At 34.4% G+C, this 72,089-nt stretch overlaps 2 protein-coding genes and 4 pseudogenes across 2 annotated transcripts; all 6 read left to right on the forward strand.

Moving 5' to 3' along the window:
- Window positions 1-3,596: 3,596 nt before the first annotated feature.
- On the forward strand, window positions 3,597-4,548 carry LOC135231822 (olfactory receptor 4A47-like). Its single transcript, XM_064289013.1, has one exon. The coding sequence runs from the start codon at window positions 3,631-3,633 to the stop codon at window positions 4,546-4,548; it is 918 nt and encodes a 305-aa protein (XP_064145083.1). The 5' UTR covers window positions 3,597-3,630.
- Window positions 4,549-21,240: 16,692 nt separating this feature from the next.
- LOC135232039 (olfactory receptor 4A47-like) lies at window positions 21,241-22,151 on the forward strand (annotated as a pseudogene).
- An 8,817-nt stretch (window positions 22,152-30,968) lies between these two features.
- Window positions 30,969-32,154, forward strand: LOC135232040 (olfactory receptor 4A5-like; annotated as a pseudogene).
- Window positions 32,155-42,963: 10,809 nt separating this feature from the next.
- On the forward strand, window positions 42,964-44,396 carry LOC111748966 (olfactory receptor 4A47-like; annotated as a pseudogene).
- An 8,710-nt stretch (window positions 44,397-53,106) lies between these two features.
- Window positions 53,107-54,128, forward strand: LOC135232041 (olfactory receptor 4A5-like). Its single transcript, XM_064289322.1, has one exon. The coding sequence runs from the start codon at window positions 53,136-53,138 to the stop codon at window positions 54,126-54,128; it is 993 nt and encodes a 330-aa protein (XP_064145392.1). The 5' UTR covers window positions 53,107-53,135.
- Window positions 54,129-66,435: 12,307 nt separating this feature from the next.
- LOC100675997 (olfactory receptor 4A15-like) lies at window positions 66,436-68,469 on the forward strand (annotated as a pseudogene).
- Window positions 68,470-72,089: the final 3,620 nt, after the last annotated feature.

Raw genomic sequence — 72,089 nt, forward strand, 5'->3', positions numbered from 1 at the left:
TACCTTCTCCTCATTTATTAGTACACCTGTGGGACCCACCCTTCTGTAGTATGACCTCAGGTTAACCTAACTGATAACATCTTCATAGACAATATTTACAATCATAGTTACTTCCACAGGTTCAGGGGTTAGGACTTCAGCATAACCTTTTGGTGGACACAAGTAAAATCATAACAGATGAGAACCTGCTTTATATGCACTTGAATCAAGTTTTCAATAACTTGTTCTGAAATCAACTTTTGTGGTCTTCTAGGAGTGAGTTCAAATGCAAATGCATAGCTTAAACTTACACACCCAAAGGGACTATCTATTTTGAAGGTCGTGGTTTTTACATACTCAAATTCTTCCAACCATGGACTCTTCCATTTGGGTGATTTGTCCTCATATTGTTCTTTTTGATTTTCTCCTCTGAGAACCTGGTAAGGTAAGTCATGTTCTATGCGAATGATTATCTTTGTGCCATCTCTGGAGATGCAGAATCTACTCTTAGAATTATGATTAAGGTCCCAATGAGTTTAATTATGGTAGTCTCACCCTTGGTGTTGCACCCATTCAATTGCTTAACAATATATGTTATAGTTCAAAAGTAAAGTATCCACAGATTTTTGCCCTTACCACAGACAGTGTTTGTCTACATGAGTATTTATATTACTGGCTTTTTCAGGAATTGAAATCATGAACTCTAAGCATAACAAAATATAGATACGAGATTATTCTTCATCTTTCAGGCAAACCAAAGTTTAACTATGCTGTTTTTCTGTATGAAGTCAGGCCAGTATAACAAATTGTGAATCAAAATGTTGTGAAGGTTTTTTCACTACTTCACTTCCAAAACATAAACTGTAGAATATTTAGATAAATAATTCATGATTTTTTTCTTTCACAGAACTTTTTTTTTTTAACCTCGTATTAGTTGTTTCATATTTGTTTTTACAATCAAGTTTCAGACTTCTTTTGGTTGCAGGCCATTTTTGATATCCATCTTGAAAATATCAACAATTTAAAAGGTATCATTTTTCTGAAAGTCTGAGATGAGACAGACTTCTTGCAGCAAGGAAATATTTGGTCACATGGAAACGTGTCTTGATCCAGAGATGGTATGTGTACTATCTTACTCTCTGTGTTCACAGAGATGACATCAGTGCATGAAGATATTGTCTTTTAAGACAAGGGAGAAGGCACCACAACCCAAAATTTGGATTGAATGACTGCCTCATTATGCAGGTAAACCAGGAAGTGTTATTATACATTAAGTGTTTTTACTAGGCTTTAGATTTTTTTTTTTTTAGATTATGCAAGAGTACATTGGTAGTGTGATTTGGAATGTCATAGAGTTTTAAAAGTTCTCCTATATGATTCTTATAATCAGTCATGTTAGAGATCCTTTGTGATCAATAGAATATATGAATATTAAGTCAGTTCTGTAATGCTGTTTTGGATATTTTCATACTATAAGATCCATATATATAGGGCCGCTATGAGTCAGAATCGACTCGAAGGCATTGGGTTTTTTTTTTTTTTTAAGATCCATATTACATTTATTTTCTCTAACATTGGTATTCTTAGAAGCTAATTAAAGTATAACTATTTGGGGGATATTTTAATGGGCAGATATTTGTAAATATCATTGTAGGATCAATTGTAGTGTTCTGAAGCACTGTTTGTTGATCCTTTAATTCTTAGAGAATGATGTACCATCCATAAAACTTGAATGATTGACTTTTTAGAACATAAGATGATGTTATGCAAGAAAGCTATTACTTCAATCGATAAAAATAATAGGCTGGGTGAGAAAATGAGTGTAATGAACCATTAGATTTAGCAAGGTGAAGGTGTTTTTTTATGAAGAAAAGAGAGAATTGGGTTGCTTGTTTGAAGGAGATGTGGAGTTGGTGGATAGATTATTTAAGCAATGGAGATATTATACTGTATAATATGTGGAGAGATTAATGCAAATTGTAGAGGAAAACTAATGATGTACAAAAGGAGGAGACAATTACAGGAGCACTGTTTTGAGTGTCATGATGACTATGGAACCCAAAGCACATGCAGAGGACTTGGTCTTAGTTAGAAACACGGACAGTCCATGTATTACAAAGAGGGGGTCAGCAGAATTATGAGGTCAGATATTGAAGTTAATGTCAACAGAGACTTAGAGAGCATCTGGATATCATCATTAGGATTATTTTAAGAGATAAAAGGGCTGGTAAATATCAATAATATTTTGACTTTTTTTTTTTTTTTGTATGTGTGCCTTTTTCTTTTTCTTTTTTTTTGGAATCTGCCCTCTCATCATTTTCATTCTTTCACATACATCACCAGCACGAATGTAACCTGTCTATAACAGCAACAAATATGCTTCCTCCATATTTTTCCTGTGCTCGTATAATCATATACAAACATTTATTAGCTAATATATTATATTATGGATAGTTTTATGTTCATTTATTTCTTGCTCAACAGTACTTTGTGGGAATTTCTCTAACAATACCAGCATAGTTCTAATTCATTCTTTCAAATGCATGTATTCCATTTAATTGAATTTTTCAAGATATATTCAACTATTTCTCTATTGATCGGAATCCACTTAAATTTTCTTTCTGTCATATTTATTATTTAATGCCATTATAAATAATTCAACAAAAACATACCAAGAGTATATTCTTATGTACTGTCGCCTTACTTCCTGTGGATAGATTCTAAAGAGTGTAATTTTTGTAATGGAAAGTATATGTATTATTATTTTCAATAGAGATGGCTAGATTTTTTTCCAAAAATATTATAAAATTAACATTTTTACTAGCAATGGAAGACAAAGCCCTTTTCTCTATTTTGCTTTTTTTCAATCTAATGGGTGCAAAATGACATCTGTTATTTTATTTTGCATTTCACTATTTACAGATGAGTTTTAGCATCCTACCATATGTTTGTTGGCCATTTGGATGTACTCTTAATTGCTTGTTTATATCATTTGCCCACTTTACTATTAGGTTGTTTGTCTTTTTCTGGTTAAGTACTTAGAATTATTTATCTATTTGATATTAATATTATGTATGTTCTCTAAAATATGCATATTTTCCCCAAGATATTTTTTTTGTCTATAGACTGAGTTTATTTTATCAATAAAAACCCTTTAAAATTTAGAAATTTTGTCATTTTGTCTAATTGGGATTTCAGTTATTAGTTAAGAAGATTCATCCATTCCTAGAAAGCAGAAGTTATTTTACTGACTTGAAAGTAAATATAAATTTTACTTTATTTTAACATTAAATCTTTACTGAATTTCTATTTTATTTTTATTTATGGTACTACCTATATACACAATTTTACTTTCTTCCATATGGAAGTTAGTGTGACAGTCACATTGTTTAATAATCTCTCTCTTTCCCATGTGTGTTTCTAATTTGTCTCTCCATTAGTCTATACAATCACTGAGGTCAGGGACCATGTTTTAGTAAATCAACCTTATAGTCCTATCATCTTGGACAGTGCTGAAACATAATAAATCATAATGCCTATTGATTGAATGAATAAACAAATTAGCTTGAGATTTCAACAAACCACTGATAATAATTATATTTACAGGTAAATTTGTTCTGAACTCTGAAATAAGGATACACAGAAGAACATATGGGACAAAGGAACAATGTGACTGAGTTTGTCCTCTTGGGGCTCACTCAGAGTTTCCAGGGTCAGAAAATATTATTTGTTCTGTTCTTGCTCATCTACATTGTGACAATGGTGGGCAACCTCCTCATTGTTGTGACTGTGGTGGTCAGCCCAACACTGGATGCCCCTATGTACTTCTTTCTTGGCTACTTATCATTTATGGATGCTGTTTATTCTACTACAGTTACCCCAAATATGATTATAGACTTAGTCTACGAGAAGAAAACCATTTCTTTCCAAGCTTGCATGACTCAGCTTTTTATAGGACACTTATTTGGTGGTGCTGAGATTTTACTTCTGGTGGTCATGGCTTATGATCGTTTTGTGGCTATCTGCAAACCCCTGCATTATACGACCATCATGAATCAATGGATACGTGTTCTGCTGCTGTTGGTGGCCTGGGTTGGAGGTTTTGTGCATGCTGTAGTTCAGCTTCTCTTTGTTTACAATCTTCCCTTCTGTGGTCCCAATGTCATTGACCACTTCATCTGTGACATGTACCCCTTATTAAAACTTGCCTGCACTGACACCTATATCATTGGTCTCACTGTGGTTGCCAATGATGGGGCAATATGTGTGGTCATTTTTATGCTGTTACTCGTGTCCTATGGAGTCATTCTACACTCCCTCAAGAATCTTAGTCAGGAAGGGAAGTGCAAAGCCTTATCCACCTGTGGCTCCCACATCGCTGTGGTGGTCCTCTTCTTTGTCCCTTGTATTTTTATGTATGTGAGACCTCCTTCCACCTTACCCATTGATAAATCTTTGACTGTATTTTATACTGTTATCACTCCTATGTTGAACCCCTTAATCTATACTCTGAGAAATGCAGAGATGAAAACTGCCATGAAGAAGCTCTGGACCAGAAAACACAAATGATTTGGTAGGCAAATACATCACCTACTTTCATTGAAAAACTGTTCCCTCAGAAATGCCCTGTGTAGTTATAATTGTGGTGAAATTTTCTTCCCATTTAATAACTTATAAATGATTAAAAATGTTTATTATGAGTATTCCTCCAATGATTAGTTTTGTTCAAAATATGTTTTTAAGATTTTCATCTCTTGGGAAATATATGTTAGTTTTGGGGGGTATAAAATTGTTGTGTTGAGACTATAGATTTATAGTCTATGTGATGAGTTATACTACAGTTAATACCATAAATTTATTTTAGTTGTTGGAACATTTTCTCATGTCTCTTTCTTAAATGAATTTAATCCTTTTTTTAAATTAATAGGCCTTATTACTGATTTCACAATAATAAAATAAGACATAAAAACGTGATTCAACCCTCCTGTCATGGAATTAATTGTGTTCCTGTAACATGTGTGTCAACTTGGATATGCCATGTTCCCAAGTATTGCGTGATTGTCACCATTTGGTCATGTGATGTGATTTTCCTATGTGTTATAAATCCCACCTCTGTGATATTAATGAGACAGGTTTACTAGCAGTTACATTAATGAGGCAGCACTCAATTTAAAGATTAGGCTGTTTCTTGACTCACTTGAGATGTAAAAGAGAGAAGCCAGTAGAGAGACAGGGGGACCTCACAACACCAAGAAAGTAGTGTCAGGAGCTGAACATGTCTTTGGACCCAGGGTCCCTGCACTGAGAGGAGCCTAGACCAGGGGAAGATTGATAACAAGGACCTTCCTCCAAAGCCAACAGAGAGAGAAAGCCTTCCCGTTGCTCTGGCATCCTGAATTTGGACTTCTAGCCTACTAGACTATGAGAGAATAATCTGTTTGTTAAGGCCAACCACTTGTGGTATTTCTGTTATACCAGCACTGGATGACTAAGACACCTCCCCACACAGAGACAGACCATATTAACATTTGAACTATATATTCTTATTTTTGTATCAGTAAGGTATTTTAAGTATTATTTTTGCTTAGTATGTTGAATTTGAATAGGAAAGAGGTTTCAGAGCTCTAATATTAATCATCCGGTTATAGTTGGGACAATTTCAACTTATGGAAACCCCATGTGTTACATAGTAGTATTACGCTCCTCTGACTTTTTATGGCGCTCAGCTTTCAGAAATAGATCTCTAGGAGATTTTTCTGAGGTACCACTGATTATGATTGAACTGCCAACCTTTTTATAATTATTTGATCATGTAGCCATTTGTGCCACTCTGGAAACCTATTATTCGTATTAATCATAAGAAGGCTAAATATACAAAAAGAATCAAAATGAACAAGGCATATAGGCAGGCAAATGACTAAATCATACTTATTTTCCCAATTGGGAAATGGTCTTATTTCCTTAAGTGGAGCAGCTTTGTTTGGTGTTATATTTTTATAAGATGATCTATTCATCTTCCCTGAAAGTTTAAAGTATCTGATGATAGTTTTGTTATTTTTAATATCCCCATCTCCTTCTTGGAAACCCTGGTGCTGTGGTGGTTAAGTATTACAGCTGCTAGCCCAAAGGTCGGCTGTTCAAATCCACCAGGCACTCCTTGGAAACTCTACGGGACAGTTCTACTCTGTCCCAGAGGGTCACTATGAGTCAGAATTGACTTGAAGGCAATTTTTTTTTAATCTCCTTTTTTTGCTTATAGCGTCTCATGGCTTTCTAACAAAGACACAGACCCTACCTTTCATATGTAAAATTAGAAAAAATCCATAATCAATAAGCTTCAAATATAAAACACAGAAATTGACACTGGATTATTTTACATGATTTCTTTGTCAGGAAAAATGCTGACAATTCATATTATTTCCATTCTCATATCCCTTAATAAGGTAATGCAGATTATCAAGTAATAAAGAAATCAGAATATATTGTTCTATTTGACAGAGTTCTCAATCATAAAATCTTTGTAAACTTTTCTCTCTTGGAATCAAGCTTAAAATAAAATATTACCTACCCCTAATATAGGAACATGTGATCAAAGATCCTTATGTTTCATGAGGGGCAGAGGGCATGGGAGAACGGACCCTTTTCACTGGTAAAACAAATTTTTCACTGGTAAAACACACTGTACGGGTGACTTTGTAACCTTATATTCCTAATGTTATACATGGATATTTCTTATATAATCTCAAACTATTCGTAAGCATGATATTATTCACCAAATAAAATCGAACATTTGATTGAACCAGAGTTAACATAACTAGCTCTCCACTTTTTGAAATTTAGTTAATTTTCAAATGTGCATAGTTGTATGGAATGCTGAGATAAAAATCTTGGTCCATTGTCTCCTTATGTTCATTGACTGTAAGTTCCCTGAAGGCAGGGAAATTCCTTAATTATCTTTGCATTCTCTGTTTCTTTCATAATGTCTGGGACATAGAATTCACTCCATAAACTTTGTAAATTATTAGTACTCATTCAGTCTTTTCACCATTTCTTTCCTTTCTTCTACTTTGTTTTTGTTTACTCCTCTACCACTAACATACTATTTCAGTGATCAAAGACTTTTGATGTGTATTTATAAATATCTGGTAAGATTATTCTCACCTATTACCTATTACTAGCCCATTTAAAACATTTTCTTGCAATTTCCAAATATTAATTCTTCCTGATAAATCTTAAAGTCATTTTTTAAGGCCCAGAAATTCCTAAAAAATTACATTTAGAATTTCATGTCTTGAAATACTTCTATTGAAAAAAAGAGTGTTATAATAATCTAGGTTTCTCATCCAGAATAAGAGTCTTATTGTGAAGGCTTATTTTAAAAATTTCAATAAAATTGTAGTTAGCTCCACAGAGTGTACATACAACTTGCCTTTCTGTTTTCTGATTTACAAAGGGAATTCTCTTATTCACATTCAATTCACATTTTCAATGAGTTGGTCTGAAAGGATTCAGTATCTTTTGCTGGCATGAGTTACTGCACAAACCTCAAAACCAAAGACACAGGTCTGTACCAAACACACATAGACTTGTATATGTCTACACATGGGTCTAAGGTCACACATGGGCCTACATATAAACACACAAGTGTCTGTATCTAATCACACATGAGTTAATATGTGAGCACATCAGGGTCCGAGTCCGAAAAGCCATAAGTCTGTGTCTAACCACAGACAGGTCTGTATCCAACCATTCAGATATCTGTATCTACCATGTACAGATCTGTGTCCACCACAAGCAATGTTGTGTCTGTTTACACATGATTTTTTTAAAAAAATTTACTGTGCTTTAGGTGAAAGTTTACAGCACAAATTAGTTTCTCACTCAAATTTTATACATAAATTTTTTTCTGTCTTTCATTGCAATTCCCATAATGTGTCAACATTTTCCCTCTTTCCCATTACACCCCAGCTACCCCTTGTCCGTTCCTACAGTTTTCTTGTCCCTCCCTGCCTTCTCATCTTTGCTTTTTGGTGGATGTTACCCATTTAATCTTCAGTTGATTGAACGAAGAAACATGTTCCTCACATTTGTCACTGTTTTTTTTCATAGGGCTGTCTAAACTTTGGCTGAAACATGGCCTTCAGGAGTGGCTTCAGTTCTGAGTTAGCAGGGTATCTGGGGGCCATAGTCTTGGGGGTTCCTCAAGTCTCTGTCAGACCAGTAAGTCTGGTCTTTTTTGTGAATATGAATTTTGCTCTACATTTTTCTCCTGCACTGTCTGGGACCCTCTATTGTGACCCTTGTCAGAGCAGCCTGTGGTGGTAGCCAGGCATCAGCTAATTATTCTGGGCTCAGGCTGATAGAAGCTGTGGTTCATTAGTTCTTTGGAATAATATTGTCCTTATGTCTTTGGTTTTCTTCATTCTCTTTTGTTCCACACAGGATGGGATCAACAGAAGTATCTTAGAGGGTGCTCACAAGCTTTTATGACTCCAGACGCCACTACTCAGCACAGTAGGATTTAAATCCTTTTGTTTATGCTAATTGTGCTAGATGTCCCCAGATAACATGGTCTCCAGCCCTCAAACCCAGTAACTCTGTCCCTCAGGGTGTTTGGACTTGTCTAGGAAGCTTCTAAGCCTTTGCCTTGGTCAAGATTTACTGACTTCCCCTATATGATGTATTGTCTTCCCCTTCACCAAAGTCAACACTTGTCTTCTGTCTAGTTAGTGATTCTCCCAACTCATCTGTCCTCTCTGTTGTAATCATCAGATTGTTTTTGTTTTGTTTTGTTTCTGTGTAGAAACCTTTTCTTTGGTGGTCTCATACGATATTCGCCCTTTTGTGATTGTCTAATTTTACTCTGTATAATTTCCTCTAGGTGTATCCATGTTGTGAGGGCTTTTGAGATTTTATCATAGTTCTTTACTGTTATGATTTATTGTAATTTTATTATGTAGTATTCCATTATGGGTACGTACCATAATTCGTTTATCCATTCATCTGTTGATGGGCACGTAGGTTGCTTCCATTTTTTTCTATTATGAATAATCTGCAATGAACATGAGTGTGCATAGTCTATTCTTTTGACAGTTCTTATCTCTGTAGGATATATTCCTAGAAGTGGAATTGCTGGATCACATGGCATTTTTATTTCTAGCATTTCAAGAAGGCACCCTATTCTCCATAGTGAATTTACAGTTTACATTCCCACCAGCAGTGCATAAGAGATCCAATGTCCCCACAACCTCTCCAACATTTGTTATTTTCTGTTTCTATTTTTATTAGTTCCAGTAATGTCAGGGTGACATGATATCTCATTGTAGTTTTGATTTGCGTATCTCTAACAGCTAATGAAAGATGAAGTAAAAGAGTTGAACAGACAATTTCAAAGGATGGCTTGAGAAGACAAAGTAAAGTATTATAATGAAATATATAAAGACCTAGAGTTAGAAAAACAAAAGCTGAAAGAACTGAAGAAAAATTGAAGCCTTGAGTTGCAATATTGAAGGATTCTATGGAGAAAATATTAAATGATTTAGGAAACTTCAAAAGAAGATAGAAGCAATGCACAGAGTCACTGTATCAAAAAGAATCTGTCAACATTTAACCATTTCAGAAGGTAGCATATGATTGGGAATAAATGGTACTGAAAGAAGAGATCCAAACTGCACTGAAGGCATTACCTAAAAACAAGGCTCCAGGAGTTGACAGAATACCAATTGACATGTTTCAACAAATTGATGCAGTGCTGGAAGTGCTCACTTGTCTATGCCAAGAAATTTGGAAGACAGCTACCGGCCAATCAGCTGGAAAAGATCCATATTTGCACTCATTTAAAAGAAAGGTGATCCAACACAATGCAGAAATTACCAAACTATCATTAATATCACCCAGAAGTAAAATTTTGCTGAAGATTATTTAAAAGTGGTTGCAGCAGTCCTTTGACAGGGAACTTCCAGAAATTCAAGCAGGATTTGGAAGATGGAGAACAAGGTATATCATTATTGATGAAAGAAGAATCTTGGATGAGAGTAGAGAATACCAGAAAGATGTTTATTCTGTTTATTGACTATGCCAAATTGTTCGTAACAAATTATGGGTAACATTAAGAAGAATGGGAATTCTAGAACACTTAATTCTGCTCATGTGCAATGTGTATACAGACCAAGAGCCAGTCTTCAAACAAAACAAGAGGATACTGCCTGGTTTAAAATCAGGAAAGGTGTGGGTCAGGTTTGTATCCTTTCAGCATACTTATTCAATCTGTGTGCTGAACAAATAATCCAAGCAGCTGGACTATATGAAGAAGAACGGCTGGACATCATGGTTGGAGGAAGGCTCATTAACAACCTGAGTTATGCAGATGACACAACCTTGCTTGCTGAAAGAAAATAAAATTTCTCACAACTGGACCAATAAACAAGATCGTGATAAGTGGAGAAAATATTGAAGTTGTCAAGGAATTCATTTTACTTGAATCCACAGTCAACACCCACAGAAGCAGCAGTCAAGAAATCTAAGGACACATTGCATTGGGCAAATCTGGTGCAAAATATCTCTTTAAAAGTGTTAAAAAGTCAAATGTCACTTTAAGGACTAAGGTCTGCCTGACTGAAGCCATGGTGTTTTCAGTTGCCTCATATGCATGTGAAAGCTGGACAATGAATAAGAAAGTCTGAAGAAGAACAGGATTTGGTTGTACTTTTTCCAAGACAGGTCTGTTCCTTTCTCTGGCACTCCGTGGTATATTCAATACTCTTTGCCATCACCAAATTCAAAAGTGTCAATTCTTCTTTGTCTTCCTTATTCATCCCCCAGCTTTCCCGTGCATATAAAGTGATTGAAAACACCATGATTTGGGTCAGGCACACCTTAGTCATCAAAGTGACACCTTTGCTTTTCAACATTTTGGAGAGGTCTTTTGCACCAGATTTGCCCAATGCAATAGTTTTTTTTTTTTATTTCTTGCTTGTTGCTTCCATGGGTGTTGACTGCGCATCTAAGTAAAAAAGAATTCCTTGACAACTTCAATCCTCTCTCCATTTATCATGATGCTGCTTATTGGTCCAGTTGTGAGGATTTTTGTTTTCTTTAAGTTGAGGTGTAATCAGCAGTTAAGTCTGTGGTCTTTGATCTTCATTAGTAAGTTCTTCAAGTCTTCTTCACTTTCAGCAAGCAAGTTTGTGTCATCTGCATAATGCAGGTTGTTAATAAGTCTTCCTCCAATCCTAATGCTTCATTCTTCCTCATATAGTCCAGTTTCTTGGATTATTTGCCCTGCATGCAGATTGAATAGGTATGGTGAAAGGATATAAACCTGACACACGCTTTTCCTGAATTTAAATCATGCAGTATCTCCTTGTTCTGTTCAAAGGACTGCCTCTTGATCCATGTACAGATGCCTCATGAGCACATTTAAGTGTTCTGGAAGTCCCGTTCTTTATCTATAATTTGTTATGGTCCACACTGTTGAATGCCTTTGCATAGTCTGTTCAGCAATTTTACTGGTTTTGTATAGGTGCCCTTTATTATATTTAGGAATTTCCCATCAATTCCTATTTTACTAAGAGTTTTTTTTTTTTTTTTTTTAAATGAGGAAAGTGTGTTGGAGTTTACCAAATGCCTTTTCTACTTTGATTTAGATGATTATGTGATTCTTCCCTCTGGTTTTATTTATGCGGTGGATTATATTGTTTGATTTTCTGATGTTGAACCATCTTTGCATATGTAGTATGAATCCTGCTTGGTAGTGATGTATTATTATTTTTTTATATGATACTGTATTCCATTAGCTAGAATTTTGTTGAGAATTTTTGCATGTATATTCATGAGAGTTGTTGTAGGTGCTGTTGAGTCGCCTCTGACCCATAAACCAAAAAACCAAACTCATTGCTGTGGAGTCGAATCTGACTCATTGTGACTCTATAGGACAGAGTAGAATTGCCCCATAGAGTTTCCAAGGAGCACCTGGGGGTTTAAACTGCCGACCATTTAGTTAGCCATGGCACTTAACCACTACACCACCAGCGTTTCCGTTCCGACTCACAGGGACTGTATTTACAACAGAACAAAATACAGCCCTGTCCTGTGCTATCCTCACAATTGTTATGTTTGAGACCATTGTTGCAGCCACTGCATCAATTCACGTCTTTGAGGGTCTTCCTCTTTTTTGCTGACCCTCTGCTTTACGAAGCATGATGTCCTTCTCCAGAGACTGATTCTTCCTGATAACATATCCAAAGTATATGAGATGTAGTTTTGCCATCCTTGCTTCTAAGGAGCATTCAGGTTGTACTTCTTCCAAGACAGATTTGTTCATTCTTTTGTTAGTCCATGGTGTGTTCAATACTCTTTGCCAACACCACAATTCAAAGGTGTCATTTCTTCTTTGGTCTTCCTTATTCATTGTCCAGCTTTCACATGCATATGACGCAATTGAAAATACCATGCCTTGGGTCAGGCGCATCTTAGTCTTCAAAGTGACATCTTTGCTTTTTAACACTTTAAAGAGGTATTTTGTAGCTGATTTGTGATGACGGATATTGGTCTGTAATTTTCCTTTTTTTTGGTGTCTTTTCCTGGCTTTTGCTCACTTCATGAAATGAATTTGGGAGTATTATTTCATTTCTATGTTCTGAAATAGTTTGAGTAGTACTGTTGGGAGTTCTTTTCTAAATGTTTGGTATTCTTCAGTGAAGCCATCCAGGCCAGGGCTTTTTTTTTTTTTTTTTTAATTATCTCTTGGATCTTTTCTATTGTTATGGGTCTGTTCAGATTTTCTACCTCAGTTTGTGTTAGTTTAGATAGGTCGTAAGTTTCTAGAAATTTGTCCATTTTTCCTAGGTTCTCAAATTTGTTGGAGCACAATTTTTCTTAGCATTTTTTACCCATAAACCCATTGCCCTCGAGTCAATTTGGACTTCATCACGACCCTGTAGGACAGAGTAGAACTGCTGCACAGAGTTTCTGAGGAGTTCCTGGTAGATTTGAACCGCCAACCTTTTGGCTAGCAGAGATGGCGCTCAACCAGTACGCCACTAGAGTTTCCAGAGTATTTTGTTAGGATTCTTTTTATTTCAGTTAGATCTATTGTGTTTCCCACCATCTCATCTTATTGGATTATTTGCTTCCTCTCCTCTTCTTTTTTTTTTGTCAATTAGGCCAAAGGTTTGCCTGCATTGTTTCTGCTGAGTAATCAAAGCTTAGTCTTATTGTTTTCCCTTTGTAAATGACTTTTTGCTTGTCTTGAGGTGCCCTCAGGATTCTGTCTATGTCTTTGATTTTGGCAAGTGTGATTATGATATATCTTGGTGATTTTCTTTTGGGTTCTATCATATATGGAATTCTTTGTGCATCTTGGATAGTCAGCTTTTCTTCTTTCATGCAATTTTGTACATTTTCTCCCAGCAAATCAACAATCTTCTCTATGTTTTTTACTTCCTCCGCCTGTTCTAGAACTCTGCTCATGTGCAGATTTTTGCTCTTGATTGTGCCCTTCATAAGTCTTAGGCTTCCTCATTTTTCTTCTTTCTTGTCTGATTTTTCATCAAACAAAGTGGTGTCCAGGTATTTGTCTTCAATTTCTTAGATTTTGTCTTTTGTTGTTTCAAATTTGCTCTTGTCCTGCTTTTTTATATGATTTGGTTATTGTCTGCTGTGTCTGAGACATTAATGTATTATTTTCTTTGTTTATTGATTGAATATTCTCTTGTTTCATCCTGCTTTTTTGTTTTCTTTTGATATGTCAGGGTGGACAAGATGGGCGTGCTTTGCTCCTTGCTCATTTTTGTGCATGAGAGCTCTCAAAGCATTGTCCACATGGGCAGGGGAGCAGCAGGCAGGGCAAACCTGCATTGCTGCACACTGGTTTGGCGAGGTGGTTCAAAGGATGTGCTATGCTCTCAGTGCTCCTTTCTTGGTAGTATGATGTCCCCATGCCTCTCTGTTCACTTCCCTCTTTTGTATCCCGTAAGAGAAAACACAATCTAACCTTGAAGGTTGAGTCCTGCCTCATTAGTATAAGTGCTGCTTGTCCCTTCTCATTGACATCATAGAGGTAGGTTTTAGAACACGTAGGAAAATCAAACCAGATGACAAAATGGTGGACAATTACATAATGGGAATCATGGTTTAGCCACATTGACACAACTTTTTGGGGGACACAATTCAATTCATGGCAGTCCACTTCATCTCAGTTGACAAAATTTTTGGCATAAATTTGTTTATAATATCCTTTTAGAATCTATAAAATCTACCAGGAATGACACCTTCTTCAATTCCAATTCTGATTGTTTTTTTTCTTGTATACTTTTTTGAATTCATTTTGCTAAAGGTTTATCCATTTTAATAATCTTGTCAAAGAATTCCTAGCTTTATATACTTTCTCTGTTTTTAGATTAATTTCTCTGTCAATGATTTCTGTTTTATATTTACTACTTTCATTCTACAATATTCTCCGGGTTTGTTTTGCTTTTTCCTTTCTAATTTCTTAAGATGGAAGCTAGTTCGTTTCTGTTAATGTTTCTTATTTTCTAATACTTGCATTTGAAGTTATACATTTCTTTCTAAACACTGTCTTAGCTGCATCCAATAAATTTTACTATGTTTTGTTTTTATTATCTTACTGTTCAAAATATTTCTAATTTCCATTGGGATTTCTTCTTTGATCCACGGCTTATGTAGAACTGTGTTGTTTAATTTGTAAATAATTGAGGAGTGCTTAGTTCTTTTTCAGTCAATTTTTCTGGTTTAATGTTATTATTATCAGACATATTTCTGTATAAGTCCTTTGAAATGTATTGCAACTTGTTTTGTGGCCTATGATATTGTCTGTTTTGGTGAGTGTTCCATGAGCTCTTTAAGTAGAATAGTCCCACATTTTCTTTTCCTTCTTTATTACCACACCACCAGTTTATATTTGTCTTTTGGCTTAATATAAACTTTAGAGTCAGATGATAATTACCCAGCATTTTTTTATACAGAGTGTAGCTTCTCCTTTTAGTATAATTTTAGGAATTTGTGTTTCTATGTTTTATAATCAGATTTAATGTTAGGAGACAATGTCCCGCTGCTATTCATAAGGTTGTCACTGGCTAATTCTTTTCAGAAGTAGAGCGCCAGGCCCCTCTTCCTAGTCTGTCTTAGTCTGGAAGCTCGGCTGAAACCTGTCCTCCAAGGGTGACCCTGCTGATATCTGAATACCAGCGGCATAGCTTCCAGAATCATAGCAATACGCCAGTCGCCACAGTAGGAAGTACTGACAGATACGTGAGGGAAGAAGGAGAAGAAGAATTGATACCTTTGAATTTTGGTGTTGGCAAAGAATTTTGAATATACCATGGACTGCCAGAAGAATGAACAAATCTGTCTTAGAAAAAGCACAACCAGAATGCTCCTTAGAAGCAAGGATGGCAAGACTATATCTTACATACTTTGGACATGTTTTCAGGAGGGATCAACCCCTGGAGAAGGACATCATGCTTGGTAAGGCACAGGGACAGAGGAAAAGAGGAAGACCCTCAATGAGGTGGATTGACACAGTGGTTGAAACAATGGCTCAAGCATAACAACTATTGTAAGGATGGTGCAGGGCCAGGCTGCGTTTTGTTCTGCTGTGCATAGGGTCGCTAAGAGTTAGAACCTACTCGATGGCATCTAACAACAACAATGTTAAGAGATGATTATATACATATTTTATTGCAGTATAAGGTGTAGTGAATATATTTCTTATTAATTCCTTAAAATGGATCCCCAAATGAAATTTATGTCTATAATTATACTCCAATCTAAAAATATTTAGTTCTATAATGTTCATCAAAAAGAAATATAGGACATTGTCAATTTAATCACACTTTTATGAACATTGCCTAATAAAATTTTATGAAATGCTTAAAAAAATTAGGCTAGGTGTTTTGGGTGGTAAATAGACACACTCATGTAATGTTTGACCATTGGGATTTATTAGACAGGGAAACATGCAAGAATTGTTATAATGTATGTAACAAATTCCATTAATGTAAAGACTGAGGATCCTTAAGGAGAATTGGAATATGCCATAGAATCCTTCAGGATACATTCTGAAACTGTAATTAAGATGGTTTTGGACTGCAGGTAATAAAGATTAAAAAAACTGTGGCATTAACAAAGTAGAGTTTTGATTTACTTTCTTTGTGAAAGAAATACAGGATAGGTTGACTGAAGTTGATTTGATTTCTTCTGCTTAGTAATTGTTATTTAGTTATTACTATTATTTTGGTGAAATTATACAGAGGCAAGATACACTATTTCAACAATTTCTCCACTTACATGCCAATGAAATTGGTTACATTTTTTAAATTGTGATATCATTTTCCATGATTATCCTTTTCTGAATTATTCCATGACAATTAAACTAACTGCGGCTTAAATTTCCCATCCAATGTTTTGAGTTGCTGGTTGTGAATTGCATATCACATGGATAATTCTTTAAAAGAATACTCAAAGCAGAGGTAACTTAATGATTAATATAATCTCTTTTTTGGTTCAAAGAAGACTTCAGGGAATATTTTTGGTTTAAGATTTAAAGATTATCTCAAGGCAAATTTTCTTGTGCTCACAAAAATAAGTTGAGTGTTTTTATATCAGCAATAAGAAATGAAATTAAGAAAAAAAATCCTCTTTACAGTAGTATCTATTACGGATTGAACTGTGTCCCCCAAAAATATCTGTCAACTTAGCTGGGCCATGACTCACAGTATTGTGTGATTGTCCACCATTTTATGTTATTTCCCTATGTGTTGTAAATCCTATCATTATAATGTAATAAGATGGATTAACGGCAGTTATATTGATGAGATCTATATAAGATTACATAGTGTCTTAAGCCAATCACTTTTGAGATATAAAAGAGAGAAGCAAGTAGAGACAAGCAGACATCATACCATAAAGAAAGCAGTGCCAGGAGCAAAGTACATCCTTTGGGCCCAGGGTTCCTGCACTGAGATGCCCCCAGACCAAGGGAAGACTGATGCATCACAAGGACCTTCCTCCAGAGCTGACAAACAGAAAACCTTCCCCTGGACCTGGCGCCCTGAATGTGGACTTCTAGCCTATTGGACTGTGAAATGATAAACTTCTTTTTGTTAAAGCCATCTGCTTGTGGTATTTCTGTTATAGCAGCACTAGATGAGCAAGACAGCATCTAAAGGAATAAAATTCCTGGGAATAATTTTAGCCAAGGAAGTGAAAGACTTGTACACAGAAAGCTTTTAAACAGTACTAAAAGAAATTAATCAAAAAACCAAACCAAACCCATTGCCGCCGAGTCAATTCTGACTCATACCAACTCTAGATGACCTAAATAAATGGAAGGACATCTAATGTTCATGGATTGGAAGACTCAATATTTTCAAGACATCAATACTACCTAAAGAAATTTTTAAATTCAAGGAAATCTCCCTCATAATTCCAACAGCCTTCTTTACAGAAATGGAAAAGTCAATCTTCAAAAAATATGAAACTGCCAAGGGCCCCAAATAGCCTAAGCAATCTTGACAAAAAAAGACCAGAGAAGAAAAACTCACACCTCAGATCTCTTGACTCCCATTCTTATGATATGATCATGGTCACAGGGCCGCTTTTGAAGCTCTGGGCAATTTATCTGAGATCTAGAAAAGCACCAAAGGCGAAAGGCAAAAGAGAGTTTGGCTTTCAGTTAAATCATCTCATTTCCTGCATATCTCAATTAATTACATAACTAGTATCTTATAGGCCACCCACCTTAATTTTCAAAGAATGCTAAGAAATGTAATTTTTTAAATCTAAGACTATTGATTTCCCTGTAAATGTAAGGCCTAATACTTAGGTGAAAGGCAGAGAAAATACAATGAAGGCAACTGGAAGTCTACAATTTCAACTATACTTCCTTCTCTTTAAGCATGTTTCCAAGTGGTGGAATTTCCTCCTCCCACAAGAACACAGCTCCTTGAAACTTTGTGTAGAAAGAAACAGTTGATAATATTTCCTCAGAAAGGCTGTATGATAATGGCTTAGAGCTCATAGATTTTCAAGCCATTCCTTCAAATTTTTATACTTTTTTTTTTCATGTTCATCACTGATTTTACCAATTTGCCTGTCTGAAATTCTTTCTGGGACAAACTCAAGAGTCTTACTGCTAGGGTGGTTTTACAAACAAAATTTTATAAAGTGGGTTGTTTCAATCAACAAAAATTCATTGTCTCATAGTTTCTGGAGTCTGAGGTCTGACATCAGGCTTTGACAGAGATCTGTTCTCATATCTCCTGACCTCTAGTAGCTCCAGAAATTCATGGGTTGCTACTGCAGCATCACATGTAATCCTTCATCTCTCTCTCTGTCTCTGGGAATCTTCTCTTTTATAAGAACACCAGTTGGATCCACCCCACTGGAGTATACCCTCGTGTTAACCTTACTGATAACATCTTCATAGACCCTGTTTATAGAGTCACATTAACAAGCATAGCATTCAGGCTCCAACATTTCTTTGTGGGCAACACAATTCAATCCATAATAGGGGAGAACCCTGCTTTACATGCATGTGAATCAAGTTTTAAATGACTTGTTCTGAAATCAATTTTCTAGTGTTCTTGGAGTGAATTCAGATGTCATCTGCAAAGGTATAACTGAAACTTATACCCCAACAGTGTTGCCTATTTTGAAAATCATGATTTAAACAAGAGAGTTTTTACATATTCAAATTATTTCCAACCTGGACTCTTCCCGTTTGGTGATTTGACTCTGGATTACACATTTGTGATTTTTCTCCCCCAAGGACTTGGTCCTATAAATCCTGTCCTATGTGGGTGATTATTCTTGTAGCATCTCTGGAGATGCAGGATCTACTCTCAGGATTGTGACTAAGGTCCCAATGAGTTTAATCACAGAAGTGTCGCAATATGAGTTGCACCAATTAAATGACTCAATAGTATTTCTTGTAGTTCAAATGCAAATAAAGTGTCCAAAGACTGTTACCCTTACCACAGAGAGTATTTATTTACATGAGTAGTTACAGAACTGGGTTTTTCAAGAACTGAAATGATGGACTCAAAGCATAACAAAATATGGACATGAAATTATTTTTCATCCTTCAGGCAAACTGTAGTTCAACTATGCTGTATGAAGTCAGGCCAGTATAAATAAATGACTGAGAATCAAAATCAGGTAATAAGCTATTTCACTTCTAAACCACAAACTGCAAAATATTTCTCTAAACAATTCATAGTTCTCTTTCCCACAAAATTTACTTTTTATTTTTAACCTCTTACTGCTTATTTAACATTTGTTTGTTTTAGGACAAGTTATGCCAGCTATGGAGTTTTTGGCTCTCTTTTATTATAATCATGACTCAGACTTCTTTTTGTTCATAACATTTTTGATATTTGTATTAAAAAAATCTCAGCTATTTAAAAGGTAACAATTTTCTGCAAGACCGAGATGAGATAGGCTTCCTAAAGCATGGAAAGAACTGGCCACAGAGATACATTTCTAGGTCCAGTGATGGTGCGTGTACTATCTTACCGTTTGTGCCCGCAGAGAAGGGACCACAATCCAGAACTTGGACTGAATGACTGTTTCATTATGCAGGTAACCCAGAAAGTGCTTTTATACATGAATCTTCAGAATGGTTTATGTTATGCATGAGTTCTTTGGTAGTGTGAATTGGAAAGTCAGAGTCTTCTCAAAGTTCTCCTGATTCTGATAATCACTCATTAACAGATCCTTTGTGACTGATAAAATATGTGGAGATTGCCTTAATTCTATGAAACTCTTTAGAGTATTTTCATGGTGTAAAGATCTAGAGTACATTCACCTTCTCTAACATCAGTATTCTTAGAAACGAATTTCAAGAGTAAATATTTGTAGAATATTTTAATGGACTGAAACTCCTATGGGATCAATGAAAGTGTTCTGTAAGCACTATTTGTTAATCTGTTAATAATTAGAGAATGATGTAAATCTGTAAACCTTGAATGAGTGATTTTCAAGGACCTAAAAAAAATTTTTTTTTTTGTTTTTAAGATAATGCTTATGAAAGCAAGTAATTACTTCAATTCATAGAGGCGATAGGTTGGGTAAGAAAGGACTGAAATTGATCATTGGATTTAGCAAAGGGAAGGTGTTTTCATAAAGAAGAACAGAGGATTGGGTTGCTTGCTTGAAAAAATGAGTGGAAGGAAAAATTATTTAAACAGTGATAATACTATACTGTATAAATACGAGAGGAAAATTGTTAATGTAGGAATTGGAGGAGACAACTACAAGAGGAAGAGTGAGAAAGAGGATGGGATCTAGTGTACACACAGAGGGTTTGGCCATAAAAACGGAAAAAGCATGTATTGTGAAGAGGAGGTCCAGCACAATTTTGACATCAGATATTGAAATAAATGTCAATAGAGATATTGAGTGTAACTGGATATAGTTACTAGGATTGTTTTAAGAGATAGGATTGGTTAATATTGATATTTATGGTGTTTTTTTTTTTTTTTTTGCGTGTGTGTGTGTGTGTATACACGGTCTTTTTCTTTTTCTTTGGAACCTCTCCTCTCATCTTTTTCATTCCTGCACATTCATCACCAGCAAAAAAGTAACCCGTTTATAAGAAAAAAATGTATCTTTCCATGTTTTCCTCATGTTCATATAATTGTTTTTATCTTGTTTTTTAACATTATTATACATAGTCTTATTTTTTATGCCTATTTCTTTATTGCTCAACTGTACCTTATTAGTACCAATTTCTAAAATTGTGAAATATGTCCATTGCAGATTTGTTATTACTTAAAAAGATCCTGCCATCCTTAGAATGTAGAAAATAATCTCATTTATTAATACGAAAGTGGATATTTAATAAATCTTTATTTTTACATTAAAGTTTACATGTATTTATAATTTATGTTTATGTACAATATTAACTATATATATATATATATATATACAATTTTATTTTCTCCCAGATGGCAAGTTAATGTGGTAACCCCATTTATTTCATAATCTGCTCTTTTCCCATATGTTTCTAGTTATTTGTTTGTCTCTCATTATTCGATAAGATCACTGAGGTTATTGACCATATTTTAATCAGCTTTATAGTCTTAAAATATTGGACAGAGCTGAAACATAATAAATCATATTGCCTATTTGTTGAATGAATAAACAAATTATCTGGAGGTTTCAAAAAGTCACTAGCCATTGTTATATTTACAGGTAAGTTTATCCTGAACTCTGAAATAAGGACACACAGAAGAACATATGGAACAAAGGAACAATGTGACTGAGTTTGTCCTCTTGGGGCTCACTCAGAATCCCCAGGGTCAGAAAATATTATTTCTTGTGTTTTTGCTGATCTACATTGTGACAGTTGTGGGCAATCTCCTCATTGTCATGATTGTGGTGGTCAGTCCAACACTGGATGCTCCTATATACTTCTTTCTTGGCTATTTATCATTTATGGTTGCTGTTTATTCTACTACGGTCACCCCAAATATGATCATAGACTTACTCTATGAGAACAAAACCATTACTTTCCAAGCTTGCCTAATCCAGCTTTTTGTAGAACACTTATTTGGTGGTACTGAGATTTTACTTCTGGTGGTCATGGCCTACGACCGCTACGTGGCTATCTGCAAACCACTACATTATATGATGATCATGAACCAACCGGTGCGTGTTCTGCTGCTAATGGTGACCTGGGTTGGAGGTTTTGTGCATGCAGTACTTCACCTTCTCTTTGTTTACAATCTTCCCTTCTGTGGTTCCAATGTCATTGACCACTTCTGCTGTGACATGTACCCCTTATTAAAACTTGCCTGCACTGACACTTATATCATTGGTCTCACTGTGATTGCCAATGATGGGGCAATATGTGTAGTCATTTTTATACTGTTACTCATCTCCTATGGAGTCATTCTGCAGTTCCTGAGGAACCTTAGTCAGGAAGGGAGGCTCAAAGCCTTATCCACCTGTGGCTCCCACATCACTGTGGTAGTCCTCTTCTTTGTCCCTTGTATTTTTATGTATGTCCTTCCACCTTACCCATTGATAAATTCTTGACGGTGTTTTGCACTGTTTTCACTCCTGTGTTGAACCCCTTAATCTATACTCTGAGAAATGCAGAGATGAAAAATGCCATGAAGAAACTTTGGACCAGAAGAAGAAAATGAGGTCATAGGCACACACATCGCCTACTTTCAATAAAGAATAGTCCATTCCAGGAAAACAAAACATTGAAATCCATTGCTTTAGAGTCAGTTCCAGGAAAGCTGTGTGTAATATTTAATTGTGGTAAATATTTCCTCATGTTACATGACTTGTGATGATGAAAAACATTTATTAGGATACTTCCAATGATTAATTTTTTTCAAGATATATTGTTCAGATTTTCATTTCCTAGGAAAAAAATTCTTTTTTTTGGTGTCAAATTGTTCTGTTGAGTCTATAGATTTATATACAGACTCTTGAAATAAATCTAATCCTTTTTCACAATTAATAGTTCACATTGCTGATTTCAGAAAAATACGTTTTGAAATATGGCATAAACATATGTTTCACTCCATCCCATGCAGAGGTAGTTCATATTACATTAGAAGTTTATATTTTTTATTTTTGTATCTGAAAGATGTTTTACATATGTAGTTTTGTTTGTATTGCTTAGCATGTTAAGGTTTATGAGAAAGAATGCTTCAGAATTCTAAATTAATCCTAAGGAGGTTAAACATACAAAAAGAATGTGAATGATCAAGGCACATAGGCAGAAAAATTACTCAGTCTTACTTATTTTCCCAGTTGGGAAACCATCTTATCTCCTCAAGTGAAGCAGCTTTGTTTGGTGTTATATTTTCATAAAGATGATGAATTTATCTTCCAAGGTCATTTAAAATATCTGATGATAGCATTGTTATTTTTCAATATCCCATCTCCTTCTTGCTCATGGTGTTTCATGGTCTTCTAAAAGGACCTAGACCCTGCCTTTCACATGTAAAATTAGCAAAATGCATAATCAGCGTGCTTCAAGTATTCACTCCAGAACTTGACACCAGGTTAATTTACATGATTTCATTGTCAAGAAAGATGCTGAGTATTTATGCTGTTTCCATTCTCACATCTTTTCTTATGGTAATGCAGATTATTAGGTAACAAGGAAACTGGAATATATCGTTTTATTTGACAAAGCCGTCACTGATTACATCTTTGTGAATATTTCTCCTTTGAATCGGGCTTGAAATATTATCTGCCACTGTTATAGTAGGAAATCTGTGGTCAAAGATATTCATGGTCCCTGCCTCCCCTATTTAGTCTTATATTGTGAGGCCTAGTGCAATGTGGGATTAGGTCCATTTCTCTGGTAAAATATAATGTATGCTTGGCTTTTTATCCTGATATTTATCTCCAGTATTATTAAAGGGGTATTTCTTATACTCTCTCAAACCTTAAGCATAACATTATTCAGCAAATAATACTAAATATTTGGTTGCCCTGAGTTAACATAAACAAATTCTCCACTTTTAGACATTTAGTCAATTTTCAAATTTGTAGTTATATCAAGTGTGAGATAAAAATCCTACTTATTGTCTACTTGTGTTTACTGATTTATAAATTACCTAACGGCAGAAAAGTTAATTACGTATGAGTTCTCTCTTTCTTGCACAATGTCTGGGATATAGAATTCACCCCAGAAGTTTTGTAAATTATTTGTATTCTTGAATTCACAATCTATTGGAATCAGAATTTTTACTGATGAACTCTTCATGTATTAAATATATGTACCAGTTTTCTTTGCTATTTGCTCTAAATGTTTACCTTATCATGTTTTTCACATTGCAATTATGAGTGTTTTTATATATAGATGTTATATTAAAAAATTCTTTTACTTTTTGGTTTCTTCATTTACATGTACTTGGAGAATTCCATTTCCTTTCATTGACTTTATACATTTTAACCTTTTTCTGTTTTGTTTTGTAAATAACTTTTCAAATAATACTGTTTTCAATCCATCTAGGAATTATTTTTATTTGCAGTGACAGAATATCTAAACCTATTTTTTCCATATCAGTAGAATATTCTGCCAGCACAGCTTATTAATTATTTTAAGTACCAATTAAATTTTTTTCTGTTAATATGTCATTTTATACATCTAAAAGAATCGATCTTTTCTTCTTTTTTTTTTTTTTGGTTTATTTCTCTGCCACTAACTCATACTGTTTCAGTAACCAAATATTTCTAATGTTATTTATACCTGGTCCCCCAAAATAGAGAAACCAAACCCACTGCCATCGAGTCTATTCTGACTCATAGCCACTCTATAAGACACAGTAGAACTGCCCCATAGAGTTTTCAAGGAGCAGCTGGTGGATTCAAAATGCTGACTTTTTGATTGGCAGCTGAGCTTTTTGACCACTATACCACACCCTTTTATTTAAGAGCTCTCTTTGGAAAACAATGGATTTTGTTTTTCTTTCAGAAAGTGAACATGGCATTCATTTCACTCAACGACAGAAATGGAAATCTTGCCAGAGGTTCCATTTTATTCTGAAAATTATGCTTAAGAATATGATAGACTTCCCTTGAACCAGATTCTTTGTCCTCTATCTGTATGTACTGTTTTGTTTTTATTAAGGAGTTTTGTTATGCTGCTCAATTTTTTAGTGAATGACCCTCTGACATCACCCACAACATAAAGGGCACTAATAATATTATTTTCTTGTGTCTCTATGAAAGCCCAAAGGTCTTCCACTAGTCTTCAAATAGAGTGCATCTTATCACTGTATCAGGGAATTTTTGAATCCCACCTCTTAATGTTCATAACTGCGTGGTAGTATTAGGCTTCTGCCACTGTCCTCATCTGCATATATTCATAAAATAGACATTTCCACAGTTATCTGAGCACTAGGATTATGGCTTTCTAATGCAAAAACTGTACAGAGAAGACAAAAGAAGAATTGAAACATCTGAATTGTGGTGTTAGCAGAGAATATTTAACATACTATGGCCTGCCTGAAGAATGTAATGAATTAACTTACTCTGAGTATGACCATGTCTAAATTTTATCTCACAAAATTGTGAGAGTATGCTAAGTCAATCCTTGAGGAAAAATGTAAATATATATTTCACTTTTTTCCACATATAGCTATGCCTAACATTTCTCTAATTCTAAAAGTTCATTTGGAAGCAGAACAATACGGAAATTGCATTTAAATTTTGAAAGATTAATGAACTGTTGTTGATATAAGAGAGATTATAATGTTGTAAAAATTAAAATCAAGTAATACTGGCTTGAAAAACACACTCATAAACATAAACTAACCTAAATTCATATACACATTTAAGATCCGGGTGTTTCAGTTAGGATGGTTTTGTTTGCAAATGACAGAAAACTCAACTAAAACCTTTTGAAATATAAAGATATTTATAATTGGCCATAATAACTGTAAACTTCAGGGTTTATATGGCAAGCTTCAGGGTTAGTTGATAACGTGTATCAATTCTGTGTAAAGGAGCCATAGATGCAAATAAAATTTTAGGTCACTAATTTAGGGTTCCAGTTTGAACTCCTAGTCAAGTTGAGTCTTGGTCCAACTGAGAATAAAGTGATTAAGTTAAGAGACACCCTCTTGGATCAGGAGTTAAATCTTCATGTTGTGACTATTCATGAAGGTAATTGCTGATGGTGTTTGAGAAATAGATCATTATGGTTCCAGCTGATTTAGATTCAGGCTTAGATCAACAACATCTACTCCAGTCCAGAACTGCAGAACTGTGATTATCTGCCTTCTCAAGAATTGGAGGGTAAATTTCAGAAACTTACCTAGTCCCAATGTTCTCTGCCTCTGAGCGATAGGGTTTATTGGGTATAGGCCCTCTAAAAGTCAGAGTAAGGCCTTCCTCTGCTAGGAATATGGTTAGGTAAGAGAATCTGAGGCTTGTTCTCCTTTAATTTTGGAATAAATATTATTTAATTTATCTGAAGAATTACTAACATAAAACTCAAAATTTGTTTTATTTTAGAATTTTCTTTTCACATTATAGACATTTCTCATTACTTGGTCGTCTGCTACTTTTTCTTGGCAAGATCTGAGTCTTTTTCTGCTAGGGATTGTCTAGGGAAGAAAAGTGTCCAGGAGAGGTAACTTCATTTGAATTTCTTCCAAATATTCTAACAAACTAATTTATAATGAACTTGCATTGTCTTTTATTTAAAACAGTGATGATGTAAAAAGCCACACACTATGTCTGCACATATAAAGTGGAAGAATTATTCCTGATAGAATGACCCAAGTGATTTCTGAAAACTCAAATTTCTCTCTAGGCTGGAGAGTCTCCTTAACTGGCATCTAATTCTGTAGAGGTTTTCTTTTATATTTTCTGTTGATACACATCTCTCATTGCTTGTGTGAATTTCTGGAAGGTCATGATTTTCTGGAGTGAGATTGGAGAGATGTAGGGGCATTATTCTAATGAGGAAAGAAATGATCCTTCATATGTTTTTTGAATGACTCAGTTGCTGAGAAGCCCTGCTCCTATCTGTGAAAAAGCTTTTCTGGGAAGTTAAATCCCAGTATTTGCCTTGTTAGGCACAGGATTAGTGACTAGGGACATGAGCGTTACCCTAACCTAAATCCTTAGTCAAAGTAAAGTGCTTTTTAGTTGCTTCATTGCAATTGATTAAAAAGAGAAAAATTCAAATAGCTAATTTCAGTGTTTTTTTTGGGCGGGGGGTCATTAAATAACAGGCTTGGCCAGGTTAATTTCCATTAATTTGTCCAGTTTTTACATAGTTATGCAAACATAGCATCTTCATTGTGTTTTGAACACATTTTTCAAAGGTAAGAAAATTCATCTGTTTACTATCTTTGTACTGTAAAAGTTGATATTATTTTTGCATGTCTTCATATTCCAGACATCCACTTTGGAAACATATACACTTCTATGCTTATCTGAAAAAAAAAAATAGGATGGGCAGCTTGTGTGGAAGTATGGAAAGAGTAACCACTTGAAACTATTTGTAGATCCACTGATCAGGCACACATCGTCATGTGTTCTGTGATTGCAGAGAAATAAAAGGTATTTCTCAATGAAAGAAGGCCTGATTTTCAGTACCAAGGACAGGACCCACAAGGTGAGTTTTAAAAACACCTGAAGAGGGTACTCATTAAAAATTTACATGGTATATTGAAATATAGCTAATGTCTTAAATATATTTCATTAGATTAATTCCGAATTTTTTTAAATTAAGCAAGAGAAACACAGAAATTAACCAGAACTTAATAGTCTATTTGGCTTTACTATTTTAGCCTGAAAGACATTTACTGTCCATTTGACAAATAACAAAAGAACATGTTATGCATTGTGAATAAGTCAACAGATTTTTAATCTTGGTTCGTAGGTTATGTGATATATTAGTAAAGATTTATAATTAATTTAAATGTATTTGAACTAAATAATAATAATAATAAAAATAACTCTTTGCCGTCAAGTCCACTGGATTCCAACTCATAGCAACCCTGTAGGACAGAGTAGATCTGCCCAATAGCATTTCCAGGGAGCTGCTAGTGGATTCAAACCGCGGATCTTTAGCTTAACAGCTAAGCTCTTAACCACTGCACCACCAAGTTTCCACATTTGAACTAAAGAATTTAAAACTATCTACTAGATCAAGTGTGTCAGGGTATAAAGAACAAATAACTGTTATGTCTGGAAGCTTGATAAGTGCTTTTATGTGTGAATATTTGAAAATTATGACAACAACCTTGTTAGTATTTATACAAAAGAAATGGGTGATCAGGAAGTGTCTTGTTTACTGCCACTTAGACTTATAAAACTGTAATTGTACTATACAGGTTATTTTTGTTACTATGGTATTTTAATTTCTATTTGTAAAAAAACCATGTTCTTATAAAAATATGTGAAATGATTTCTTTTTCTAGAAAGATGTTAACTTAGTAGTTTAGGTTGAAAGCCTAGTAATAATTTTATCTTTTATCATATCAAATCTTTGAGGACTGAAACTATAGTGACTAGTTTGTATACTCACTTTTTTTTAACCTGTGAATAATTTAGCTGGCCAATAGAATATTTATTTCATTGGAATCCAGCATTGATTATTAGTAAGATTAAGAGCATCAGATCTTGCAGAAAATAAGTAGTTAAAAAAAGTAATTAGATGTAAACTATCTTTACCATTATATTCTTCAACAGCTGTGCCTTTACCAATCTCTAACTTCAAAAATGATATAACTCCTTAATCACCTGGACATATAGAGTGCTCATTACAGCTAGTTTCTAAAAGAAAGCTCAAAATTCTTCTGCATATATTCTCTTCCCTCATCCAAATCAATATAAATGAAATTAGCTTGTCTGCATTTGAGGTTTTTTAATTCACCAATTTCCCCTAACAATCTATAATACTAAAGTTTGTGTTTGTATCTATGTATGTACTATTCTCTCTTATTTGAATTTTTTCCTTAACTGTAAGAGATAGGGACTCTGAGGAATCAATGTCCTTGCTTTTTTTAGTTGTTGTTTTTCCTTTTGAATTTTCTTTTCTTTTCCCATTTTCCTTCCTTTCCTTTCTCTTTTCTTCCTTCTCCTTCTGGGTTCCTCTTCTCTCCACCCATCTTCTCTCCTCCCTTCTTTTCTTTTTCTTTTCCTTTCTTCTCTCTTTTCCCCTTCCTTTCTTTTCATTTTCTTTTTTTTATTCATTATTTTCTAGGATGGGCTTTGTGTTTACTTGCAATGGCTTTCCAAGAAAACTCTGGAGTAAGTCTGGGAAGCCTCAGAGGTTAGCCTTCCAGTACACTTTCACTAGAAGATATCTTTCTAAAGATTTCTTAAGAATGCTATCCCAACTTAACACATTGCTATCCATATTGCTTGTGTATATTGATTTCTTAAATATAATTTCTTTGCTTCCTTATTTGATCTTTTCTTTCATTTTCCACTCTTTAGGTGTCCATCTGATGCATGGGCACAATTTTTTCCTTTTTCCTGCTTAACTTTTATGAATATACATACCATGACATGTAGATATTACTACACATGTACAACAATGTACAGTTTTACCCTGTGCCTAAAAATGGGTGTTTGTGAGTTATAGGTATGTAAGATTCTAAGTGATACACTTATCACTAAATTGACAAAGATCCAGATGATTTGTTTTGATGGAATATCCATAGTGAAACATTCAAGAACAATAATAAAAGCTATTGTTTATTGATTCTTTATCAGGTTCCAGGGAGTGTTCTATGGACTTTACATGCAAAAACACACACAAAATTTAAGAGGTACTATTCAGTATCCTGGAAACCCTGGCAGCATAGTGGTTAAGTGCTATGGCTGCTAATCAAAGGGTCAGCAGTTCGAATCTACCAGGCGCTCCTTGGGACCTCTATGGGGCCGTTCTACTCTGTCCTATAGGGTCTCTATGAGTCGAAATCGACTCTACAGTACTGTGTTTGGTTTGGGGTTTATTTAGTATCTGCATTTTACAAATTTGAAACTGAAGCACAAAGAGGTTTAATAAGTTGCCCAAGTTGACATAGATAGTAAGTGGTGAAGGTGGAATTCCTACACAGACTGTGTTGTTCTGGAGTACACATTATTCATCATTGCTCCGCTCTCTCTCCAAGGAAGTCCTGGGCCTTAGCTTTTCCAGCTAAGACTCGGCAGATGAAGCATTAGCTTGCAGGCTTTTCAGTAAGAGAGAACAAAGGAAAACTTTGATTTCATCAAATGCCCCTAACTGTATCAAGTCAAATCAATAGGTACACACTGAATGAGAGACCTTCACCATTATTTGGTCACTGTAATAATCAAGTCTCAATACTAACTAGCATTTTTAAAATAACAGTGATGAGCTTGGAGACTGTTGTTTAATTATGTAAATAAAAATATTCAGCAGAATAACATAAGGTGGGGTTTCACTGATAGTATCACAGACAATTGGACTGGGAAGGATTCTGAAGTCATCTAATTTAATTATTTTATTTTCCAATGAATAAATTGAGACAGGCTTGTGACTAAATTTAGAAAATTACTAAAACTCATACTTTCTTACACTGAGTTTGAATATATCCTTTGAGTATGCTCCTTTTTGGAATCTACACATTGAAGTCCTAATTTTGACCACTCTCAGTGCCGAAAAAGGATTATATATAAAACCCTCTTCCATTGTCCTCTACCCCTCCTTACAGTGTCAATTTTCTCGCCCATCGCTACCCAGCTCACCTCCAATTAATTTGAAAAATACTAGCTGCTAATGCAGTAATTGGTAATTGTTATGTGTCACTTAGCTTCAGTTCAAAAATGTTTGCTGAAAATGTAGATCGTATTATAAAGGTACTTAACACACATAGAACAACTCTAAGTACTGGCTGTATGTCAATAGAGTATAAAAGTGTGTTAAGAGTTGTGGGAAAAGCAAAGAGGAAATGGAAAGCATTGTGGATCCTTAAGAAGAGATAAACACTCTGTGTCCAATAATTGCTACAGGGAACAATGTACGAAATAATTTTGTGGTTATCTGACACATTTCAAATCCCAGACTCCTCAAATTTAATGAGAAATTCATAAAGACTGAACAACCTTTGAGGCTGGGCAGACAGTACTTCTAATAGTGGAATATCGTAATATTTAGTGAGATATTCATGAAGAGGGGTTATTTTTGGTGCTATGTAGTTCATATTGTGAAGTTACTCACTACAAAAATTACCAACTCTAAATACTCATTCTATGTCAATTTATTTGTTTAGTGTTTATTTTCAACAGCAGAGAAGAAGTTTCTTGAGGGCAGAAATCCTTTCCTTCTCTGTCATTGTTGACTTCGGTGCCAAGCACTCTCGTTTTTTAAAGAAGGATTATTAAATGAATGAATGGCTCTTGGGCCTCTGACTGATTTTCTCTATACAACACCAACTAAGATTTAGAGATAGAATCTCTTATTTGCAGGCTCAAAGCAGTCATCCGAGAAGGGCTAGAATTGTTAAGGGAAGACATATTGGGATCTTTGGAAGAGAAACTCAGTAGATATTTCTAAATGTTTATTATGGATAAACCACCTTTGGAGATTAATAGTGAAGAAGTGCTCCATGACTTAATGGACATACTCATAATTGTCTTCATGATTTCATTACAGGTCTTGTTCTCCTGAGTTCTCATCTCTGAAACAGGTATTGTAGAAGAGTAAATGGAACACAGTAACAATGTAACAGAATTTGTCCTCCTGGGACTCACTCAGGATCCTGAGGGCCAAAAAGTGTTATTTATCATGTTTTTGCTCATCTACATTGTCACGATGGTGGGCAACCTGCTCATTGTCATGACCATTATTGTCAGCCCCTCCCTGGACTCCCCCATGTACTTCTTTCTTGCCTATCTGTCACTCATGGATGCTATTTATTCCACTGCCATTTCCCCCAAAAAGATTCTAGACTTACTCTGTGGTAAAAAGACTATTTCTTTCCCAGCTTGCATGGGCCAGCTGTTTATAGAGCACTTATTTGGTGGTGCTGAGGTCTTTCTTCTGGTGGCAATGGCTTATGACCGCTATGTGGCCATCTGTAAGCCACTGCACTACTTCACCATCATGAATCGACAGGTTTGCATTCTGTTGCTGGTGGCGGCCTGGGTTGGAGGTTTTTTGCACTCTGTGGTTCAACTTCTCTTTGTGTACAGCCTCCCATTCTGTGGCACCAATGTTATTGATCACTTCATCTGTGATATGTACCCATTACTGGAACTTGCTTGCACCGACACCTATTTTATAGGCCTCACTGTTGTTGCCAATGGTGGAGCCATCTGTATGGTAATTTTTATCCTCCTACTAATCTCCTATGGGGTCATCCTAAGATCCCTGAAGACTCAGTCAGGAAGGGAGGTGCAAAGCCCTGTCTACCTGCAGCTCCCACATCACAGTGGTTGTCCTCTTCTTTTGTTCCCTCTATTTTCATGTATGTTTAGACCTGTTTCCAACTTTCCCGTTGACAATCCATGACTGTGCTGTATACAGTTATCACTCCCATGTTGAATCCTCTGATATACACCTTGAGAAATTCTGAGATGAAAAATGCTATGGAAAAAATCTGGGGTACAAAGTTAACCACAGGTAGAATAAGAACATGTGTCCACACTGAAAATACCTTAGCTAACTCTAAAGCAACACATAGGCAATAAACTATCACAAAGAAAGATTTAGTCAATTCAATGGATTCTCTAGGAATGCTTCTCTTTATTGATGCAAGGGCATCCAAAACGTAGAATAAATTATTCTTTGAGGTTAGAATTAACCTAATAAAGACATCCTGGAGGCTGAATAAAAGGCATAGGTATTTTTCCTGTTATAAATTAAAATAAAACTAAGCTCACATTGCAGTTTTATTTTTCTAAGTATATACTGAAACAGGACTTAGAATATTTTTTTTCTTTAAAAAAGACAAAAACAAGTTACTTTAGAAAATTTTCTATCATCCAAAATTAATGAGAAAACAATTTGACTAATACTTAGAAGAAATTTCTGAGGCCAAGTGTGTGGTTTTCAAAGTTTACCGTTCATTATTCTATTAGCACAATAGCTTTTTATAGGGGCACTATGCATTTTGTGTTTAAGATTACTTCTGTTCCTCTGGTCAATGTCTATGCATTTGCAATTCTGCATATTTAATTGAGACATATTGTGTTCGGTTTGTGATGGTGATCAGTTTTGATAGATGGGCTATGGTCGATGAAGAAAACTCATTCTAATTCTTGATTAGAGGACAGATACTCTTTCACTTTGGATTTTAAAATAACAATATGTTTATAAAAATTTTTTTTATAAACATATTTTATATTTTCTTCATTAGTTATTATGTGCCTTTTGTTTGATTCTTAAAAGATTAGGTAGAGCTTCTTATTTTATGTCCATGAAATTGAAAACATGGAAAGAAATGTGCTATTTTGCATAAGCAGTATGTTCCCTAAAAGTTGTATTAAACTTAAATACTTTTTATGTAGAGACGTAGTAATGATTTGTTTTGGTAAAAACAAAAGTGTTTTTTCAATATTATGTAAAAATATAAGTTTTTCTCAGTCTACAGCCCATCCAGGAATATCCCAAAACCAGAAAGAAGAAAGAATTTATGAGTATAATATGGATCATTATCTACATTTAACAAGAGTTTACTGTTCTAACTAAAAGAAAGATTTTAGAACTTTTATTATTTTTAAATTTGCTTGCATTTTTTCATGTATATCCAAAAGATTTGCAGTCTTCTACCTAGAATATTATCAATATCATTGAAACTACTTGGTTACACTTCTCTGATGCCATTTCCCCACTTTCACTCAGATGTAATCCCAAACCTATTTTTGAAATCATATTTAAAAATAGTTGAGTTATGTATGTATGTATCCTGAAAGAATATTGTTTATATTTTCTTATTCCAGTAGTTTCCTTATGCAAAATTTGGAGTTGTCTCACTGGGTAGTAGGAGTAGGTAGGGTAGTGTAGGATCATAACATGTGTGAATAGGGATAGCTTTACTTCTTCCTTTCCAATTTGGATACTGTTATTTCTTTTTCTTGTCTTATTACTCTAGCTAGGACTTCCAGCACAATGTTAAATAGGAGTGATGATAAAGGGTCTCCTTGTCTTTTTTGTGTTCTCAGGGGGGACCCTTTCTGTCTCTCTCCATTGAGAAAGATGTTGGCTTTTGGTTTTGTATAGATGCCCTTCATTATGTTGAGGAATTTCTCTACTATCCCTACTTTACTGAGAGTTTTTATCAGGAATAACTGTTGGGCTTTATCATACTCCTTCTCCATGTCAGTTGTGATGATCATGTGATTCTTTTGTTCTATTTATATGATGGATTACATTGATTGATTTTTTAATGTTGAACCATCCTTGCATCAATCCCACTTGGTAAGTAGTCTATTACTTTTTTAATATGATGCTGAATTCTATTGGCTAGAATTTTGTTGAGAATTCATGAGAAATATTGGCCTGTACTTTTATTTTTTAAATTTGTGGGTTTCCTGGCTTTTGTATCAGGGTTATAAAAGCTTTATAGAAAGAATTTGGGAGATTTCCTTCATTTCTGTGCTCTGATATAGTTTAAATAGCACTTGATGTGAGCCATTCTCTGATGTTTGGTAGAATGCTCCAACGAAGCCATACAGGCCAGGGTTTTTATTTATCGGGCGTTTCTTTTTTTTTCCTCATTACTCCATTCAATCTCTTCTCTTGTTATGCATTTTTCAGATTTTTTGTCTCAGTTTTTGTTAGTTTAGGTACCTAGTGTGTTTCTAGAAATTTGTCCATTTACTCTAGTTCCTCAAATTTGTCAAAGCATGATTTTTCATAGTATTCTGTTATGATCCTCAGTTTTAGTTAGGTCTGTTGTAATGTCTCTCATCTCATCTCATTTGGGTTATTTGCTTCCTCTCCTGTTTTTTCTTTTGTCAGCTTGTTCAGTGGTTTGTCAAATTTTTTGATCTTTTCAAAGAACCAACTTTTGGTCTTGTCTATTCTATTTTTTGATATTTCATTTATCTCTGCTCTAATCTTTATTACTTCCTTTCTTTTGTTGCCTGTGCCCTCCATTTGCATTTCCCTATTTGTTTGAGTCATAGAGCTAACATTTTTATTTTGATGTGTTCTTCTTTTTTGATGTGTACATTTATTGCTATAAATTGACCCCTAAACACTGCCTTTGCTGTGTCTCAAAAGCTTTAATATGATATGTTTACATTCTCATTTGATTCTAGGCATTTTTTGATTCCCTCTTTGATTTCTTCTATTAGCCAGTGGTTTCATGTATTTGATTCTTTTTCCTTGCTCTTCTTGTTGTTGATTTCTACTTCTATGGTGTTGTGATTAGAGAGAATGCTTTGTATTACTTTGATGGTTTGGATTTTATTGAGGGTTGTTTTGTGACCTAAAATGTGGTCTTTCTTGGAGAATGTTTCATGTGCATTGGAAAAGAATGTACACTTTGCTGCTCTTTGGTGGAGTGTTCTATATATGTCTATGAGGTCAAGTTTTAGAGTTTCTTTTATATATTTTGGAACCCTGTTAGTGAGTGTGTAGATATTTATTAAGGTTATGTGTTCCTGGTTGATTGTCATTTTAATCATTATATAATGTCTTCCCTTGTCTTCTGTGGTCAATTTTGCCTTAAAGCCTTTTTTATCTGAGAGTAATATTGCCGCTCCTACTCTTCTTGATTTCTGTTTGCTTGATATATTTTTTCTTTCTTTTAAGTTTTAGTATATTTATGTCTTTGTGTCTAGGATATGTCTTGTAGGCAGCATACTGATGAATCTTTTTTTTTTTTTAATCCACTCTACCACTCTCTGTCTCTTTATGTGTGTATTTAAGGCATTTTCATTCAGTGTGATTATCGATATGTAGGTATGAGCTTTTTGCTGTCATATTGTGCTTTTCTTTTGTGGTGCTGACGTTTTCTTTGTTCCTCTTACTTTCTTGTGCTGAGTTCCTTTTGTTTCTGGATTTTCTTTTCTTTTATTATTATAGATTTTGTGTTTATTGAATCTTTATTCTTTTTTTTATTTTGATGGTAGGTTTGTTAACTTTCTTTGTGGTTTTCTTGAAATTTACCCTTACCTTCCTAAGTCTGAATCAGACATTTATTACTTGATATTGCCTTGGCTTCCTCTCCATCTGAGTTGTATACCTACACCATTTATTCTCATTTTTATTATTTTGACATTATCATCAGTTACTGATTGCTGTTTCTGTTTTCCTTCCTAGGTCTTTAGCTTTGTTTTACTATTGAGGGTTCTTTACCTAGGTTGGTATCTGGCTGATGCTGACCTAGGTCCTAGACTCTGGTTGTCTGATGTTGTTGGTTCTCTAACAGAAGGTCTCTAATATTTCTTGTAAGATTGGTTTGTTTTTAAAAAATCCTTAATTTTTGTTTGTCTGGAAATATCCTAATTTTACTATTGTATTGTATTGGAGAGAGAGTTTTTCAGGCTATGTTATTCTTGGCCAGCAGTTTTATTAATTCAAGGTTTTATATATTTCATCTCATCACCTTCTTGCCTGCACATATTCACACAGGCAAGGTACACTCATCCTCTTCACCAACATCTTATCCCATCGTGGCATCAGCTTCAAGTTCAGGACCTCAACTTCTAAATCCATGTCAGGTATGGATGAGCCTCCTTTGGAAGAGCTCATTTCCTACAGCACCTAAATTATTGTTTCTCTCTATTTAAAGATATACAAACTGGAAACATGTTCACTCTTCCACACACAGCATACAGTAGGAGGTAATGCAAGATAGCCAAAATAAATGCTATTTTTTAGAAGAGTAGGAAGCAGAAGGCTATGGTGCTTCCTGGAGTCAATTGAATTACATCAGTTTATTTCAAACATTAGGCCCAACTTTTATTCCTAAAATGAAACCTACTTTGTCATATTAGACTTTTAAGATATATGTCTGTATTTGAATTGCTAAATTATGGTTGATGAATTTTGAGCCTATGTTGATGAATTTTTACAAAATCTTGTAACTCCTTTTTTATCTTTGCATAAGAGTTATGCTGTGTGTAGAAAATGCATTTGAAAGTATTTTAATTTCCTCTCGTCCCAAAAGTATGTTTTGCTGAAAAGCTGAGTAGAATTCACTGATAAAGCTACATGTTAATGTATTTTTTGGGGGAGGTGGGGTGGCAAGCAATGTCTTAAAGAATCAATTCTTTTAAGAGGTATCATGCCATTCTGATTTTTAATTTTGTGTGTGTGTGTGTTCAGAAAATTGTGTTTTTCAAAGATTTTGTCCACTTCTCAGTTGGAAAAAATATTGGCGTATATTTGTTTATAATATTCTTTTATTATCTTTTTAGAATATACAGAATCTGCAGTGATGGCCCATTTTTCTCTACCAAATCTGACAGCTTGTTTTCCTCTTTTTTTTAATTCATTTTGCTAGACACTTATCCACTTTATTAGTCTTATCAAAAACCAACTCCTAGCTTTATGTATATTTTTTTTAATATTTTTAAATTAATTTTTATGTTAAGGGTTTCTCTTTTATATTTACTGTTTCCATTCTGCAGTATCCTGCGGGTTTATCTTGCTCTTTCTTTTCTAGCTTCTTGAGATGGAAGCTAGTTCATTTTTTAATAATCTTTCCTATTTTCTAATATTTGCAGTTAAAGCTATATGTTTCTCTCTAAGCACTGTTTAAGCTGCATCAAATAAATTTTTGTTTTTTTTTATTCTGTTACTTTTCAAAATATTTTCTGATTTCCATTGTGATTTCTTCTTTGATCCATAGCTTATTAAGAACTGTGTGGTTAAATTTGGAAATAATTGAGGAGTGTATAGTTCTTTTTTCAATAAAATTTCTAGTTGAATGTTATTATCATCAGACATATTTCTGTATAAACCAAACCAAAACCAAACCCAGTGCTGTCGAGTGGATTCCGACTCTTAGAGACCCTATAGGACAGAGTAAAATTGCCCCATAGAGTTTCCAAGGAACTCCTGGCAGATTTGAACTCCTGACTCTGGTTAGCAGTGGTAGCACTTAACAAGTGCACCACCAGGGTTTCCCTATTTCTGTATAAGTCCTCTGAAATGTATTGCAACTTACTTTGTTCTAGAATATTGTCTATTTTGGTGAATGTTCCATGAAGACTTTGTGATAAGTAGAATAGTCCCACATATTCTTTCTCCTCTCTGTTGCCACACCATCACCTTACTTTTGTCTTTATTGCTTTAATATAGAGCTTTAGATTCAGATGATCATTACCCAGCATTTTTTTCTGCAAAGTATAACTTCTCCTTTTAGAGCTATTGTAGGAATTTTGCATTCAGCTTTATACCCAGATTTAATGTTGAGATAATTGTGTACATATTCTTCTTGCAGTATAAGTTGTAGTGAATTTTTTTGTCATTTTCTTAAAATGGATTCCAAAATGAAATTTATGTCTACAATTATATTCCAATTTAAAAATATTTATTTCTAGAAATTTCTTCACATTGAAATATAGGAAATTGTCAATGTAAGCATACTTTTATGGATGTTGGCTAATAAAATTGTATGAAATGTTAAAAAAAAAAAGTTAGGCTAGGTGTTTTGACTTGTAAATAGACACCATCATGTGATTTGTGACAATAGGGATTGATTACACAGAGAAATTAGATAGTAGGGGTACCATCCATGTATGTAACAAATTTCATTGCTGTAAAGACTAAGCAGCCTGAAGGAGAACTAAGATGTACCACAAAATCCTTCAGCATACATTCTCAAGTGCAATTAACATGGTTTGGGGGCTGCTAGTAAAAAAGATCTAAAAGAACTGTGACATTAACAAGGTAGAGTTTTGATTTTCTGTCTATAAATGAAATACAGAGTAGGTTGACCGAATTTAGTCCCAAATGTGAATTGACTTTGAATTCTTCTACTCAGCAGTTATTAGCTCTTGACCTCCGTGTTATTTCATTTTTTTAAATTTCTTTATTTTGGAGAAAGTATATTGAGCCAAAGATACACCATTTTAACAATTTCTACATGTACATTTCAGTGACTTTGGTTACATTCTTCAAATTCTGCTGCCATTCTCGCTAGTTACTTTTTCCACATTATTCCACCACCATTATCTTAAACTAACTGCCGCCTAAGTTTCCCATCCAATTCTTTGAGTTGCCGTTTGTAAATTTGGTCTCACATAGATCATTCTTTAAAAGCGCACAATGCTCAAAGCAGAGGTAATTTACTAAATAAAATAATCTACTTTTTGGTCCAAAGAAGACTTCAGAGGATAGTTTTGGTTTAGGGTTTAAAGTTTAAAGATTATTTCAGGGAAAAAGTTTCTTGTGGTCACATATATAAGCTGAGTTTTTCTGCATCAGCAATGAACATGCTGGAAAGGAAAAAAGAAAAAAATTCTCTTTTACAACAGCATCTAAAAATAAAATTCCTAGGAATAATTTTAGCAGGGAAGTGAAAGGCTTGTACACAGAAAAGTGTAAAAGAGTACTAAAAGGAAAAATTAAAGATGACTTAAGTATATGAAAGGACATTTTATGTTCACAGTTTGGAAGACTCAATATTGTCAAGATGTCAATACTCCCTAAGGCAATTTAAAAATTCAAGGAAATCCCCCTCAAAATTCCAACAGCCTTCTTTACTGAAATGGAAAAATCAAATCCTAAATGTATATGGAACTTCCAAGGGCTCGTAATTGCCTAAGCAATCTTGAAAAGGAAGGACAGAATAGGAGGACTCTCACCTCCTGAACTCTTGACTTCCATTCTTGTGGCATGATCATGATCACTGGATGGCTGTTGGAGCTCAGGACAACTTGTATGAGATCTAGAAAAGCATCAAGGAGGAAGGATAAAAGGGAACTTGGCTGAATCGTTTCACTTCCTGCTTGTCTCAATGACTTAACTTGTATCTTATAGGCCACCTTAATTTTCAAAGGATACTGGGAAACTTAATTTTTTAAATCTGGAACAATTGCTTTCCTTGGAAATACAAGTTTTAACACTAAGGCAAAGGGGGAGAAAATATAAAGAAGACAACAAGAATGCTACAATTTCTACAAATTTTCTTTCTCTTTGCCCATTTCCAAGTGATGGAATTTCCTCCTCTCACAGGAACACAATTCCTTGAAACGTTGTGTTAAAAGAAATAGTTGGTAATGTTTTCCTCAGAAAGGGCTGTGTGATAAGATTTAGAATTCCTAGATTTTCAAAGTATTCCTTTAAATATTTAATACTTCTTTTTTTTCTTGTTCAATACAGATTTTACCAATTTGCCTGTCTGAAGCTCTTTCTGTGACAAATTCAAGACTCTTACTGCTAGTGTGATATATTAGTTTCCTAGGGCTGCCATACCAAAATTCTGCAAAGTAGGTGGCTTTAAACAACAGAAAGTTACTCTCAGCTCTGGAGGCAGAGGTTCACCATCAGGGTGTCAGCTGTGTTGATTCCTTCTGATGCTTTGATGGAGTTCTGTTCTACTCCTCTCTCCTACCTCCTAGTAGCTCCAGGAATTCCTGAGTTGCTACTGCAGCATCACATGGCGACCTTCATTTCTCTTTTTTTGTCTCTGTGTACCTTCTCTTTTGGAAACCCTGGTGGCATAATGGTTAAGTACTATGGCTGCTAACCAAAGGGTCGGCAGTTCAAATCCACCAGGTGCTCCTTGGAAACTCTATGGGGCAGTTCTACTCTGTCCTATAGGGTCACTATGAGTCAGAATCTACTCGATGGCACCGGGTGTGTGTGTGTGTGTGTCTGTGTGTGTGTGTGTGTACCTTCTCTTTTATAAGAGCACCAGAGTGACCCATCCTGTTCCGATAAAATCTCATATTAACCTAACTGGTAACATCTTCACAGATACTATTTACAAAAAGAGTAACATTCACAAGGGATTTGAACTTCAGCATATATTTTTGAGGGACACAATTCCGTCCAATACAGGTGAGAACCCTTCTTTATATGCATTTGAATTAAGCTTCCAATGACTTGTTCTAAAATCAACTTTCTCGGTCCAATGGGAGTAAGTTCAGATGTCATCTGCAAAGGTAAAACTTACACAGTCAAAAGTTTTGCCTATTTTGAAGGTCATGATTTAAAAAAGAGAATTTTTACATATTCAAATTCTTCCCAATCTGGACCCTTCTGTTTGGTTAATTTGACCTCAGATTATGCTTTTGTGACTTTTCTCTCCTGAGGACCTGGTCCTGTAAATCCTGTTCTATGTGGGTGATTATTCTTGTAGCATCTCTGGAAATGTAGAACCTACTCTCAGAATTATTATAAAGTCCCAGTGAGTTTAATGATGGGAGCGTCACCCTTTGAGATGCATCAATTAAATGACTCAACAATATTTTTTGTAGATCAAATGTAAATAAAAAGTCCAAAGACTCTTACCTTACCACAGAGAATGCTTATTATGTGAGTATTTACGTGTCTGGCTTTTTCAGGAATTGAAATGTTAGACTCAAAGCATAACAAAATATGAAAATGAAATTATTCTCCATCCTTCAGGCAAACCAAAGTTTAACTATGTTTTAAGAAGTCAGGCCAGTATAACAGATTGAGAATCAAAATTTTGTAAAGGCTATCTCACTTCTAAACCACAAAATTCAAAATATTTTTCTAAACTAGTCACATTTCTCTCCCACAGAATTTACTTTTTATTTATTTATTTTAACCTCATACTACCTATTCAATATTTGATTTTTTAGGACAAATTATGCCAGCATTGGGGTTTTCAACTCTCTTTGCTTATAACAAAGAATCATTTCTTTTGGTAAGAGGATATTTTTGATATTTGTATTAAAATTTCCAATTATTTAAAATGGAACACTTTTACAAAAGAATGAGACAAAACAGACCTCCTGAAGCATGGAAGGTGTTAGTCACAGAGAAACATTTCTAGTTCAGGTGATGGTGCATGTACTGTCTTACTGTCTGTGTTCACAGAGATGGCATGAGTGTATGAGACTGTTACCTTTTGGGACAAGGGAGAAGGCAGCACAATGCAGAACTTGGACTGAATGACTGTTTCATTATGCAGGTAACCCAGGAAGTGTTTGTACACATAAAAGTCTTCATTAGGGTTTATATTATGCAAGGGTACATTGGTAGTGTGATTTGGAAAGTCATAGTCTTTTAAAAGTTCTCCTGAGTGATTCTGATAATGAGCCATGTTAGAGAACCTTTGTGGTCGATAAAAATATGGGGATTGACTTAATTCTGTAATACCTGTTTGGGTATGTTCATAGCATAGAGATCTAGAGTACATCTACCTCTTCTAACATCACTATTCTTAGAAACTAATTTCAAGGGTAAGTATTTTGGGTATATTTTAATGGACAGAGATTTGTAAATCTTACACAGGATCAATGGAAGTGCTCTGTAGGCATTGTTTGTTAATCTGCTAGTGACTAGAAAAAAAAAAAAAACTAGAGAATGATGTAAATCTGTAAACCTTGAATGAGTGACTTTCAAAGACCTAAGATGATAACTTATGCAAGTGGCTTATTACTTCAATTCATAGGAGTGATAGTTTGGGTAAGAAGAGGACTGAAATTGATCAGTAGACTTAGCAAATAGAAGGGGTTTTTATATAGAAGAACAGAGAATTGGGTTGTTTGCTTGAAATAGATGTGGAGTAGAAAGGTTAATTATTTAAACAATGGAGTTACTATACTGTATAAATATAGAGAGGAAAATTGTTAATGTAGGAAATGGAGGAGACAATTACAGGAGGACTATTTTAAAAATGATAAAGAGATGGGATCTAGTGCACACACAGAGGGTTTGGCCATAGAAACACAGAAAATCCACATATTGTGAATAGCAGGTCCAGCAGAATTATGACCTCTGATATTGAAGTGAATGTCGGTAGGGATTTCAAGAGTAACTGGATATCATTACTGGGTTTATTTGAAGAGATAGCAAGGTTGGTTAATATTGATAATATTTATGATACAATTTGTGTGTGTGTTTGTGTGTGCGTGCCGTCTTCTTTTTCCCTTGGAATCTTCTCTCATCTTTTTTCATTCCTGCACACACATCATCAGCAAAAAAGTAAACTGTTTGAAACAAAAATTTTATCTTTCCAGGTTTTCTTCATGCTCCTATAATTATTTTTATTTTGTTTTTTAATAATATTATACATAGTTTTCTGATTATTTCTTTGTTGCTCAACTGTACCTTATCACTATTGATTTTTGAAATTGTGAAATATTTCCATTGGGGATTTCAGTTATTAGTTAAAAAGATTCTGTCATTCCTAGAATGTAGAAAAAAAATTCTCATTACTAACATGAAAGTGAATATTAAGTAAATCTTCCTTTATTTTTGTATTAAAATTTATTCTATTTATATTTTATTTTTAGAAATAGTATTTGGTTTTTTTTGGATTAACTATATATACATAACTTATTTTATACCAGATGTGGCAAGTTAATGTGGTAACTCCATTTATTTCATAATTTTCCCTTTTCCCATATGTTTCTAAGTATAGGTTTGTCTTTATTTGGTAAGGTCACTGAAGTTATGACCATATTTTAATCAATGTTATATTCTTAATATATTGCACAGGGTTGAAACATAATAAATCATAATGTCTATTTGTTGAATGAACACACGAATTATCTGGAGATTTCATGAAGTCACTAGTCATCATTATATTTACAGCTAAATTGGTTCTAAACTCTGAAATAAGAACACACAGAAGAACGTATGGAACAAAGGAACAATGTGACTGAGTTTGTCCTCTTGGGGCTCACTCAGAGTCTCCAGGGTCAGAAAATATTATCTGTTGTGTTCTTATTCATCTGTATTGTGACAATGGTGGGCGACCTACTTATTGGCATGACTGTGGTGGTCAGCCCAACACTGGATGCCCCAATGTACTTCTTTCTTGGATACTTATCATTTGTGGAAAGAAAAAAAAAATTTTGTAGATTCTGTTTATTCTACTACAGTTACCCCAAATATGATTACAGACTTACTGTATGAGAAGAAAACCATCTATTTCCAAGCTTGCCTGACCCAGCTTTTTGCAGAACACTTATCTGGTGGTTCTGAGGTTTTACTTCTGGTGGTCATGGCCTATGACCGCTACGTGGCTGTCTGCAAACCCCTGCATTATATGATGATTATGAACCAAAGGGTACATGTTCTGCTGCTGATGGTGACCTGGGTCGGAGGTTTTGTGCATGCTATACCTTATCTTCTCTTTGTTTACAACCTTCCCTTCTGTGGTCCCAATGTCATTGACCACTTTTACTGTGACATATACCCCTTATTAAAACAAGTCTGCACTGACTCCTATGTCATTGGTCTCACTGTGGTTGCCAATGATGGGGCAATATGTATAGTCATTTTTATGCTGTTACTCATCTCCTATGGAGTCTTTCTACACTCCCTGAGGAACCTTAGTCAGGAAGGGAGGCGCAAAGCCTTATCCACCTGTGGCTCCCATATCACTGTGGTAATCCTCTTCTTTGTCCCCTGTATTTTTATGTATGTGAAATCTCCTTCCACTTTACCCATTGATAAATTCTTGAGTGTGTTTTGCACTGTTTTCACCCCTATGCTGAATCCCTTAATCTATACTCAGAGAAATGCAGAGATGAAAAACGCCATGAAGAAGTTTTGGACCAGAAAAAGAAAATGAAGTTGTAAACAAGTGCATTGACTATTTTCAAAAAAGAACTGTTGCTTCCAGGAAAACGAAACACTGAAATCCACTGCCATCCAGTCAATTGCAGGTTTTTTTTTTTTTTCAATTCCAGGGAAGCTGCATGTAATTATTTAATTGTGGAAAATGCTTCCTCACATCATCTTGTTTGTGCATGATGAAGAACACTTATCAGGATACTTCCAATGATTAATTTTGTTGAAAATATGTTTACTTTTAAGATTTTCATTTCCAGGGAAAATATACATACTTTTTTTGGTGTAAAATGGTTCTGTTGAGTCTACTGATTTATATTCTATGTGATGGCTTATGCTACAGCTAATGCCAGAAATTTAGTTGATGGAAGATTCTCTCATGTCTCTTTCTTAAATAAATGTAAACCCTTTTCCACAATTAATAATGTTCATTGCTGATTTCAGAATAAAACATTTTGAAATATGACATAAAAATATGTTTCACTCCACTCCATACAGAGATAGCTCATATTACCTTAGAAGTTTATATTTTTATTTTTGTATCTGCAAGATCTTTTAAATATGTATTTTTGCTTATATTGTTTAGCATGTTAAGGTTTATAGAAAGAATTCTTCAGAATTCTAAATTAATCATAAGGAAGCTAAACATACAAAAAAGAATGTGAATGAACAAGGCAGATAGGCAAAAAAATGACTCAACTTTGCTCTTCATTTCCCTATTGGGAAATCATCTCCTCAAGTGGAGCAGCTTTGTTTGCTGTTATATTTTCATAAAGATGATACATTCATCTTCCAGCATCTTTTAAATGCCTGATGAAGCCTTTCTTATTTTTCAATATAACATCTCCTTCTTGCTTATAGTGTTTCAGGATCTTCTAAAAGATCCTAAACCAAAAAAAAAAAAAAAAAAAGCTGTTGCCAATTTCGACTCATAGCGACTCTATAGAACAGAGTAGAATTGCCCCATAGGGTTTCCAAGGAGCACCTGGTGGGATCAAACTGCTGACCTTTTGGTTAGCAGCTGTTTCTGTTAACTACTACGCCACGAGGGTTTCCAAAAGGACCTAGACCCTGCCTTTCACATGGAAAATTAGCAAAACCCATAACCAATGAACTTCAAATACACAGTCCAGAACTTGATACTGGATTATTTTGTATGATTTCATTGTGAAGAAAGATGCTGACCATTCAAGCTGTTTCCATTCTCATACCTCTTTCTATGGCAATGCAGATTATTAAGCAATAAAGAGATTGGAATATGTTGTTTTATTTGACAGAGGCCTCATTCATTACATCTTTGTGAACATTTCTTTTTTGAATCAAGCTTAAAATATTATCAGCCGCTGTTATAGTAGGAAAGTTGTGGTAAAAGACACTCATGGTCCCTGCCTCCCCTGTTTAGTCTTATTTCATGAGGTCTAATGAGATGGGGGTTGAGTCCATTTCACTGGTAAAGCACTCTGTATGCGTGACTTTGTATCCTGGTATTTACCTCCAGTATTATTTCATGGCTATTTCTTGTACTATCTCAGCCCTTTCTAAGCATAACACTATTTATCAAATAATATCAAACATTTGGTTGGTCTGAGTTAACATAACTAAATACTCCGCTTCTGGCTATTTAGTCAATTTTCAGATTTGTACAGTTATATTAAGCGATAAGAATTCTAGTTAATTGTCTATTTATGTTCATTGATTTATAAGTTACCTGAAGGCAGAAAAGTTGATTAGTTTTGTGCTCTCTGTTTCTTGCACAATGTCTGGGATATAGAATTTACCCCCAGAAACTTTATAAATTATTTGCATTCTTGAATTCTCAATCTATTGGAGTCAGAATTTTTACTGAGGAATTTTGATGAACTTTTTATATATTAAAAATATGTACTACTTTTCTTTGATGTTTGCTATAAATGTTTACCATACCATGTTTTTCATATTTTAATTATGGGCATCTTTATATACAGATGTTATATTTAAGGATTCCTTTTGATTTCTTCATTTACAGATACTTGGAGAATTCCATTCCCTTTCATTGACTTTATACAATTCAACCTTTTTTAATTTTTTTGTTTTGTAAATAACTTTTGAACTAATTCTGCTTTCAACCCATCTAGAATTTATTTTTATTTTTGGTGAAGGATGTCTAAACCTATTTTCTCCAAATCTGTGAAATATTCTGCCAGCATAGTTTATTAGTTATTTTCAGTACTAATTTTAAATTTCCTTTCTGATAATATGTCATTTTATACATTTAAAAGGATTAATTTTTCTTCTTCTTTTTTTTTTTTAGCTTATGTCTCTGCCACTAACACACACTATTTCAGTAATCACATATTTTTAATATTATTTATACCTGGTCAAAGAAAAAATAAACCAAATCTGTTGCCATTGAGTCTATTCTGACTCATAGCTACCCTATGGGAGAGAGTAGAACTGCCTCATAGGGCTTCCAAGGAGCAGCTGGTGGATTCGAAGTGCTGACTTTTTGGTTAGCAGCCAAGCTCTTTAACCACTGTGCCACTTTCTTCTATTTGAGAACACTGCTTTAAAAATAAGGAATTTTGTTTTTCTTTCAGGAAGTGAACATTGCATTCATTTCACTCAAAAACACAAGTGGAAATCTCCTACAGGTTCCATTTTGTTCTGAAAATTATGCTTACGACTATAATAGACTTCCCCTGACCCACATTCTTTGCCATATATCTGTATGTAGTGTTTTGTTTTTATTAAGGAGTTTTGTTATGCTGCTCAATCTTTTAGTGAATGACCCTCTGACATTACCCATGACATAAAGGGCTCTCATGATGTTATTTTCTTGTGTCTCTGTGAAAACCCAATGACCTTCTACTAGTCGGCTTTCAAATAGCATGCATCTTGTCACTAAATCAGGCAATTTTTGAAACCCATCTTCTAGTGTTCATCACTGGGTGGCAGTATTAGGCTTCTGCCAGTGTCCACATCTGCATATGTTCATATAATAGACATTTCCAAAGTTATCTGAGCACTAGGATTATGGCTTTCTAATGCAAAAGCTGTACAGAGAAGACAAAAGAAGAATTGAAACATCTGAATTGTGGTGTTAGCAGAGGATATTTAACATACTAAGGACTGCCTGAAGATTGTAATGAATTAATTTATTTTGAGTATGATCATGTCTAAATTTTATCTCACAGAATTGTGACAGTATGCTAAGTCATTCTTTGAGGAAAAATGTAAATATATATTTCACTTCTTTCCACATATAGCTATGCCTAACATTTCTCTAATTCTAAAAGTTCATTTGGAAGCAGAATATGGAAATTGCATTTAAATTTTGAAAGAGCAATGTACTGTTCTTGATAAGACAGATTCTAATGTTGTAAAAATTAAAGTCAAGTGATGCTGACTCAAAAAAAAACACTCATAAACATAAACTAACCTAAATTCTTATACACATTTATGATCAGTGTGTTTCAGGTAGGACGGTTTTGGTTGAAAATGACAGAAAACTCAGCTGAAAACTTTTTGAACTCTAAAGATATTTTTTAATTGGCCATCATAACTATAAACTTCAAGGTTATGGCAAGCTTCAGGGTTAGTTGATAAAATGTATCAATCTGTGTAAAGGAGCCATGCATGTAAGTAAAATTCTAGCTCACTCAAAGTTAAGGTACCGGTTTGAAGTCCTAGTCAACTTGAGTCTTGGTCCAAATGAGAATAAAGTGATTAAATTAAGACACATCCACTTGATTCAGGAGTTAAATCTTCATGCTGTGACTATTCATGAAAGCAATTGCTGATTGTGTTTGAGAAGTAGAACATTATGGTTCTAGCAGATCTAGATTCAGGCTTAGAACAACAAAATCTGCTCCGATCCAGAACTGCAGAACTGCCTTTTCAAGAATACAACACTCAAGAATATGGAGGTAAATTTCAGTAACTTACCTAGTTTCTGTGTTCTTTGCCTCTGAGCCATAGGGTTTATTGGGTATGGACCCTCTAACAGTCAGAGTAACGCCTTCTTCCACTAGGGATATGGTTAGGCAAGAGAATCTGGGGTTTGTTCTCCTTAATTTTGGAATAAATATTATTTACTTTGTCTAAAGATTTACTAATATAAAACTCATAATTTATTATTCACTTTATTTTAGATTTTTCTCTTTACATTACAGACTTTTCTCATTACTTGCTTGTCTGCTACTTTTTCTTGGCAAGACCCAAGTCTTTTTCCTCTAGGGATGTCTAGGGAAGGAAAGTATCCAGGAGAGGTAATTCCATTTGAAATTTTTCCAAATACTCTAACAAACTAATTTATAATGAACTTACATTGTCTTTCATTTAAAACAGTGATGATGTAAAAAGCCACACACTACGTCTGCACATATAAATGTAAGAATTATTTTCTGATAGAATGACCCAAGAGATTTCTGAAAACTCAAATTCCTGTCCAGGCTGGAGACTCTCTTTAACTGGCGTCTAATCCTGTAGATGTTCTCTTGTTATATTTTCTGTTGATACATATCTCTCATTTCTTGTAGGAATTTCTGGAAGGTCATGATTCTCTAATGAGGAAAGAAATGGCCTTTGGATATGCTTTTTGAATGACTGAATTGCTGAAAATTTCTGCTCCTATCTGTGAGAAAGCTCTGTCATTGGCTTTTCTGAGAAGTTGAATCCCAGCCTTTGCCTTGTTAGGTATAGAATTAATGACTAGGGACAGAGTGTTACCCTAAATCCTCAATCAACGTAAAGTCATTTTTGGTTCCTTCATAGTTACTGACTAAAAAGAGAAAATTTCAAATAACTAAATTGAGTGATTTTTCCGTTTTTGTTTGTTTGTGTCACTAAATAACAGGCTTGGCCAGATTAATTTCCATTAATTTGCCCGGTTTTACGTAGTCATGCAAACATACCATCCTCATTGCTCTTCGAGCACATAACCCAGCAGGTAAGAACTTTCAGCTATTTACTATTATTTTTAAATGTCTTCATGTTCCAAGCATCTACTTTTCATACATGTACAATTCTACAGTTATCTGAAAAAAAAAGTTATATGATGGGCAGCTTGTATGGAAGTATGAAAAGTGTAACCAGTTGGAACTATTTCTAGATCCACTGATCAGCTACACATTGCCATGTGTTCTGGAATTGCAGATAAATACATGAGTTATCTACAATTACTCTCAATGAAAGAAGCCCTGATTTTCAGGACCAAGGACAAGAACCAAGAGGCGAGTTTTTGAAACATCTGACATATGACACTCAATAAAAATTTACATGGTATATTGAAATAGAGCTAATTTCTTAAATACATTTCGTTAGATTAATTTTGAACTTGTAAAATTAAGCAAGAGAAACACAGAAATTAACTACAACGTACACAGTCTACTTGGCTTTACTATTTTATTCTGATAGAAATTTACTGTTCATTTGCCAAATAACAAAAGAAGCTTGTTGTGCTTTACAAGTAAATCAATAGATTTGTAATCTTGGTTCATAGTACAAGTGATATGTTAAAAAAGATTTATAATTAATTTAGATGCATTTGAACTAAACAAAAAAAACAAACCGTTTGCGGTCATGTTGAGTGGATTCCAACTCATAGTTACCCTGTAAGGCAGAGTAAAACTGCTCCATTGGGTTTCCAGGGAGCCAATTGTGGATTCAAACTGCCTGCCTTTTGGTTAACAGCCATGCTCTTAACCACTGCACCATCAATGCTCCATATTTGAACTAAAAAAAAGAAAATTTAAAACTATGTGTTATATCAAGTGTGTCAGGATGTAAAGAAAAAATGCCTGTTATGACTGGAATTTTGATATATGCTTTTAAGTGTGAATATTTTAAAATTATGACAACAACCATGTGTATACACACACAAAATTAGGACAACTATATATATATATATATATAAAATATACAAAAAGAAACTGGTGATCAGGAAGTACCTTGCCTACTGCCACTTAGACTTATAAAACTGTAATTGTAATGCACTATAGAGGTTATTTTTGTTACTATGGTATTTTAATTTCTATTTGTACAAAGCCATGTTCTTATAAAAATAAGTTAAATGATTTTTTTTTCTACAAAACTGTACACTTAGGGGCTTAAGTTGAAAGCCTAGTGATCGTTTCAGTTTTTATAGTATCAAATCTTTGAGGACTGAAACTGTAGTGGCACTTTACATACTGATTTTCTTACATGTAAATAACTTAGCTGGCCAACAGAATATTTATTTCAGTGAAATCCAGCATTGATTATTACTAAGATTAAGGACACTAGACCTTGCAGAAAATAAGTAGTTAAAAAACAATTAGATATAAACTATCTTTACCATTATATGCTTCAACAGCTGTGTCTTTATTAATCTACAGCTTCAAAAATAATAGAACTCCGGAATCACTTGGACATATAGAGTGCTCATTACAGCTGGTTTCTAAAAGAAAGCTCAAAATTCTTCTGCACATGTTCTTTCCCCTCAACCAAATCAATATAAATGAAATCAGCCGGTCTACATTCAAGGTTTAGTAATTCAGCAATTTTCGCAAAAATGAATAACCCTAAAGATTGTGTTTGTATCTATATATGTAGTATTCTTTCTTATTTGAGTTTGTCTTTAACCATAAGTACTAGAGCCTCTGTGGAATCAATGTTCTTTTTTTTTTTTTCTTTGAATCTTTTTTCCTCTTTTCCTTCCCTTCCTTTCTCTTTCTCTCCTGCTCTCCTCTCCTCCCATCTCCTCTTCTCTTCTCTTCTCTATTTTCTTTTACTCTCATCTCCCTTTTCCCCTTCCTTTCCTTTCATTTCCTTTTCTTTTTTATTGCTTATGTTCTAGGATAGGCTCTGTGTTTATTTGTAATGGCTTTCCAAGAAGCCTCCTGAGTAACCTCAGGAAGCCTCAGAGGTTGGCCTTCCAGCACTCTTTCACTAGAAGAAATCTTTCTGGAGATTTCTTAAGAAAGCTATCCCCACTTAACACATTAGTATCTCTATTACTTATGTATATTAATATCTTAAATATAATTTCACTGCTTCCTGATTTGATTCTTCTTTTCCATTTTCTACTCTTTAGGCCTCCATCTGATGGATGGGTAAAATCTTTTCCTTTTTTTCTGCTTAACTTTCATCAATACACATACCATGCCAGGTAGATATTATGACACATATACAACAAAGTAAATAATTCTTATAATGTACTGTTTTATCCTATGTCCAGAAATGTGTGTCTGTGAGTTATAGGTGTATAATATTCTTTTATAAGTAACAAACTTTTTCCTAATGTGAAAAAGATCCAGATGATTTGTTTTGATCAAATTTCCATAGAGAAACATTCAAGGACAATAATAAAAAGCTATAGTTTATTGATTCTTTATCAGGGTCCAGGCAGTGATCTAGGCACTATACATGTAAAAACACATACATAAAAACTTCAGAGATATGTAAGATTGGTTTCCCCATTTTACAAATTAGGAAACTGAGGCACGAAGAGGTTTATTAAGTTGCTCAAGGTCACAGAGATAGTAAGTAGTGAAGGTGGAATTCAAACACAGACAGGTTGCTCCAGAGTACACATTATTTGTTACTGTGCTATGCTCTCTCTCCAAGGATGTCCTGAGTCTTAAATAGGTACCCAGTGAATGAGAAACCTTAACCATTATTGGTTCACTATAACAATCAAATTCCAACACTGGCTAGCATTTTTAAAGTAACACTGATGAGCTTGGAGATTGTTGTTTAGTTACAAATACATAAATAGAAATATCCAGCAGAATAAAATAAGATGGAGTTTCACTGATAGTATCACAGACAGTTGGTCTAGAAAGGATTCTAAGATCATCTGGTTTAATCCTTTACTTTCCAATGAGTAAATTGAGACAGATTTGTGACTAAATATAGAAAATAACTAAAACTCATAACTTCTTATACTGAGTTTGGATTTTTCCTTTGAGTATGTTCCTTTTTGGAATTTTGATATTGAAGTTCTAGTTCTTACCTCTCTCAGTGCCTAAGAAGTATTACATGTAAAATCCTCTTCTGTTGTCCTCTACCTCCCTTTACAGTGTTTATTTTCTCTCCCACGGTTACCAAGCTCACCTGCAATGGATTTGAAAAATACTGGTTCCTAATGTACTAGTTGTTAATTGCTATATGTCAGTTAAGTTCAGTTCAGAAATGTTTGCTGAAAATATAGATCATATTGTAAGGGTACTCACCACAAACACTACCAACTCAAAGTACTGACTGCGTGTCAATAGAGTATAGAAGATTGTTACTAGTTGTGGAATAAGCGACGAGAAAATGGAAGGCATTATAAATCCTCAAGAAGAGACAGACAATCTACGTCCAAATAGTTGCTACAGAATAATATACTAAATAATTTTGTAGTTATCTGATACATTACAAAGTCCAGCCTCTTCAATTTAATGAGAGATTCATAAAGAGTGAAAAACATTTGAGGCAGAAAGGACTGAACTTCTAATAATGGAATATCGTAAAATTTAGTGAGGTATTCCTGAAGAGGGGTTATTTTTGGTGCTATATAGATCCTATTGTAAAGGTACTCACCACAAATATTACCAACTTGTTTAGAGTTTATTTTCAACACCAGATAATAAGTTTCTTCAGGGCAGAAATCTTTTCCCTCTCTGTCATTGTTGACTTCTGTACCAAGCACTGTCATTTTTTAAAGGATTGTTAAACGAATGAATGGCTCTTGGGCCTCTGACTGATTTTCTCTATACAAGACCCACTAAAATCTGGAGATAGAATCTCTTATTTGTAGGCTCAAAGCAGTGATCTGAGAAGAAGTAGAATTGTTAAGGGAAGACATATTAGGATCTTTGGAAGAGAAACTCAGTAAGTATTTCTAAATGTTTATTATGTATAAGCCACTGTAGATTAACAGTGAAGAAGTACTCCATGACCTAATGGACATACTCATAATTGTCTTCATGATTTCATTGCAGATTTGTTCTCCTGAGTTCTCATCTCTGAAACAGGTCTTGTAGAAGAGTAAATGGGACACAGTAACAATGTAACAGAATTTGTCCTCCTGGGACTCACTCAGGATCCTGAGGGCCAAAAAGTGTTATTTATCATGTTTTTGCTCATCTACATTGTGACGATGGTGGGCAACCTACTTATTGTCATGACTGTTATTGTCAGTCCCTCCCTGGGCTCTCCCATGTACTTCTTCTTTGCCTATCTGTCACTCATGGATGCTGTTTATTCCACTAGTATTTCCCCCCAAATGATTGGAGACTTACTCTGTGATAAAAAGACTATTTCCTTTGTAGCTTGCATGGGCCAACTCTTTATACAACACTTATTTGGCAGTGCTGAGGTCTTTCTTCTGGTGGCAATGGCCTATGACCGCTATGTGGCCATCTGTAAGCCACTGCACTACTTGACCATCATGAATCGACAGGTTTGCATTCTGCTGCTGGTGGTGGCCTGGGTTGGAGGATTTCTGCACTCTGTGGTTCAACTTCTCTTTGTGTACAGCCTCCCCTTCTGTGGCCCCAATGTCATTGATCACTTCATGTGTGACATGTACCCGTTATTGGAACTTGCTTGCTCTGACACCTATTTTATAGGACTCACTGTTCTTGCCAATGGTGGAGCCATCTGTATGGCAATTTTTATCCTTCTACTAATTTCATATGGAGTCATCCTATGCTCTCTGAAGACTCACAGTCAGGAAGGGAGGCACAAAGCCCTGTCTACCTGCAGCTCCCATATCACAGTGGTTGTCCTCTTCTTTGTTCCCTGTATGTTCATGTATGTTAGACCTGTTTCCAACTTTCCCATTGACAAATCTATAACTGTGGTTTATACAATTATTACTCCCATGTTGAACCCTCTGATATACACCCTGAGAAATTCTGAGAGGAAAAATGCTATGGAAAAAATCTGGAGTAGAAAGTTAACCACATGCAGAATAAGAATTTGCATCCACACTGAAAATATCATTGTTAATTCTAAAGCAAGAAATAGGCAAAAATTATGACAATGAACGATTAAGTCAATTCAATGGATTCTCTATGAATACTTCTCTTTACTGATACAAAGGCATCTAAAATGTAGAATAAATTATTCTTTGACATTACAGTTAAACTAATAGAGGCACTCTAGAGGCTGGATAAATGGCATAAGTATTTTCCTGTTATAAATAAAAATAAAACTGAGCTCACGTTATAATTTTATTTTTCTCAGTATATACTGAAGCAGGACTTAGAAAAATTATTTTTTTCCTTTTAAAAATACAAAAAAAAAAAACAGATTACATTTGAAAATTTTCTATCACCCTAATTAATGAGAAAACAATTTGGCCAATACTTAGAACAAATTTCTGAGGCCAAGGGTGAGTTTTTAAAATTTTATGGTTCATAATTCTATGAGCACAACAGCTTTTTTTTAGCTCCATTATGCATTTTGAGTTTAAGATTATTTCTGTTCCTCTGGGCAATGTCTATGTATTTACAATTCTGCACATTTTAGTGGGACATGATATTGTGTTTGTTTTGAGACACCATCAGTGAACAATTTTGATAGATGGGATGGGGTTGATGAAGAAAACTCATTGTAAGTCTTGATTAGAGGTCAGAAACTACTCTTTCACTTTGGATTTAAAAATAACACTAATCTAAGTTATAAACATATTTATATTTTCCTTATTAGTTATTATGGGCATTTTTTATGATTCTGAAAAGATTAGATAGAGCTTCTGATTTTATCTTCATGAAATTGAAGATATGGAAAGAAATGTGTTATTTTGCATCAGCAGCATGTTTCCTAAAAGTTGTATTAAACTTATATATTTTTTATGTAGAAAAACTTAGTGATGATCTGTTTTGGTAAAAACAAAATTTTGTTTTTTTTCAATTTTATTAAATTTTGTTTTTTTTCTCAGCCTACAGCCCATCCAGAAACTGCCCAAAACCAGAAAGCAGAAAGAATTTTCTCAGTGTAATATGGAACATTATCTATGCATAACAAGAGTTTACTTTTCTAACTAAAAGAAAGATTTTGGAACTTTTCTTATTTTTAAGTTTTAGTGTATAATTTTTCACCTATATCCAACAACATATGCAATTCTTTATAAATCTTGTAGCTTCTTACCTAGAATATTATCAAAATCATTGAAACTACCTGATTGTGCCTCTCTGATGCCATTTTCCACCTCTTCTCAGAAGCAATCCCATTCCTAATTTTTTAATCATAGTTAAAAATGGTTTAACTCTGTATGTATCCATAAAGCATATTGTCTAGACTTTCTTATTCTAGTAGTTTCCTTATGGAATATTTGGTGTTTTTTTTTTTTTTTTTTTTATGTGTAGGATGATATCATCTGTGAATAGGGATAGCTTTACCAATTCATTTTCAATTTATATGCCATTATTTCTTTTTCTTGCCTTATTGCTCTAGCTAGGACTTCAAGCACTAGGTTAAATAGGAGTGGTGATAAAGAGCCTCCATGGCTTGTTTGTGTCCTCAGGGGGAATGCTTTCAGCCTCTCTCCATTGAGAATGATGTTGGCTTTTGGTTTTGTATAGATGTCCTTTATTATGTTGAGGAATTTCTCTACTATTCCTATTCTATTGAGAGTTTTTATCAGGAGTAAGTGTTGGGCTTTATCAAATGTCAATTGTGTTATCATGTGATTTTTTTCTTTAGTCCTATTGGTATGATGGATTATGTTGATTGATTTTCTAGTGTTGAACCATCCTTGTATACCCGGTATGAATCCCACTTGGTAGTAGTGTATTACTTTTTTAATATGATGATGGATCCTATTGGCTAGAATTTTGCTAAGCATTTTTGCTTTTATGTACATGAGAGATAAAATTTGGTCTGTACTTTTATATTTTAAATGTATGTGTTTTCCTGGCTTTGGTATCAGGGTTTCACTGGCTTTATAGAATGAATTTGGGAGGTTTCCTTCATTTCTTTGCTCTGAAATAGTTTGAATAAATAGTACTGGTGTGAGCTCTTCTCAAATATTTGGTAGAATTCTCCAGTGAAACTGTCCAGGACAGGGCTTTTATTTGTTGGCAGTTCTTTTTTTTTTTTTTTTTTTTACCCCATTCTATCTCTTCTCTTGTTATGCATTTTTCAGATTTTCTATCTCAGTTTTTGTTCATTTAGGTAGGTAGTGTGTTTGTAGAAATTCATCCATTTCCTCTAGTTTCTCAAATTTGTTGGAATACAATTTTTCATAGTATTCTGTTATGATCTTTATTTTAGTTAGGTTTGTTGTAATGTCTCTTTTCTCATCTTCTTTGGGTTATTTGTTTCCTCTCCTGTTTTTCTTTTGTCAGCTTGTCCAATGGTTTGCTGAATTTTTTTTATCATTTCAAAGAACAAACTTTTGGTCTTGTTGATTCTTTCTATTTTTTCTGATATTTCATTTATTTCTGGTCTATACTATTTCTTTTCTTCTGTTGACTGTGACCTCTTTTTGCTATTCCCTTTCTATTAGTTCAAGTCGTAGAGCTAACATTTTGATTTTGGTGTTTTCTATTTTGATGTGTGCATTCATTGCTATAAATTGACCTCTGAAAACTGCCTTTGCTGTTTCTCAAATGGTTCGGTATGATATGTTTACATTCTCATTTGATTCTAGGAATTTTTTGATTCCCTGTTTGATTTCTTCTACTAGCCAGTGGTTTTTAAGCAAGATGTCATTCAGGTTTCATGTATTTGATTTTTTCCCTTGCTATTCTTGTTGATGTCTACTTTTATGGTGTTGGGATTAGAGAGAACGTTTTTTATTATTTCGATGTTTTAGATTTTATCGAGGGTTTTTTTTTTGTCCTAAAAGGTGGCCTATTCTCGAGAATGTTTCATGTGCATTGGAAAAAATGCACACTTTGCTGCTGTTTGGTGGAGTGTTCTATATATGTCTATGAGGTCAAGTTCAGTGATCATGGCCTTTAGAGCTGTATTTTTGCTGTTTCTTTCTAGATGTTTTGTCCTTTATAGAGTGGTGTGTTGAAGTCTTCTACTATTTTTGTGGAATTGAGTATTTCTCTTCTCCTTGCTCTTAGAGTTTGTTTTGTGTATTTTGGAACCCTGTCATTGACTGTATAGATATGTGATTGTCATTTCAATCATTATATAATGTACTCCCTTGTCTTTATGATTGACTTTGCCTTAAAGTTTATTTTATCTGAGAGTAATGTTGGCACTCCTACCCTTTTTGGTTACTGTTTGCTTGATATATTTTTTCTGTCTTTTTATGTTTAGTATATTTATGTGTTTTTGTCAATGATATGTCTCTTGTAGACAGTACACTGATGAATCTTTTTTTAAAAAATTCATTCTGCCACCCTCTGTCTCTTTATGGATGCATTTAACCAATTTATATTCCGTGTAATTATTGATAGATGGGTATGCATTTATTGCTGTCATACTGTGCTTTTCTTATGTTTTCTTTGTTCCTCTTACTTTCCTGTGCTGAGTTCCTTTCGTTTGTGGATTTTCTTTTCTTTCATTATTATAGATTTTGTGTTTACCGAGTCTTTATGTGTTTCTTCTTTTTTTCAGTTGGATGATTAGGTTTGTTAACTTTCGTTGTGATTTCCTTGAAATTTACACTTATCTTCCTAACTCTGAATCAGTTGTTTATTACTTGATATTGCCTTAACATCCTCTCCATCTGAATGTTCTATACGTACCCCATTTATTCTCCTTTTTATTGTTTTGACATTGTCATCATTTACTGATTGATGTTTCTGTTTTCCATTCTGAGTCTTTAGCTTTGTTTTATTATTGAGAATTCTTTTCCTAGGTTGGTATCTGGCTGATACTGACCTATGTCCTAGACTCTGGTTGTTGTCTGATGTTGGTTCTCTAACAAAAGGTGTCACTTTAATATTTCTTGTAAGTTTGGTTTGGTTTTTTAGAATTCCCTGAATTTCTGTTCATCTGGATAAGAACTAATTTTGGTATTTTACTGGAGAGTTTTGCAGGATATATTACTCTTGGTAGGCAGTTTTATTAATTCAAGGTTTTATATATGTCATCCCATCACCTTCTTGCCTGGATTGTTCTTGCCAAGTAATTAGAGTTTAATCTCATTTTTCCTCTTTGTAAATAACTTTTTGTTTTTCTAGTGCTCCTTTCAGGATTCTTTCTTTGTCTTCGGTTTTGTGAAGTGTAATTATAATACATCATGGTGACTTTCTTTTGGAGTCCATCCTTTATGGAGTTCTTTGAGCTTATTGGATGGTCAGTTTTTCTTGTTTTATGCTGTTTGGAAGTTTTCTGTCAGCACATCTTCAACAATCTTCTCTGTGTTTTCCACTTTCTACCCCGGCTCTGGAAATCCAATCATGTGCAAATTTTTGCTCTTGATTATGTCCCACATAATTCTTAATTTTTCTTCAATGTTTTCTCTAATTTTTCCTCAAAGTGGTGTTCATATATTTGTCTTCGATATCACTGATTCTGTCTTCTATTGTTTCAAATTTGCTTCTAAAGACTTCTATTGAGTTGTCTATTTCTGAACCTTTGGTATCTTTCTGATTTTTAGTTGCCTTTTTTGCATGATTTCTAATTGTTTATTTATTGTGATGTTTTGTTATATTATTTTCCTGAATTCTTCTATATTCTTCTCTGTGTTTTCTCTTCTTTTGGCTATGCTATCGTTGGTTTCATCTATTTTTTTTTTCATGATTTTGTGTATTTTTTTCCTTTTTTTAAATCTCCATATGGCATGGAAAGCTATAAGTATTAGTATTTTGAATTATCATGTAGTTCCACTGCCTTTTCTTCTACTGGAAATTTATCTGATTCTTTATTTTGGTCACTTGCTGGAGCCATCTTGTCCTGCTGTCTCTGAGACATTAAGGTCTTATTTAATTTATTGATTATATATTTGTTTGTTTCATCCTGTTTTTCCCTTTTCTTTTGATGTCAAAGTGGGTAGTGGGTAGGTTGGGCTTGCTTGCTGCTTGGTTATTGTGGGCATGATAGCTCTCACCACCTTGTCTGGTGGGCAGAGGAGCAACAGGCAGGGTGAGCCCACTTTTTCCTACATTGATTTGGTGAGGTGGGTAAATGTGGTCTGGGTGGGTGCTATTTGCCTTCTGATATTGTCCAGAAGTGTGGGAACATTCACAGCCCCTCACCAGATGGATGGGGTGTCAGATGGGTTGTGGTACAGGCTCACTTGCCACCATTCAGCTGTTGGTCGAGTGGTGGGAAGCATGTGCAATGGGAGTCTGGGGTGGAGGTTTGCCTGATTGTCATGGTTGCTCTAGCCTTGGCAGCTGGGAGGGGGCCCAGGTAAAGGGGAGGAAGCAGCATATGGGGCAGAAGGGTGAGGTGTGAAAAAGCTTGTTTTTCTGGTTATGAAGTGTTCTGTATCCTGTTGTGAGCTCCATGGAATTGCTTCCCAACTTCCTTGTCTGGGGTCATTGTTGGGTGTGGTTTAAGATGGTGACACTGTTCCATACTAGTTGACTGGGGACCTCCACTTCATGTCTGTCCTAGTTCCCTGCTTTCTGTCAATATCTTCTTGCATACAGCATTTGACCTAATTCCTTATCCCTTCATTTGATGGTTGAAGTTCCAGGATCGATGTTTGCATCTGTTTTCCTTAGTTTTTTGGGTCTTTTCTACAGAGAGATGGCATGGTGCATCTGTCTAGGATGTAACATAGGCCGGATTCACATGAACCTTTTTTTAATACGGATATCCAGTTGTTCAAATACACATTCCTTGAAAGTCTTTCTCTTCTCTATTGAATTTAATGAAACTTTGTTGAAAATACACCAGCATGTATGTGTGGTTCTATTTCTAGAATCTGTGGTCAATTTTGTTCAACTATTTGTCTAATTGTGCAACAGCATAACAGAGTATTAATTACATTTGTTTTGTAGTAAATCCTAAAATCATGTAGTGTTGTTCCACCATTTTTATTTTCAAGATTATTGTAGCTGCAGGACCTTTTCATTTTAATATATATTTTAGAATCTCTTTACAAATTTCTCCTGTTCCAGTTATGCATTGATGCATAACCAACTACCCTAAAACTTGGTGGCTTAAAAAACTATGTATATATATGTATTTATCTCACATTTTTGTGGGGTTAGAAATTCAGGCAGAACTTGACTGATCAATTTTGCTCCATATGGCATGGAGCTAGCTCAATGTTTGATATTCTACTAATGGCTGTACTTACAGTGGGGCTGATATAACTTCACTCATACGAATAGTGCTCTTGCAAGAATGGCTTGAAGACTGGGCTCTGGTGGAACCCTTTTCTTCTCCATGTAGACCTATGTAGAGAATATTTCTCCGGCAAGCTTGTTAGACTCCTAAAACGGCTACTCATGCCTTTCAGAGGGAGAAGGCAGAAGCTGCCAGGCTAGGTAAGGGCTAACCCCCAAAGGCTCAACATTCTGTCATATTCTAGTATTCAACCAACCATAGACTTGTCCAGATTGATAAGGGTGAAGAAATTGACAATATATCTTTGGTTGTTGGTAATGTAACATGCAGAAAAGCATAAAATAGAAGATGTTGTATCTACCTTTAGAAGTACAATTCGTACCTCTTCAACTATGGTCACAATAACACACATACTCACACAGGCAAGGTACACTCATCCTTGTCACCAACATCTATCCCATCAGGGCATCAGCTTGAAGTTAAAGACCTTAATTTCTAAGTCCATATCAGGTATGGATGAGGATTTTTGGGTACTTTTCATTTCATACAGCCCCTATGTTATTGTTTTTCTGTATTTAAAGATACATGAACTGGAGTCATGCTCTCTCTTCCACATGCATGACGTGCAATGGGAGAGAATGCAAGATAACCAAAATAGGCAGTACTTTTCAAAAGAGTGGCAAGTGAAAGGCTATGGTCCTTCCTGTAGTCAATTGAATTACATTAATTTATTTCAAACATATATTCTTAAAATAAAACTTAGTTTGCCATATTAGATTTTTTAAAAAATATATGGCTGTATTTGAATTGCTAAATAATATTTGAGAAATTTTGAGGCTATATTGATGAATTTTTACAAAATCTTGTAACTCTTTTTTTTTTATCTTTGCTTAAGAGTTATGCTGTGTGTAGAAAATTAGTTTGAAAGTATTTTAAATTTCTTTTGTCCCAAAAGGATTTTTTGCTGAAATGCTGAGTAGAATTCATTGATAAAGGTATATGTGAATGGATTTTTTTTTGGGGGGGGGAGAAATTAAAGTATCATTTAATTTAACAGGTATCATGTTATTACAATTTTTAATTGTGCATTCAGAAAGCTATATTTTTCAAAGATTTCCTCCACTTCTCAGTAGGCAAAACTATTGGCATATATTTCTGCATAATGTCATTTTATTATCCTTTTAGAATAAAAGAATCTGCAGTGATGGCACTTTTTTCTCTAGCAAATCCCACAGTTTGCTTTTCCTCTTATTTTTTTAAATTCATTTTGCTAGACACATTAATTTTATTAGTCTTGTCAAAAACCAGCTCCTAGTTTTATATGACAGTGGCATAGTGGTTAAATGCTACGGCTGTTAACCAAGAGGCCGGCAGTTCAAATCCACCGGGTGCTCCTTGGAAACTCTATCGGCAGTTCTACTCTGTCCTATAGGGTCACTATGAGTCAGAATCGACTCGATGGCAATGGGTTTTAGTTTTATATATTTTCTCTATGTTTAAATTAATTTCTATGTTAATGACTCTCTTTTAAATTTACTGTTTCAATTCTACAATATTTTCCAGGTTTATTTTGCTCTTTCCTTTCTAGCTTCTTGAGATAGTAGCTAGCCGATTTTTTTTATAATCTTTCCTGTTTTCTAATACTTGCAATTAAAGCTATATATTTCTCTATAAGTGCTATCTAAGCCACACCCAACAAATTTTAATATTTTTATTATATTACCATACATCATATATTCTCATTTTCATTGTGATTTTTTCTTCAATCCATAGCTTATTAAGAACTGTGTTTTTTAATTTGTAAATAATTGGTGAGTGTATAGTCACTTTTTAAATCAAATTTTCTAGCTGAATGTTATTACACATATTTTTGTATGATATAAGTCCTCTGAAATGTATTGCAACTTGTTTGTGCTAGAATATTGTCTATTTTGGTGAATGTTCCATGAGGACTTTGTGATAAATAGAATAGTCCCACATTTCCTTTCTCTTCTCTATCGCCATACTATCACTTTACTTTTATCTTTATTGGTTTATTATAAAGCTTTAGAGTCAGATGATCATTACCAGAAATTTATTCTACAAAGCATAACTTACTGTTTTAGAATTATTATAGGAATTTTGGGTTAACTTTTATAATCCAATTTAATGTTAAGAGATAATTGTATACGTATTCTTACAGTATAAACTGCAGTGAATTTTTTTATCATTTCCTTAAAATGAATTCCAAAATGGAATTTACATCTATAATTATATTCCAATACAAAAATATTAATTTCTTCAGAATGAAATACAGGTAATTGTCAATTTAAGCATCCTTTTATGGATATTGGCTAATAAAATTTTATGAAATGTTTTAAAAAATTAAGCTAAGTGTTTTGACTTTTAAACAGACACACCCATGTGATTTTTGACAATAGAGATTTTTTTACACAGGGAAATTATACAGTGGGGAACCATCGATGTATGTAGCAATTTTCTTTGCTGTCACGACTGAGTAGCCTGAAGGAGAACTGGGACATGCCACAGAATCCTTCAGCACACATTCTCAAGTGCAATTAAGATGGTTTGTGGGCTGCTAGTAACAAAGATCTAAAAGAACTGTGACCTTAACAAGGTAGAGTTTTGATTTTCTGTCTATAAACAAAATACAGAGTAGGTGACTGAATTTATTTTCAAATACTTAAGGACACTGAATTCTTCTACTCAGCAATTATTAACGCTTGACTTCCATGTTATTTTATTTTTTTTAAGTTTCTTTATTTTATACTGAGCCAAAGATACATCATTTTATTTTTTCCTACATGTACATTTCAGTGACGTTAGTTACATTATTCAAATTGTGCAGCCTTACTTGCTAGTTACCATTTCCACATTATTCTACTATCATTATCTTAAACTAACTGCTGCTGAAGTTTCCCATCCAATGTTTTGAGTTGCCATTTGTAAATATGATCTCACAGAGGTCATTCTTTAAAAGCACACAATGCTCAAAGCAGAGGTAATTTACTAATTAAAATGATCTATTCTATGCTTCAAAGAAGACTTCAGGGCATAGTTTTGGTTTAAGATTTAAAACTTTAAGATTATCTCTGGGAAAAATTTTCTTGTGCTCATGCATGTAAGTTGAATTTTTCTGCATCAATATTGAACATACTAAAGAGGAATCAAAGAAAAAAATTCCCTTTTACAATATCATCTAAAATAACATAATTCCTAGGAATAATTTTAAGAAGACTTGCACACACAAAGGTGTAAAAGAGTACTAAAATTGATTAAACATGACTTAAATAAATGGAAGGATATTTCATGCTCCTGGATTGGAGGACTCAGTATTGTCAAGATGTCAATACCACCTAAAGCAGTTTATAAATTCCAGGAAACGCCCCCTTCCCAAAATTCCAACAGCATTCTTTCCAGAAATGAAAACATCAATCCTCAAATATACATGGAACTGCCAAGGGCTCTTAATTGCCTAAGCAATCTGAAAAAGAATAGAGTAGAAGGACTCTCACCTCCCAATCTCTTCACTTCCGTTCTTGTGGTATGCTTGTGGTCACAGGATGGCTGTTGGAGCTCTGAACAACTTGTTGGAGATCTAGGGAAGCATCAAGGAGGAAGGGTAAAAAGGAGTTTGGCTTCCAATTGAATCATTTTACTTCCTGCATGTCTCACTTAATGACTTTAACTTGTATCTTATAGGCTACCTTGATTTTCAAAGAATGCTGGGAATTTTTTTTTTTTTTTTTAAATCTGGGACTATTGATTTCCCTGGAAATATATAAAGTCTACACTGAGGTGAAGGCGGTAGAAAATATAAAGAAGGCAACCAGAACTCTACAATTTCTACAAATTTTCTTTCTCTTTGTGACTATTTCCAAGTGATGGAATTTCCTCCTCCTGCAGGAACAGAGTTCCTTGAAACTTTTTCTAAAAAGAAACAGTTGGTAATGTTTCCTCAGAGAAGGCTATGTGATAAGACTCAGAGTTCCTAGATTTCAAGCTATTTTTTAAATTTTTTTATGCGGCTTCTTTTTCACGTTCAATACAGATTTTACTAATTTGCCTGTCTGAAACTCTGTGACAAACTCAAGAATCTTACTGCTAGTGTGATATATTCCTTTCCTAGGACTGCCATAACAAAATTCTGCAAAGTAGATGGCTTTAAACAACAGAAAGTTAGTCTCAGTTTTGGAGGTGGTGGTTCAGCATCAGGGTGTCAACTGTTTTGATTCCTTCCGAGGCTTTGATGGAGATCTGTTCTACTCTTCTCTCCAAGCTCCTAATAGCGCAAGGGATTACTGAGTTTCTACTGCAGCAACACATGGCGTCCTTCATCTCTCTCTCTTTGTCTCTGTGTATCTTCTCTTTTATAAGAGCACCAGTGTGACTAACCCTATTCCAATGCAATCTCATATTAATCTAATTGATAACATCTTCATGGACCCTATTTACAAAGAGAGACACATTCACAAGCATAGGCGTTTGGACTTCAACTTATGTTTGTGAGGGACACAATTCAATCCATAACAGGTGAGAACCCTGCTTTGTGTATATTTGAATTAAACTTTCAATGATTTGTTCTGAAATCAATATTCTTTGTCCAGTGGGAGCGAGTTCAGATGTCCTCTGCAAAGGTATAACTTAAAATTACACATTCAAAATATCTGCCTATTCTGAAGGTCATGATTTAAAAATGAGAATTTTTACAGATTTAAATTCTTCCCAATCTGGACTCTTCCCTTTGGATAATTTGACCTCAGGTTATACTTTTGTGATTTTTCTCCCCTGAGGACCTGGTCCTGTAAATCCTATTTTACATGGGTGATTATTCTCATAGTATCTGTGAGATGCAGAACCTACTCTCAGAATTATGATTAAGGTTCCAAAGAATTTAATGATGGAAACGTCACCCTTTGAGGTGTGTCAATTAAATGAGTTGACAATATTTGTTGTAGTTCTAATGTAAATAAAATGCCCCAAATCTCTTAACTTGCCACCGAGACTGCTTGCCTATGTGAGTATTTACATGGCTGTTTTTTTCAGGAATTAAAATGTTGTAAAAAGCATAATGAAATATTAAAATGAGATTATTCTCCATCCTTCAGGCAAATCAAAATTTAACTATGCTGTAAAAACTCAGACCAGTGTAACGGATTGAGTATCAAAGTGTTTTAAGGGCTATTTTACTTCTAAACTACAAAATGTAAAACATTTTTCTAAACTATTCTCAGTCCTCTCTCCCCAAAAATTTACTTTTTATTTATTTTTTTAGCCTCATACGACTTATTTAACATTTGGATTTTTAGAACAAATTGTGCCAGCATTTGGGTTTTTGACTGCTTATAATGAAGATTCAGACTTCTTTTGGTTAGGGGACAATTTTCATATTTCTATTAGAAGTCCCAGTAATTTAAAAGGTAAGAATTTTATGAAAGATTAAGACAGACTTCCTGAAGCATGGAAAGTTTGGCTACAGAGAAACATTTCTAGTTCAGGTGATGGTGCATGTACTGTCTTATTCTCTGTGTTCAAAGAGACGGCATCAGTGTGTGAGGCTGTTATCTTTTAGGACAAGGGAGAAGGAACAACAATCCAGAACTTAGAATGAATGACTGTTTTATTATGCAGGTAACCCAGGAAGTGTTTTTACACATAAGAGTCTTCACTAGGGTTTATGTTATGCAGGAGTACATTCATAGTGTGATTTGGAAAGTCATAGTCTTTTAAAAAGTTCTCCTGAGTGATTTTGATAAAAAGCCATGTTAGAGGACATTTGTCATAGATAAAAATATGCAGGTTGACTTAATTCCGTAAAACCTTTTTGGGTATTTTCACAGTGTAAAGATCTATAGTACATTTACTTCCTCTGAGATCAGTATTCTTAGAAACTAATTTCAAAGGTATTTGGGGGTTATTCTAACAGAGATTTTTAAATCTCATATAGGATCAACGGAATTGATCTGTAATTTGTTAATAATTAGAGCATAACGTAAATCTGTAAACCTTGAATGAGTGACTTTCAAGGACCTAAGATGACACTTATGCAATTAGGTTATTCAATTTGTAGGAGACATAGGTTGGGTAAGAAGAGGACTGAAATTGATCAGTAGACTTAGCAAATAGAAGGAGTTTTTATAAAGAAGAACAGAGAATTGGGTTGCTTGCTTGAAATAGATATGGAGTAGATGGATTAATTACGTAAACAAAGGAGATACTACAATGTATAAATATAGAGAGGAAAATTGTTACTGTAGGAAATGGAGGGGACAATTACAGGAGGACTATTTTAAGAGTGATAAAGAGATGGCACCTAGTGCACTCAGAGAGGGTTTGGTCATTAAAAAAAAAACAGAAAATTCATGTATTGTGAAGAGGAGATCCAGCAGAATTATGACATCAGATATTGAAGCAAATGTCAATAGGAATTTCAAGAGTAACTGAATCTCATTACTAGGATTATTTTAAAAGAAATCAGGCTTGGTTAATATTGAAGATATTTATGATATAGTTCGTGTATGTGTATGTGTGTGTGTGATGATTTTCTTTTTTCCTTGGAATCTCTTCTCTCATCTTTTTCACTCCTGCACACACAGCACCAGCAAAAAAGTAAACTGTTTACAACAAAAATTGTATCTTTCCATGTTTTATTCATGCTCATATAATTATTTTTATTTTGTTTTATGATACTATTATACATAGTTTTATGCTTATTTCTTTGTTGTTCAGTAGTGCCTTGTCAGTGACATCTTTCAAAATTGTGAAATATGTACATTGGGGATTTCAGTTATTAGTTAAAAAGATTCTGCCATTCCTAGAATGCAGAAAAACATCTCATTTACTAACATGAAAGTGAATATTAAATAAATCTTCCTTTACTTTTATATTAAAATTTTATTGTATTTATAGTTGATTTTTATTAATACTACTAACTATATATACACAATTTTGTTTTCTATCAGTTGTCTCGAGTTCATGTGGTAACCCTAATTGCTTCATAGTCCGCTCTTTTGCCATATGTTTCGAAATACTTGTTTGTCTTTCATTACTTGATAAGATTGCTGAGGTTATGGACCATATTTTAATCAGCCTTATATTCCTGAAATATTGTACAGGACTGAAACTCGATAAATCATAATACCTATTTGTTGCATGAATAAATAAATTATCTGGAGATTTCATAAAGTCACTAGTTGCCATTATATTTACAGGTAAATTTGTCCTGAAGTCTGAAATAAGGACATATAGAAGAATATATGGAACAACAAAACAGTGTGACTGAGTTTGTCCTCTTGGGGCTCACTCAGAGTTTCCAAGGCCAGAAAATATTATTTGTTGTGTTCTTGCTCATCTACATTGTGACAATAGTGGGCAACCTACTTATTGTCTTGACTGTGGTGGTCAGCCCTACACTGGATACCCGTATGTACTTCTTTCTTGGCTACTTACCACTTATGGATGCTGTTTATTCTACTACAGTTACCCCAAATAAGATTATAGACTTAGTCTATGAGAAGAAAACCACCTCTTTCCAAGCTTGTCTGACCTAGCTTTTTATAGGACACTTATTTGGTGGTTCTGAGATTTTACTTCTGGTGGTCATGGCCTGTGATCGCTACGTGGCTATCTGCAAACCCCTGGGTTATATGATGATCATGAACCAACGGTTGCGTGTTCTGCTGCTGCTGGTGACTTGGGTTGGAGGTTTTGTGCATGCAGTACTTCACCTTCTCCTTGTTTACCACCTTCCCTTCTGTGGTCCCAATGTCTTTGATCACTTCTGTTGTGACATGTACCCCTTATTAAAACCTGTCTGCACTGAAACTATGTCATTGGTCTCACCGTGATCACCAGTGACGGGGCAGTATGTGTGGTCATTTTTATGCTGTCACTCATCTCCTATGGAATCATTCTTCAGTCCCTGAAGAACCTTAATCAGGGACGGAAGGGCAAAGCCTTAGCCATGTGGGCTCCCACATCACTGTGGTGGTCCTCTTCTTTGTCGCTTGTATTTTTCTGTATGTGAAACCTCCTTCTACCTTACCCATTGATAAATTCTTGGCTGTGTTTTGCATTGTTTCACCCCTATGTTGCATCCCTTTATCCATACTCTGAGAAATGTGGAAATGAAAAATTCCATGAAGAAGCTCTCTACCAGAAAAAGAAAATGAGGGGACAGGCAAATGCATCATCTACTTTCAATAAAGAACTGTCCCTTCCAGGAAAACAAAACAAAACACTGAATTCCATTGCTATCCTGTCGATTACAGGGAAACTGTGTGCAATTATTTAATTGTGGTAAATATTTCCTTATGTCATCATGATTGTGCATGATGCAAAATATTCATTAGGATACCTCTAATGATTAATTTCGTTGAAAATGTATTTTTAAGATTTTCATTTCCTAAGAAAATTAACATACTTTTTTTTGGTGTAGAATAGTTCTCTTGAGTCTATAGATTTAGGTTCTATGCGATGACTTATGCTACAGCTAATGCCAGAAATCTATTTTAGTTGATGGAAGGTTTTCTCATGTCTCTTTTTTAAATAAACCTAATCCTTTTTTCACAATTAATAGTGCTCATTGCTGATTTCAGAATAATACATTTTGAAATATGAAAACGTTTCCTTTTACCCCATACAAACATGGCTCCTATTACTTAGAAGCTTATATATTTATTTTTATATCTGCAAAATATTTTCAATATGTAGTTTTGCTTATATTGGTTAGCATGTTACGGTTTGGCTAAACATGTGAAAAGAATGTGAATGAACAAGGCAGATAGGCAGAAAAATGACTCAGTCTTGCTTCTTTCTCCAATTGGAAAATCATCTCCTGAAGTAGAGCAGCTTTGTTTGGTGTTATATTTTCATAAAGGTGATTTATGTATCTTCCAAGGTCATTTAAAATATCTGATGAAGACTTTGTTATTTTTCAGTATCCCATCTCCTTCTTGCTCATAGTGTTTCATGGTCTTGTAAAAGGTCCTAAACAAACAAACAAAAAAAACCCCGTTGCCGATTTTGACTCATAGGGATCCTATAGAACAGAGTAGAATTGCCCCATAGGGTTTTTCTTTCAGGAAGTGAACGCTGCATTCATTTCATGCAACAATAGAAATGGAAATCTTTGCCAGAGGTTCCATTTTATTCTGAAAATTGTATTTATGACTATGATAGACTTCCCCGTGCCACATTCTTTGCTATACATCTGTATGTAGTATTTTGTTTTTATTAAGGAATTTTGTTATGCTGCTCAATCTTTTAGTGAATGACACTCTGACATCACCCATGATATAAAGAGTGCTCATGATGTCATCTTCTTGTGTCTCTATGAAAGCCCAATGAACTTCCACTACAAATAGCATGCATCTTGTCACTGTATCAGGGAATTTTTGAATCTCACCTCTTAGTGTTCATCACTGGGTGGCAGTATTCGGCTTCTGCCAGTATCCCCATCTGCATATGCTCATATAATAGACATTTCCAAAGTTATCTGAGCACTAGGATTATGGCTTTCTAGTGCAAAAGCTGTACAAAAAAAAAAGAAGATAAAAGAAGAATTGATACATTTGAATTGTGGTATTAGCAAAAGATATTTAACATACCATGGACTGCCCAAAGATTGCAATGAATTAACTGACTTTGAGTACTAACGTGTCTAAATTTTATCTCACAGGACTGTGATAGTATCCTAAGTCAATCCTTGAAGAAAAATGTAAATATATATTCACTTCTTTCTGCATATAACATTACTCTAATTCTAAACGTTCGTTTGGAAGCAGAACAATATGGAAACTGCATTTAAATTTTGAAAGAGTAATGAACTGTTGTTGGTAATATGACAGATTCTAATGTTGTAAAAATTAAAGTCAAGTGATACTGCTCAAAAAACATACACATAAACGTAAAACTAACCTAAATTCATACACACATTTAAGATCAGGGTGTTTCAGTTAGGATGCTTTTGGTTGCAAATGACAAGAAAAAACTAAAACCTTTTTGAAGTGTAAGCATATTTATTAATTGGTCATCATAACTGTAAATATCAAGGTTATGGCAAGCTTCAGGGTTAGTTGATAAAGTGTATCAATTTTGTTTGAAGGACCCATGCATGCAAGTAAAATTTTAGCTCACTCAAAGTTAAGGTACCAGTTTGAAATCCTAGTCAAGTTGAGCCTTGGTCCAACTGAAAAAGAAGTGAATAAGTTAAGATGCGTCTTCTTAGATTGGGAGTTAAATCTTCATGTTGTGACTATTCATGAAAGCATTTGCTGATGGTGTTTGAGAAATAGATCATTATGGTTCCAGCTGATCTAGATTCAGGCTTAGATCAACAACATCTACTGCAGTCCAGAACTGAAGAACTGTGATTATCTGTCTTTTCAAGAACTGGATGGTAAATTTCAATAACTTACCTAGTCCCAATGTTCTCTGTCTCTGAACCATAGGGATTTATTAGCTATAGACCCTCTAGCAGTCAGAGTAAGGCCTTCCTCTGCTAGGAATATGGTTAGGCAAGAGAATCTGAGGCTTGTTCTCCCTTCATTTTGGGATAAATATCGTTCACTTTATCTAAAGACTTACTAATATAAAACTCATAATTTATTATTCACTTTATATTAATATTTGCTCTTCACATTACAGACATTTCTCATTACTTGGCTTTCTGCTACTTTTTCTTGGCAAGACCTGTCTTCTCCCTCTAGGGATTGTCTAGGGAAGAAAAGTGTCCAGGAGAGGTAACTTTATTTGAATTTGTTCCAAATATTCTAAGAAACTAATTTATAATGAACTTGCATTGTCTTTCATTTAAAACAGTGATGTTATAAAAAGCCACACACTATGTCTGCACATATAAATGGAATAATTATTTACTGATAGAATGACCCAGGAGATTTCCGAAAACTCAAATCCCTGTCCAGGCTGGAGATACTCTTTAATTGGCATCTAACCCTGCAGATGTTCTCCTGTTATATTTTCTGTTGATACGTACTCTCATTGCTTGTAGGAATTTATGGAAGGTCACAATTTTCTGGAGTGAGGTTGGAGAGGTATAGGGGCATTCTTTTATGAGGAAAGAAATTGTCTTTGGATATGCTTTTTGAACAACTGAATTGCTGAAAAGTTCTGCTTCTATTTGTGAGAAAGCTCTGTCATTGTCTTTTTGGGAAGTTAAATCACAGACTTTGCCTTGTTAGGTATAGATTTAATGACTAGGGATATAACTGTTACTCCAAATTCTGTTTGCTTCATGATAGTTAATTAAAAAGAGAAAATTTCAAATGACTAAACTGAGTGATTTTTCCTTTTTTTTAGTTTGAGTCACTAAATAACAGTCTTGGCCAGGCTGATTTCCATTAATTTGCCCAGTTTTTACAGTCATGCAAACAGGATTTTCATTGTTCTTCCAGAACATTTTCCCAACAGGTGAGAACGTTCAAATGTTTACTATTATTTTTAAATGTCTTAATGTTTTAGGCATCCCCATACACTTCTACAGTTATCCGAAAACAAAACAAAAAAATGATATGATGGGCAGCTTTTGTGGCAGTATGAAAAGTATAACCACTTGGAACTATTTCTAGATCCACTGATCACCCACACATTGCCATATTTTCTGTGACTGCAGATAAATAAATGCATGAGGTATCTACAATTACTCTCAATGAAAGAAGCCCTGATTTTCAGGACCAAGGACAAGAACCAAGAGGTGGTTTTTGAAACATCTGACAGAGGACACTCATTAAAAATTTACATGATGTATTGAAATATACCTAATTTCTTAAAT

Source organism: Loxodonta africana, chromosome 7 (assembly GCF_030014295.1).
Source record: "Loxodonta africana isolate mLoxAfr1 chromosome 7, mLoxAfr1.hap2, whole genome shotgun sequence".
Classification (NCBI taxonomy): domain Eukaryota; kingdom Metazoa; phylum Chordata; class Mammalia; order Proboscidea; family Elephantidae; genus Loxodonta; species Loxodonta africana.

Bases quoted from the DNA above. Each gene is read 5' to 3' on its own strand.
- LOC135231822 (XM_064289013.1), top strand. From the start codon at position 3,631: ATGGGACAAAGGAACAATGTGACTGAGTTTGTCCTCTTGGGGCTCACT.
- LOC135232041 (XM_064289322.1), top strand. From the start codon at position 53,136: ATGGGACACAGTAACAATGTAACAGAATTTGTCCTCCTGGGACTCACT.